Below are 72,089 nucleotides of genomic sequence, written 5' to 3'. Positions count from 1 at the left end.
CCCTGGTACCAACTAATAACCATTTTGGGTTTGGCCACGGTTAAAGTATTATAGGTAAATTGGTACCTTAATATTTTTGACAAAGGGAATTGTCAAGTAATGCAGTCCCTGCATGTGGAAATTACCAAATACACCATGAAATGGCAACCACTATGTCTTTTATGGGCTGGGGATTTTAACCTTACAATTTGTAAGTTTAGTTCTCAGTGTGTGTGTGGGTTGGAAGACATCAAATGTCAGTCCCTGACTCACTTCACTCACTCTCCACAGGGCTATGCCCTAAATTCTATTCTTATTGCTAATGATCTAAACTTTTTCAACAATCATGATTACCAGCCTTTTCTGGAACACCGGACCTTCACTGGTGGTGGTAGGGCCAGATCTACTGATTTTATGTTAATGCTGAAGTATTTTATCAGTTTGGTCCAGGAATTCAAGGTCAAGCCAAATTGTGTGAGCAATTACTACCCTTGTATTGCTTCTTTTGACCTGCAACTAAATAGGGGAGGTAGTGATAAACGCCGAATACACTTTAACCCTAATAAAGGATGTAGGCTGAGTTGGGGATATGTAAATTGAGGAACATACTATTATAAGCAATTATAACCTAATAGAAGGGTGTTTACAGTTCAATTCTTCCCTGGTAGGAGTGGTTCGGGGGTTCAAGCTATTTTGCTGATGTAGCCCAAAGCCTGACTAGGTTGGTCACCCAAAAACAACTGCTTGAGACGCAGTGGTTCAACTGAGAATGCTCCACGGCCCATAAAGAATAAAAATGTGCCCTACATATTACCCCCCATGACAGTGAGCTAATTAAAGCCAGGAGGAATAAATATAAAAGGGTCTTTTAAAATAGGAAGAAGGAACTGAGGAGGAGGGCGTGGGAGGACCTAGAATAAGCAGGCTCTCTCAAAGATTCTAAAATAAGTCTGGGAAATGATAAACCGTCCATTGTTTACTGAAGAGGTGACGCAGATCCTAGGTGAAACATAGGAAGCCCATTCTTCAGGTATTTTTATTCCCTTAACTAAGGGGTCACAGGATGAACCTGGGGAAATAGCTATTGACCTAACATTAGCTGCCAAACTTAGCCTATTGTTAACAGTAGATGAGGTGGAGTTGGCTCACTCACAGGGCACTTGTCTGAAAACCCCTGGCCTCAATGCCATGACCCTTGACCTTTTTAAAAACAACCTTAACCTCTGGGCACCTTTGCTTCCTCACGTTTTCAAAGCAGCCATTAGTGGCCCATTGCCCTTGTCATGGAAGAAAGCAATTGTGGTCTCAGTCTTCATAAAAGGTGCAAGAAGTGACGCGGCATGCTATATGCCCATTTCATTGATAGATGCCACAGTTAAGATTCTGGGCAGGGTCCTCCTTGCATGCTTGGAAGATTGGGCTTCCATTAATAAAATTATGTCCAATACTCAATGTGGTTTTGGGAGAGGGCAGGGTACGACTGAACAACGTCTTAATTTATCCTTAATCATTAATGAGAATGTTAGGTCCATAAAGAGCTCTTTCCATCTGGGCTTTATGGACACTGTCAACCAAGATAATTTATGGACCATGATAGAAGGCATGTGTGTCAAACAAGTGTTAGTAACCCTACTCCGTAGGCTTCACTACAGTACTACAATCACTATAAGATATGGTAGTAAAGGGGAAAACCCCACCCAATTATCTCAGCAGAGGGAGTTAGGCAAGGATGCATCCTAGCCCCCTTTTTGGTTTTAATTCATACAAATGGGCTGGAGGCTTTGTAATTAAGTAGGGAACTTGACTATCCCAAAATCGATAATAAACCTGTCCCGCTCTTATCTTATACAGATGACACAGTTTTATTAGCAAAGACAGCTATGAGCTTGCAGAAATCTCTTGATGCTTTTACTGATTTAATGACCTCTCTCGATTTAAAAGTTCATTAAAAAATAATCATATACAATGGTATGTGGACCTAAAACCACTAAAACTAAAACTTTTATTGTGCAGGGAAAGAAGATAGAAAAGGTCTAACATTTCTCATACCTGGGCAATTTATTAAATAATCCGATGAAATGGGACCCACTATTAACCTTGAGATCTCAGCAGACAAGTAGGGAGGTGGATGCACTATTTTGTTTTGCTTGTAACTGGGGCATAAGCCTGTGGAGAAATTAATTACCCTTTATAGAGCTAAATGCCTCTACATTGCCACGTATCGAGCTGGGGTTTGGGGCTAAGCTAAAAGCCAACAGCTTGTAGTAATCGAAAATATATGTATGAAAAGATTACTGATGCTCCCTAAAAGTGCTACTACCCTATTCTGCCACACGGAACGGGCCTAAAATTTATAGAAGACTATATAGGCAGTGCCCCTTTGTTCCTATGGGCCAAGATTCGGACCTCAGATGACTAAATGTTTACACATGATGTTATCAAAGACTGCCTAAAATCAGACAACGTTTTAAAGATTCCATGGTTTCATTACTTGAGGAGGAAATGCCATGAGATTGGTCTAGAACACTTTTTAAAAAACCCTGAAGGAATTTACCCGAATGCCAAAATTATTACCAAAGAGTCATACCATTCCAGGGGCAATAGGCTTCTTAGTTACCAACATGGTGTTGTGGGAGAGCCCCGCTTGTTTCTAGCCCCTCCACAATTGTATTTATCTTTCTCAATAAAGTCTCAGTTTCAATTTTATCTAACCAGGTTGTGTTTATGTACCGTGCACTTTCTGCTGACATTTCCACGCCAAGGAGGGTGGTCAGACAAGCTTATGCCCTGCCCGTGTGACAATTCCTCCATCCAAAGCACTATGCACTTTGTACTATTTTGCACCCTGTATAAATCGGAGAGAACTAGATTCCTGCTCCTTCTACTGAAGAATATTCGCCCTTGTTCGTATAATGACGGTTTTAACTTTTTACAGTCATTGGCTACTGCTGAAATTTGCATTGCAGTAGCTGATTATATACGAGGTTCTATCGTGATTTAGAAAGCAAAGACCACTAGGGTGACAGTTTCATGTTTAAATTGACCTCCTGCAAAAGCCTAACATTAACTTTTTAATGTGAATCTTGTATGTACTGTGTTTTAGTGTCTAAGGGCCATATGTAGGTAGCATCACATTTACCGATTCATAAATACCGAATTTTACCGATTCAGTATTTATGAATCGGTAAATAAGATGTAGGTAATAATTCGGTAAATTTTACCGAATCGGAAAAATTCGGTAATTATGAATCGGTATTTACCGATTCGGTAATGAGGCATACCTTCCCATTGATTCCAAGGGCCTGGAGGCCCATAGGAATCAATTGGAAGCCATTCACCATTACCGATTCGGTAAATACCGATTCGGTAATGGGGGGAGCATATTCAAGGGTGGCAGGGTGTCACATTGACACCCTGTTGCATCCCTGAATCTTGCATGTGTGCACATGTGGCGCACATACATGCCCTAAGGGCATGTATGTCTGCCACATGGCACTCTTAAATCTGAAAAATATAACTTTTTGCAAGGTATTCGTTATTTATCACCAACCTGTATTTGGTGGTAAATACCGAATTCTTAATACTAATTTTCACTCTTTAGAGTGCTCCCTACATATGATTTCAGGATTCGGTATTTACCAAATCGGTATTTTACCGATTCGGTAATTTACCGAATCCTGAAATTATGCCTCCTACATCTCAAATAGCTAAATACCGGTCGGTAACAGGATATTTACCGGATTTCGGCCGTTACCGACCGGTATTTAGCTACCTACATGAGGCCCTTAATCTGTGGATCTTTTTATGGGTCTCTGAACCAAAATAAAGTTATTCTTGACTTGACTACATGAAAAATTATGTTTCTGAAAAAAAACTTAAAATACTTTATGTTCCAAGTACAGTTCAATGTTTTGTGGCGCTGCCCACTCGTCAGATTAACACACAACAAACACATCATTTTTCGTTTACTACAAAGAGGATGGAATAAGGTGCTCTTGGCATAGCTTATCGCCACCCTAATATACGTGGTACCTAAAATATCCATGTGTGTTGTTATAGTAATCATGCAGGTATTATGGAACTTCAGCAATATCAATTATTGTACTTTATAAATATAATGGACATCATTTTGTAGGTAGATTTAGGGAGGTCGGGATGATGTCACTCCTGTGGTGTCATTTGTGTCAAAGGGTGTGTGATGTCACTCCTGCTACACTTGGCATTTTGGTGAATTGACGTCCATGCATTAATGTAGAGAATCATCATATTTAATAAAGAAATGCTTTATATGTTGGGCTGGGCACTGTGTGTCTTCCATCAACGTGTGCACAATCCATTGAAATATACTATGGTTGTGCTACCTTGGGAACGACCACTTCATCTTAAAATCTGCGCCTGTCAGCGCAGAAGTCTCCCCGAGATCACGATCAGGCAGCTATTTACAGTAATCGACGCCGCGCTTCAAAAGAACCAGCCCTACAGAAGGAATGCACTTCCTGTGGTCTTTAGCACACTGCACATTAGTTCTCAGATTATGATGTTGCTAGACCAGAGCCCCTGGCAGTGCTTACTTTGGGAGTTTTTTTTTTTTTTTGCTAAGAAGCAGTACAGAAGAAAGCTGTTCATCACACTGTCCCCATTGATTGCTGTCATTTGGCCTGTCAATAGAAGATGTTACACACTGCCTTCAATTACTCCTCTGGTCTTCGTCAAGAGGTCTGGCAACACACTTGAAAGAGCGGTAAACAAGGCGCCTCAGCACTGAGAACATCAACTGGCAAGAGAGCAAACGCTTCAACCACATTTGGAATCCAATGCCTCAGACCGCACGCGCCATTCACTGTTGTGGGATATGTGACGTTAGGCGAAATTAAGTATATCCGGACTATACGTCCGGAGCATTATTAGCATCTTTCTTATGGAAAAATAGCATAATCCTATTACTTCCCCTTAAGAACAAAGGGGCATATCAACAACAACCGGCGATAATTATCGCTCAGCGCTCTTAGCGTGAGGATAATTATCGCCGGCTAGCGTGAATTTTTATCGCTGAGATAGCGTGCTATTAGCAACGCTTATCTCAATAGCGATAAAAATCCACACGCTAACAGGCTAACGTGAGATTATCGCTGGAAACCCAGCGATAATCACACGTTACCTTGTTGATAGGGACAGGCAAACTTAGCCATGATATCCTCCTTCCATAGGATATCATGGCTAAGTCTGAAAATTAGCAGACGTAAAAAAGCAGCGTTAACCGCGGTTAGCGCTGCTTTTTTTGTCTCTAACAGGGTTAGCGTCATTCTTGATAATAGGAGAAATGTCGCTTAGCGACATTTCTCCTATTATTTTACTCTGGAACGCCCCCTTTGCATCTCATTAGAGATGCAAGGGGAAGCTTAGAGTAAAAGGGTGCTAACATGCAAATTTGCGTGTTAGCACCCTGTTGTTGATAGGGTGCTAGTTTTATCTCTGCTTTTTTGGCTTTTAAAGCCAAAAAAGCAGAGATAAAGCCCTTGTTGATATGCCCCAAAATTGGTGGGTTTTTTTAAAGTCCGGTAGAGAGCGCGATTGCATGTTGAGACAAATCTCGCCTTACACCGATTTTTGGACGAGTACAATGATGTCACAGGCGTGGTTTTCAAAAATATTCAGTAATATCTAATTTGAAACCGCCCGACGAAAATAAAAGCTAATGTCTCAGCAACGCAGCAAAACCAATGAAAATTGGTTGACAACGTAGCAGGAAGGCTGGGGAACATTTCTGTCTACACCATACTGGAAACGTGAGATATTTTTCAGTTGCCTGTTTTAAACCAATTATGGTAGTCATTGGAGCGCCAAAATATTGAAGCAAATCCTCCTAAAGAACGGTATTCAGAGAGTAGAACTATTGTCATGTAAAATGGGTGGGCATGGATCTCGAATCTTTTACACGTCAGCAACTTTGGGTACAATAATAACGTGTTTTTATAGCTGGTCACCCTGCATAGTGTGAAATACATTTTGTGCACGTGACGGTTTCGCAAATTGAATTTTTTCTTGTGCGAAAATTGTACTACAAATGTTTAACAAATATCGCATGCATTCAGACTCGTCATGCACTAAATCTGTAACAATGTGAAACACTTTTTAATGTTTCCCAGTTTCACACTATTTAGTTGACCAGCCTTGGAAGAATGTAAGTTCAAGTTAGCCTTGCCCCCACCACAACTGGTGACCTGCGTGTCAACAGACGTTATTGATGAGTATTTTACTCACTGAGCTATCTTGCTAACCTATTGTAAAATTAAACGTTTTGCATTTCCTAATTTACAAACTGATTTTATGTGTACATAGACTGTGATGCATGTCTGCAAACTAATTCGTGCACATGCGCATTGGACACATGCATGGTAGGGGTGTAGGTTGGGAATAGTAGATCTGAAATATCGACGGGTCACAATATTGTGAACAAAATATCGAGTGACATAATGTCGAAAGGTAAGTGATCATACATTTTCAATATCTAACTCCACATATACGTACCTTTGTGCCATATATATCTTCACAGTATGCAGATGTGGAGTTAGGAATTGCAAATCCTTACCTTACTCTGTACATTTACCTGTTAGAAATCTTGTCATTCAATATTGTAGTCACGATATCGCGACTCACCAATAGTTTGGATTGGTTAATTCCTACTACAACTCAGGGTAGGGCGAGTGGCCTGCTGGGGGAAAGACCAAGCACATCCAGGGCTAGACAGGAAACCCAAACAGGCCTGGCAATCTTGTCGGACCAGTCCCCCAGGGTTGTGCAAGTGGGAAACACTGCTGCTTTGTTACTGGGGCTGATATTGCAGCAAAACCGCCCCCCAGAAACAAAACCGTCCCCCACCACCCACCACTACAAAACCGGAACCCATTCTTCCAGCCTCCCAGGGAAAAGCCTGATGCCCGCTACAGCCAGTCCGGCCCTGAGCACATCCCTTATTCACAGTAAAACGACACAGGCTGTGCACCCGGTTTGTCACGCCCCTTCTTCCTTCCTTCCTTCCCCTTCGCAAGTGCAGACCTGGGTGCTGGTCTCCGGAAGAGTAGATAAGATGTAGTGCAAATAGCAGCTAAAAACATCCCTGGCCTGGATTGTGTTGTAAACACGTTGACACACATGCAGAGCTCAAGCATTTGTGAACTCCCTTGAATTCCACCATCAATGAGTCATAGGAATGCAAATACATTATAGGACAGGTCACTTAAAGGCAGTTAAGAAATTTCATTCAATGAACAAGACTGGAGGGACTGGTCTCTCTTTACACACAGCTCGTCCTTCACCCTTTTGTGGCTGTTGGGAGTGAATGCACAATAAAGCAGCGGGTGCACTACTACAGCATTAGTATTTCGGGGTATGTGCGGTGGTGCTGGAACAATTTTCAGAGTGGGGGGGCTGCCACCAATGTTGCAGAACTGAGCTAACAGGGATTGTGAGAAATCCAGGCATCACACAAAGAACAAGTGTAGCAAATGAACCATGTCAATTCATCAGGTGAATGGTAAGGGTGTGGTATGCAGCTGGTGGTGCATTTTAAAGCACATTGTCATATTATCTACTGGCGGTCGCCAGTAGATAGTTATAGTTAGGACCGTGTTTCCATAGGAAATCCGCAACATTCTATTTGGAATAACTTTGGCGCTGGTTGACGAATCCTCGCGAAATTTTCAAAATAGGTGGGGCGCTCTGCTCCGCTCCTACCCTGAAAGTCTCGGGGGGATTCGTCAAGCGGGGGCTGAGAAAAAAGGGGGGTCCCAAAACGCGTTTTCCCCATGCAATTTTCCATAGGGACCTTTAGTCCAAGGTACAGCCCGAACGGCTGAACAGAATTACTTGAAATTTGGCAGAGAGGTAGTCCTCAGCTCAGGGAAGTGCCTTTTGCAGGCCTGGTGTCAATCTGTTCAGTAGTTCCTGAGAAAATCAAAAGTAAAATCATATATATATGTGGGCGGAGCCTAACCACACATCTCATCCTGAGATCTGATTGGCTGTCAGCACTTCATCCAAGAAGTATTGGCAGCCATCTTGGGACCAATATACATGATAGCACCTCATTAAAAAGCATTGCAGTTAATAGAAGGTTTTAAGACTTTAGTTACATTATAAATCATTTGTTGATGGTACCATACTCATTTTAGGAATTGTGGTATGTTCTAAGGTGATTTCACCATGTGAAAAAGCCTTCTGCTGGGATATCATGATTGAGAGAAAAATATTTTCTCATGCTTTTCCCACAGAGGTTTGGAAGGTGATCTATAAGCTAAACTGAGAGCTTATTTTCTGTAAATTCACATTATCTTTCTCAGTCATGTGAGAATGAAGTCTGACATTCTCAGTAAAACATGTACATCCAACAAGGGCAGAGACTGTCAGTTGATTCCTTTGTGTTCTACTGCAGCTTCCCAGAGTGTTCTAAAGAACAACTAGAGCGCTAACAGTCCTACTTATGATAAACGTATGAAACACCTGAAGCCATCTTGCTTGGATTAAAGTGGTAACTCTTAAAACATTTAATTTAAAAAGGAACAAAATGAGGGGGTTCATTTTTCCATAACAAGTATGATTAGTGCTGCAGAAAGAAAAACTAGGGCACATTTTGACTTCTGAAATCCTCTTTTATTTCATTAAAAAATTCTGACATGCAGACTGAAACATGCACTTTCAATACCAGCAGCAGTTTTCCCTGGTGAGCAGTAGCTTTACTACAGTGATTTAATGAGCAAAAAGAGTGCTAACATTCTGAATTTATGGCAAATGTGTGACACATCTGAATGCCTTCTTGATGGAATCAAAGTAAAAAACTGAAAGTATTTCCTACTGAGGAGACTGCAGTAAATGAGGAAATTAGGAAACTTCATTACAAATAAGTCTCCCAAGATGGCCACCAGAGACAAAAGAGCCCAAATGTAGCCCATATATCACCCAGATGTAGCCCAAATATAGCCCAATGACAGAAGTGTGCAAAACACTTATTATTTTGTGTTTTTACAGTGTTATATAGTGCAGACTTGTCAGGTATTGGAGTGCTTTACATGAGCATTGGTTACATCACACAAGAACAAATTCATTTTGGTTGTGGACATGGGGAGACTAAGTGATTTTACCAAAATCACAGAATGTCGAGCTGAAGCAGAAACTCCAACCTGTATAGCCCAATGACAGAATGTCCCAGAGTGTTCTTAAAAACAACTAGAGCGCTTACTGTCTTCATTATGACAAAAGTATGGCACACCTGAAGCCATCTTGATTGGAATAAACTGGTAACACTTAAAACATTTAATTTAAAAAGGAACACAATGAGGGGGTTCATTTTGCCATAGAAATTATGATTAATGCTGAAGAAAGAAAATGAGGGCACATTTTGAGTGACTTCTCAAATCCTCTTCTATTTCATGAAAAAATTCTGACATGCAGACTGAAACATGCACTTTTAATACCAGGAGCAGACTTCCATGGTGAACAATAGTTTTACTACAGTGATCTAATGAGCAACTAGAGTGCTAACTTTCAGAATTTATGGCAAATGTGTGACATATCTGAATACCTTCATGATGGAATCAAAGTAAAAAAACTGAAAGCATTTCCTACTGAGGAGACTGCAGTACATGAGGAAATTAGGAAACTTCATAACAAATAAATCTCCCAAGATGGCCACCGGAGACAAAAGAGCCCAAATGTAGCCCAAAATCACCCAGATGTAGCCCAAATATAGCCCAATGACAGAAGTGTGCAAAACACTTATTATTTTGTGTTTTTGCAGTGTTATATAGTGCAGACTTGTCAGGTATTGGAGTGCTTTACATGAGCATTGGTTACATCACACAAGAACAAATTCATTTTGGTTGTAGACATGGGGAGACTAAGTGATTTTACCAAAATCACAGAATGTCGAGCTGAAGCAGAAACTCCAACCTGGTTCCCCAGTTGCAAAGTCTGCAGTTCTGGAAGTAACACCACATCCTCTCCCCTAAGTGCAACATTTAATCAAGTGGTCAACTGGATAAAAAAACATAAAGATAACAAATAATTTAAAAGTGCTTTGTCGCTATTTGAAAACTCAGAAAATATGTCCTTATTTTAGTCTTTTAGAGCACTAACCATAATTTTGATGCCAATAAGACCCTCTCATATATGTAATTTCTAAAGGAAATGCTCTAGGTATTACAGTTTTGATTACATCAAGATGACGTCAGGCGTTCCACACTTTTGTAATAAATATAGAATGTTAGCAATCTAGTTGTTCATTAGGATACTGTTGAGAGGCAGAGGCCAGGGGCACGGACTCTGAAAATTGAAGGCAGGTAGGAGGGTGCAAAGGCAACAATTTAACCACACTGAGCAGGCAGGAAGGGCCGTGGCAGCACAACAGACTATGGAGGGCAGTGGAAAGGGGGGCAGGGGCAACAAACCAACAATACAGGACTTGCAAGAGAGGCTGTGGCAATGTAATAGACCATTGTGGGCAGAAGGAAGAGGCAATGGTAGTACAACCATACATGCCAACAGACCCGATTCAGCCAGGAAACGTCCAATGTTTTTAAGCTCAAATGGGCTTTATTTGATCTGTCTCCTGTCTACAATCTCCTCTTTTTCATTGTAACTCAAAGGGGAAAATCAATACCACAGTTTTTTTCAAAATCTCCCTCTTACCAAGTTCAAAATGTTCGCAAGTATGGTACATTGGATCATGGAAGGAAATGGGGTAGGGACATGGACTTGGATAACAGAGGACAGGAGGGACATGGAGAGGTGCACCAAACTGACCCTGCAGGGCAGGCATCAGGGTTTGCAGCAGCACAATACACCACACAGGGAATGCGGGACGGGAGTGCAGCACAACAATCCATAGAAAGCAAGAGGGAGGGGACAGGACCATGCACATGGACAACAGAGAACAGGGGGGCAAGAGGCAATGGTAGCTAGCTGACCATAATGGACAGACAGGAGAGAAAGCTGCAGCATAACAGACCATAAAGGGCAGGAGGGACGGATCAGGGGCATTACAATGGAACAGACAAGCCAGGAGGGAGGGAGTAGGGGTCTGAACATGTAAACAGAGGGCTGGGGGCAAGGGGGCAGGGCAGGAGCAGCAAGATAGCCATGGAGGTCAGGCAGGATGGGCACTAGAAGCAAGACACACCATGAAGAGCAACAGTGAGACTGTGATGGCATACACACAGACCATGGAGGGAAGGTGGGAGGGGGTCAGGGGCAGCTAACTGACCACACAGGGAAGGTGGGAGGGGCCATGGCAGCACAGAAGACCATTCATGGCAAGTGGGAGTGTTAGTGGCAGCACAATGGCTATGATGGGCAAGAAGGAGGGTGCAGGGGCATGCACAAAGGACGATGGAGGATAGAAGGGAGGGTCAGGACCTGTGCACAGACAAGAAAGTTCAGGGGAAGGGGCCTCACAACAGACCGCATGGGGCAGGCATGAGGAGCAGTTGCAGCACAACAGACCAGGGAGGGCAGAAGGGTGTGGCAGTACAATGGACCATGTAGGACAGAAGGAAGAGGATAGGGGCATGGCATGTGGACAGGCAGGGTGGAGGTGGCAGGGACAGGTTACAGTCATCTGACAATGCTAGGCAGGTGGGAGGGGAGTGGCAGCTCAACAGAACACTCAGAGTAGATAGGAGTGGCAGGTCCATGGAACATGGTGGGCAAAAAGGATGGAGCAGGGGCATGCACAAAGACATCGGAGGGCAGGGGGAAGGAGAATAGGGGCAGCAAGCTAAGCACAGAGTTTAAGCAGGAGGTCAATGATGGGGCATAGAATTGGGCAATGGAGGGCAGGAGCAGGGGACTGGTACATCATACTAAATTGAGGGCAGTGGCAGCACATCAGACCATGCATGGCAGGAGGGAGGAGGCTAGTCCATAGATTCACACAACAGAGGATAGGGAGGAGGGGGATGGGGCAGCAAGCTAACTGTTCAGAGAAGGCCGGTATTAGGAACTTTATTGTTTTTAAAACGTGTGTCTGTGCGAACTACTTAAAATATGAACAAGTATGCAGCATAATCTCACTTTTATTCAGGAAGAAGAGGACGTTTGTGACTGTGACTCCGGGCTCACTTGGCAGAAACACCCCCTGACCCTCCACCCCCTATCGCAAAATGTAATGCCCGTGAAAAGGGTAGGTGAACACAGTGTTATATAGAACATAGTCCTGAGAGCACGATTGAAAATGAAAACTAGATATAGTGTATGGTATAAACTATGCACCAAAAAGTGTGATATAAGATGAACCGGGCGTGAAATATAATATGCAATACATTGTGCGCAATGACAGATTCATTGGAGAGCGCGAGATAGCACAGGCACTAGCGCGTGCTATGCGATGTGCGCCTTGGAGTGTAATATGCACAGGGCAGTGTTGTGTAACCTAACTAGTCTCTAAAGTTGTAATATAAAATATGTGCTGGGGAGTATAACGTTGCATATGCACTGTGACAAAGAGATGGATCCCAGATTGTAATATGTATGGCATAGCACTGTGCGTTATAACATAGGCATCGAGGAAGGCACGTTAGATGGGGCAATATAACCCGTGCGAAGACAAGTGTGGCATGACATATTCACGGGGTGGTGTTACAGTGCACATGGGCTAGAGAGTGTCATAGCATATGCACTAGCTGGTGGAATACAACACAGAGGTGTGTGGCACTCGGCAGGCAATGGTGGGTGTAACACAGCATTGGGCTCTGCCAGGAGCGCGCTGTGACTCTCAAGTGATGTTCGTCCCCTTTCCAGAGAGTAAAATAAAAAGTATTACACATCCGGCAGTGGATGTGTGTTTTATTAACCGTGAGGGGGGTTTCTTACATAGTTTTGGTCGAATTTTTGTCGAATCCCCTTTGAATGGCTTGGTGTGCATGTGTATTAAATGTGCCCGTCAATAGCTACCCATGTTTGTATAAATAAACGACAAGGGTGTCTACTGGGATTAGGCACGGTAGGGCATCAGACATGTCAGAGCTTCACTAGTGGTGTAAATACATTCCACGTGGATTCATTGTATGCATAGTCGCCTTTTAATGAATATCACTCAAATCGTCATGGTGATAGGTACGTACGGTTTGTCCAGCATGTCCTAGGTGTGTCTATAAATATATATTTTTTAAAAATAATAAAAAACAGTGGCCGGCCCTGGGGATTGGGGTCAAAAAAATATAATTAGGAGACAGGCCCTGGGGGATGGGTCATCAGGGCCAATAAATTAGAATAAGAAGGGGAACCACACAGCCCCCCTTCTCAAAAAATTAAAATAAATAAAAGACTGGCATCGTGCCGGAGGCCACGCCCCCTCCTTGCAGCACTCTGCAAACGCGCCCCCTGGCGAGTTGTAAGTTGGGGAATTAATTCCTCTTCAATACTGAGGGTCCCTGAGGGCCAAGTAGCCCAACAGGCATCTCCAGTATGCGCCAGGGAGCTGCGCTGCAGACAGGTGTTCTGAGGCCAAGCCCCTTTTTACACCTCTCTGCAACGCAGCTCTGTGGCACTTACTGGAGGTACCTAGTGGTCTAGTTTGACCCTAGGGACCCTTAGGATTCAAGGGGACTTAATCTCTCAACTTAGAACAGCCACAGGGCACGTTTACACAGTGGTGAAGGGAGGGGACGGGGCCTGAGGTGACGTGTGCAAACACGCACTATGGCACGTTTTAAATTGGGGATATAATTTCTCTTCAATACTGAGGGCCCCTGGGGGCTAACTAGCCCACCAAGTGCTTCCAGTAAGCGCCACTGAGCTGCATTGCAGAGAGATGGTCCAGGCTGTGCCACTTTTTACACCTCTCTGCAACGCAGCTCTGTGGCACTTACTGGAGGTACCTAGTGGGCTAGTTGGACCCTAGGGACCCTCAGGATTCAAATGAACTTAATCTCCCAACTAAAAACGGACACAGGGCGTGTTTACACAGTGGTGAAGGGAGGGGACGGGGCCTGAGTTAACGTGTGCAAAAACGCCCTGTGGCCTGTTTTAAGAGGTAGTTTTAATCCCCCTGCCCTATTATATACTAGGGGCTTACAGAGGAGGTCATGCTAATCACAGGGGGACCCCAACGCATAATGTTCCCTAGTGTGTGTAGGTCTTTTAACATAGCACTGGCTCTAGGACTGGTTAGTCAGACTCAGTTACCACCAGTATCCGTCTGAAAAAGTTGAGGGTACAGGATGATTTTGCAACAAGGATTCTTTCTGCTCTTCTTTTTGTTCTTTCTGCACGTTATCCTTCTTCCTGCACTTTTCGTCGTCTTTGAGGACTTCTGTTGCTTCTTTCTGCACTTCTTTTTTTTCTTTCTGTGCATTTTTTCTTCTTTCTTCACATGTCCTATCTCTGTAGGCATAGTTAGAAATTAGCATTTAAAAAACCTTTGAAATTCACAGAAAAAACCATAGGTTTCAGGCACGTTATAGTTAGGAATTAGCATTTAAAAAACCTCAGAAATTCACTGAAAAAAACATAGGTTTCAGGGGTGTTATAGTTAGCTGGACTTTTCACTTGTACAAAACCATTGAAATTCCCCCGTTATAGTTAGTTCTAGGGGTGGGCGGAATTTGCGTAATTGCGTTACGCAAATCTCCGCGAAACGGTAAAAAATCTCCGCGAACACGCAGAAATTCCGCGAACACGCGGAATTGCTTGTTCGCGATGCTTTTTTCCTGTTCACAATTGCTGTTTGCATGCTCGGGGAGAAATATCTCGCGAACACGCATTTTGAGATCGCGAACAAGCAAAAATTTCGCGAAATTGCGGAAAGCAGACTTTTTAGCAATTTCGCGTTCTCCGCGGAACGCGAAATTACGCAAATTACGCAAATTTCGCAAGCGGAACGGAATTTATCGCCCAGGCCTAGTTAGTTCAGCTAACTATAACTCGCGCGCCCGCAATGCACTGCTGATGACGTCACATATTACATCACTCATGACATGGCCAGTGACATCACTCATGACATCACTGATGACATCTCAAATGACATCACTGATGACATCATCCTTGTGATAGAGTGGTAGACCTCCTCTCACCCTAATATAACCTTTGATACACACATTCAAAAATAGAGACTAAAATTTTCAAAACAATGGACATACCAATACCAGTTACAACAACCTCTTCAGTAATTCTAAGATCCACATACACATCCACTCATTCACCAACAGTCCTATACAGTCACTCATACATGTACTCACTCATCATATGTACTCATACACCTATACATCCTGTTACACAATGCCACTCATCCATAGAGTTACTCACACACATAGTCACTCATGCTAATAAAGAATCAAACATACATTTACTTGCATATACAGTTATACACACACCACCACACTTACTTCTACGGAAACTTACACATACTTAGTCTTTTAAACAATCACTTATAGAAACACATACTTATTCATACAGGAACTCTTTTAATCTCTCACTCTCACATATACTCACTTATATACACCAATAGTCACATATACTAGTTTAAAACATATGTAGTTACTCATAAAGACACTATTGAGACAGTCATTCACTCACTAAAACACCCATACACACACTCATCCACCCATACAGTCCTGCACACATGCTGTCTTCAACACATACAAACAGTGAGTCACTCATTCATGCACCTATGCACTACGTAATACCCCCCACCGAACCATGCAGACACTCAGACTGATACTCAAAAAACCAACTAATAACCTATATAGACACCCATGTAGCTACTCACCAACCCATGCAGCCACTTATACACAAAGTGAGAGACTGATACAGATATTTACATATTTAAACATTACTCACTAAGCCATGTATTCACTATGATACACTTAATCAGTCAGTTACACAATCAATTTTTCAAAAACAAATCATCCATTTAGACACTTATATACCCATTTATTCTTCCATCGACCTTGAGATATACATATATAAAACATATTTAATTTTCAGAAAAACAGACATTCACTGGATGATGTCATCAGTGATGTCATCAGTGATGTCATTTGAGATGTCATCAGTGATGTCATGAGTGATGTCACTGACCATGTCATGAGTGATGTAATATGTGACGTCATCAGCAGTGCATTGCGGGCGCGCGAGTTATAGTTAGCTGAACTAACTATAACGGGAGAATTTCAATGGTTTTGTACAAGTGAAAAGTCCAGCTAACTATAACACCCCTGAAACCTATGGTTTTTTCAGTGAATATATATATATATATATATTACTCAAATATGAAGTGGTTTCACACTGTCATATACAGACAGCACATTCTCCATTGAAAACGGATACTACATTTTCACAGACATACAGTTTTGCTTATAAAACTATATAAAGCACAAACTATAATGTGTGGAAATCTGATTTCCGCCTCACAAGTAAAGTGTCAATTTGTTTTGATCCTCATAAATTCTTTGTTTCCATCACACTACAGAATTACAAACAAGGGCTATATTTGTGCCTTCCTGATATACTTTGAAATATTTGTACATTTCATTTATACATATTTAAATGTTGATGGTTGTAAAAAAAAATGACATCCTGCACACCTTTTCTTTCAGACCAGCAGGTTTTTCACTTTGCAGGCAGGTTAAGACAAGTGAACACCAGTTTCCATGTTAAAAGAATAAGCAGCAATCTGTCAGAATACATAATGGACATCTAACTTCTGTCTTTCTACAGCAGATCAAATGTAATAAGATAAAATAACATTTAAAGGCATCTTTATTGCTTATTCACCTTTGGAATCCCAGTAATTTATTTTTGGCGTGTTGCAGTACATTGATGTTACAATAACCCCAGCGATGCGAGGGGGCCTGAACTCCAGCCGGCTCACTCCGGCACTATGCATGGGCTGTTAGCCCTTGGCCTTTGAACTCCTGATTGGGGGGCCCTCCATTACTTTTTAAGGGGGGGACCTCAAGTTTAGTTACGCCACTGCTGTAGTACCCCTGGACCCCTACGTCCAGTGTCTATGTTCATGTATAGCAATGGACTTCCAAGCCATTTTACTGCACTGCCTGCTCCCCCTCATCACTCAAGATGTGCTTGTTGATCAGGGCCTGCATAAAAGGAAAATGTATCGGCAAATATGTGAAGCGCATTTTTGTGAATCAGGCATAGAGAGAACCAACACAAATCCTTTGCAGATAATTAATTTTGTGGAAAGTTGTCACTCTAACTCATTAACTAGGCAAAGTTGGGTATATATATATCTGCTATTCGTAAAAACAGCAACATTTTCTGACTATGACTGATCCACTTAGATGAACTGAACCACCACATCCAGAGGTCCTCATTATGGTGAGTTTTAGAGTCAGCATGTCTGTTGCATGGGGTAGGGAAACAAGAGTTAATCAGTCTTTTTTACCTAATTGGGTTGACAGTATTCCAACACAAAAGTCTGAGCCTCATTTATGAAGTTTAGCCATAGGGAAGCGCCGCATGCCTTCCTGCTGCTCTGCTCTACGGCAAAACAAATGGGAAGAAATGCGCCGTATCTATCAGATGCGGTGCGTCCCTGTCCTTTTCCCCTGCGCCGACGCACAAACAGCAGCCGCACACCACCGCAGGCACGTGTGCACCATGGTGCAAGGGTGTCTGCGTTGCGGGCAGGATTGGTTTTGTGCAGGAAGGTAAACCTTCCTGCACAAAAACAATCACAAGAGGCTTTTTCCTCTTTCTATGTGTGCATGAAGCACACACAGAAAAAGGAAAAAAACGAGGAGAAATAAAGATATTTCTCCTTGTTGTGCCTCCCTTACGCCTCAAGTTTTTGGAGCTGCCTCAGAGTTACGATTTCTCGTAAATTTAGGGCAGGGTCAAAAAGACATGGATGTTGCTGGGAACGCCCCTAGCAACACCCATTGCCTGCCGCTTTAATGCAGAAAACTGTATTAAAGGGAACAATAGTTCAGTTCAGTTTATTAAGTCTTTATTTCGATTATAAAACCATAAAAGACATTACAATCAATTAAAATGAAGCAAGTTAAAAATACATTAGTAAAAAATGGTTGGGTCAAGACAGAAATAACATTATTGTGAAACAATCGCAGTAAGATGTTTAAAATAAGATAATAATCCAACAGATCAGCAAACTCTGATATACTATAAAAACAATTAATTATGAGAATGGGATTTAGAATATGTCCGCACAGCTTCGGTTTGATAGAAAAAAGAAAAAAACAGGCAGGTATAGCAGTCTAAAAGATAAAAGGCTACCCCGGTCGTTCATAAGATCAATAGCCCTACCTCAAGACTCAACAGGGTGGCAAATTCAAAACTGCCACGCATCCCACAAAATTAGGGCAAAACAGATTAAGACAGGTCAGAACAGTAGGCCCTTAATTTTTGGGCCCATATAGCCCATGCCCAACTCAGGAATTTTGTCATGGCAATAACAATGGTTTCCTGAGTGAATGTCTGTAGTATTCTCAGGGCCTCTTTAGCAGCTTTCGTGCCAAGGGTGTTACAGATGGGTTTAAGCCATTTCAACCTTGGTAGCCTGTAGGCCGGGCAAACAAATAGGATATGGGCAATTGATTCAGACTGTGCTGAACACATCGGGCACAATTCTGTTGTTGGCGTGGACCATCTGCTTGAGAAAGCTCTAGTCAGGAGGGAACCTACCCTAAACTGGTGGTAGAGCGTCCTGTCCATTGGTTTTAGAATAAAATCCCAATATGGTTCAAACCCGAGCTCATGTTTAATCGAAAGAAAATCCCTGGTCAGAGTTGGCCTTGTGATGGAAGAAAAGCGCTTCGTCTTCACCATGTCTATGTAAACTGCTTTAAGCTCTTTTTTTGTCGGTAGCGGAAGCTTTTCTGGGTGATCCCACAGTGTACTCATTCCCATTTCTAGCAGGGTTTTTTTAATATACTGAAGCCACTTGATCTTACTTAAACACCCTACCCCCCTAAAATCCAAAAGGGCTTTGGCATACAAAGAGAGCTCAGGGGTAGCCCAAAGCCTTCTCCACAGGGCTATAGGCCTGAATCGAGCCAGATCCTCAATGCAGAAACATCCCAGGTCCAAAAATAAGGGCACTAATGGAGTTGATTGCAGCAGACCAGTTAATGCCCTCATGAATTTATTTTGAGCAATAACCAGGGGGATAATGTCCTCATGGCCCCACAGTTCAGCACCATATAGAATTGCACTAGCAACTTTGGAGTTGTATATTTTAAGGGCGGGAGCTATGGGTTTGGTAAAAGAAAGCCTATGCTCTTTTTAAAGAGCCCCAGCCAGCTGCGCATGCTTCAAAGCAAGCATGTCGATCTGAGGCTTCCAATGTAGCTTCCTGTTTAAAGTTATCCCCAGGTAGGTAAACACTTCAGTCTGCTCTAAAAGAACATTATTCATGTAGACTTTGCCCTTAATAGCTTTGTGCGTGTGGAGAACCATGAACTTTGTCTTATCCACATTGACCACCAACTCATGGTCGTGACAGAACTCCTCAAAACGAGACTGGGCCACCTGTAGCCCTGTTTGGGTCTTGGATAGAATCAAGGTGTCATCCGCGAACATGAGTAGGGGGATTTTCAAGCCCCCCAAGGTTGGAGCATCAGTGGGGCATGTGGAATAGTACTGTACCACCCTATCAATAAATAGAGAAAACAGTGTAGGAGTGAGGACACATCCTTGGCGCACACCCTTTAACACCGGAAATCTATCTGTAACTTATCCGTGTGTGCCCCATCGAACCTGTGCGTGGATGGAGTCGTGCAGTTTGACTATTATTGCTAGCAGCTCCATCGGCATTCCCACATCCATAAAAGCTCTCCACATTTTGTTACGAGGGACCAAGTCGAAGGCAAACTTCAGGTCAATGAAGGCCGCATATAGCGCGCCCCCACCTAGGATGACAACCCGCCAGTAAATCATCACAAACCTAAGCACCTGATCCATCGTGCTGGTGTGGGGGCGAAAACCTGTCTGCATGGGAGATAATATCTTGGATTCCTCTATCCACAGCTGGATGCGACACAGTACCAACCTGGCAACTATTTTCTGAATGGAATCTATAAGGCTAATAGGCCTATAGTTGCCAGGTAGTGCACGGCCCCCCTTTTTATACACCGGTATAATAACTACACCGGACCAGGTGTCAGGAGTGCACGCACCACTAGCAATGGCGTTAGCAAGATAGGTGATATAAACCACCCAATTGTCCTTATCATGGACAAATAGATCCGCCGGTACGCAGTCAGGGCCTGGGGCCCTTCCTCTCGGAATTAAGGAGAGGACTGTCTCAACCTCAGAATTGGTAAATAAAAGGGTGGGTATCATGGAAGGGATTTGTAGTACGAGGCCCACTGTTCTGACGGAACATAGTTAATAGGTGTAAAAGGTGTCCCTCCCCTCCCCCACTTCACTAGCTGCCAGAATTTTACCATGCTTTGCTCGTTACTGGCTAAAAGCAAGTCGTGCCAGCGATTATCGTCCCACTCCTTTTTAGCTTTAGATTGGGTTGCTTTATAATTTGCCCTGACATGTTTAACTTCTCCCATATCTTTGGATCTAATGGCCCTTGTCAGTAAACGATAAGCCTCTCAACAGGTTTTATTGTACCAGGTGGCCATCGGTACCCCTGCCTTTGCATTCTTTTTACTGGTCTTAATAAAATATGATTTTAGTTTTGAAAACAGGTCTCTATGAACCTGGGGAACGATTTGGTTAATATCCTCCTGTGAGACACAGCTTTGAAGACAGGTTATTGAATGGGCAACCAGGGCCTGCATCGCGTCCAGATCCCCTTCCTTCTCAATAAGCCAAGACCATCTTACTCTCCTCATATCATTTGAGAGCGATACTTCTGGTAGTATATCCTCTACAACCTTTTTATGGATATTTAAAAAGCCCGGGACCTTGATTGTCAAGATTAGTGGGTCATGGTCACTTTCTATCCGTTCCTGGACCAGCATGTCAAGAAGGGAGTGCCATGATTCAATATTAAGGAAAATAAAATCAATACGACTACTCCTTATACCATTGTTAAATAGTTACAAGGCAGCACGAAGCCCTAAAAAGTGGCTTAGTGCTGCCTCTTAAATATGGAGAAGGCTCCTGCACCACAAAACATCACAAAAAGTGACGTTCCAGCGGCACAAGGGGTCTCATACATGAGGCCCTCAATTTGTATGTGATATGGCGGCTAACACAACAGATGACGGCTGATTAGCCAGAAACCGGTCCCAGGATGCTTGTTTCCAGTCCAGGGAAGACATGGCTTGGCAGTTCGGGCTGGACTGTTCCCATGAGGCACAGGGTCAGACTGATTTGCATATGGACATGTCTGAACTGGGGTGGCGGAGTGAGCTAAAGAATGATGATGGATTAAACCCAGATCAGTTGACTGGGGGTGAGTGCTTGCAATGTTCAACATTCCGTCCAGAGAGATCAAGGGCCACATGTATCAAAAATGTTGCATTAGTGAATGGTGCGAATGGGTAATTTTGGCCCTTTGCAAATGTAAAATAGCCTTTCAAGGTGTATGAAAGGATTTGTAGTCAAAATATTAGGTAATCAGAATTTTTTGCGATTACCTAAAATTGCAAATGCAAATAGGGAATTGCAATTTGTGATTCTGTAAGCAAATGTACCAAGCATCTTCTAAATCCGAACTGTGCATTTAGGAAATGCTATTACCATCGACTCCAAATCAATGGTAACCATCAGGTGTAATTGAAAAATGCACAGAAAATGCTTTTTTCAAAGTGCCATTTAGTGCACACATACCCCTAGAGCATGTGTGCGCTTTACATGTGCACATTTTCTTTTTGGGGGTGCTTCAGGGGGGCATCAGGCCCCAAGGCACCCTTGGTTTTGCATTACCCAATTTGTGATTACCAAATAGGTAATCGCATATTAGCTATGCAAAACTATTTGCACCAATGAGCCTTTAGGCCCATAGGAACGAATGGAGTAGTATTAGCTAATAGATATTATCTGATTGCAATTGCAAATCTTTAGGAATCGCTATTTCGTTATCGCTATTTTCTTACATACAATTAGTTAAATTGTGCTATTTTAGGAATGCAAAACTGATTTTTGATACATGTGGCCCTAACTCTCTTCAGCAAGGCATTATTGGGGTCTTCTTGCAACACTTTGTAGATGCCCTCGTGGTTTTCGGTATATATTTCTCTAGCTATGAATTTGGTAGTAACTGCCATTCTTCGGTAATGTGGCATGACTCTGTGTACATCATACTCCATATGGGGTTCATGACCAGAGCCCCTGCGACATGAATAGTTGTCCTTGATGATCGTTTTGAATAGTATGCCTCAATTGTTCATTTTATTTCCGGAGTTCATTGAGAATCAAGCATTCCATGCATTGGGGACACTGCGTTTTAATACCTGAGTTATGTGTTTTTCTCTAAAGCTTCTTGACACAATGCAAAATCATTCTATTCCCCCACTCTTTCAAAAAAAGCCTGCATTTGTTAAAGACTTTAGAATTTCCTAGTTTCGTATACATGGGTAAGCAATAGGTTTAAGCAACTTCATAATCATTCTTTCCCTGTACTACTCATTGCAGCCCATCATCTCTTTCCCTTAACCAGATAAAAAACCTTTGTGCTTTATCCAAGTGATCAAAAATCATTCCCTTCAACATTTAGTCATAATATATTGTCTTATCTACGATCTTCATTCGAAGCTTCTCCTATGTTTTGTACATTTTCATCAGATCTTCTTCTCCTGTACTCTTGACATAGTGGTTGTCCAAGCCAGTTTCCCTGTCTTGGCTTGTAAATTATTGATTTACACTAGTTCTCAATTTAATAAATGCATTTAATAACAAACCCCTAGTGGTCATGGTTAGACCCCAGACTTGTTGATTATAGATCCTCGTGTTTGTTTCATCTTGTTCAAAGGCAGGTAGCCTGATGAGCAGTGTTTACCGTCTAATGATACATTTTTTATTATTTTTTGGGTGTTGTACAGTGACTGCCTGCTGACTTGGCACACCACAGCAATTTCCTTACAGAGGAGTGGGCATTAAATGTCATTGCAATATAATTTAGCTGTCTAAATGCAAGTGAACTTCTGGCTTGTTGTATGTGTGCTTGGTTATAAAACTATACTGTATGTCATGTTTTCTCCCCATTGCCTAACAGGGCCTCAAATGCTTATTTGTCAAACATAGCCTGCTGGAAAGTGTTATTTTGTCACAGACATATGCATGGCCTTTAAGGCCATGGATGAGCGTCTCCTACTTTAATATTCCTTTAGGAAAACGCCTGTTTTTCTATGATCCCCCCATTTCTTAGACTGATGCTGCTGTTGTTTTTTTACTCTGTGCACTGGGGCTCTGCTAACCATGCCCTAGTGCTTGTGCTTGGACTCCTAAACATGTTGAATTTGTCTATACTCCTAATTGGCATATAAACCATACCTATAAGTCCATAGTATATCGCAGTGTATGGTAAAAAGTGAACCCAGAGCCTGTAAGATGAATGCACATATTGTGCCACCACTAAAGTGACAATGCAAAACATGACTGCAGGCCTGCTACCAGTAACTAGCACGTTGAAACAGCCAATGTGACGTGTCATAAAAAAAGTTTTGAGAGTCCTAAGCCCGCTTTCTAAATAGTAATGCCACCCCTACGAAGTCCTTAAATCCCCACAAATTGCAACAACAATAAAGTGATGGGTTGAATGTTTGAATTAATCTCAGTGACTGGCAATCACTCGTGGCCGCATTCCAGGCCATCGTTTTTCATGCAGCATGCCACTCTAGACTAAGGGTCACCTTATGCAAATCAGTACTGACCCTGCTCTTCACGGAAACACCATCCAAAACAAGAGTTCCCACTGGTCTGCCTTAGTATTTATGAAGGAAGACTGCTGTCTTATCCAGTTTGGTAACACCACAACAGAAGCAGAAATAAGAATGGTTTCCTTCTGTGCTGGGAGGGTGCATGATACTTCTGAATTGGTGATTGTAGATTGTGTGATATGTGGAATGAGTGGAATGACAGAAGTGAGAGTGGAAAGGAAGAGACAAATGGGGCTGGATTTTATTTTTAAAGAACAGCCGGTGGTTTTTCTGCAATTTGTTATTGTTAATTGTTAAAGAAGAAAGAAAAGCAATAAAAAAAATCATATAGATTCAAAGTGGAAGAGGGTGTAATCTTGGTATTTTCAATTGGGAGTCAAGCCTTCTGCAAATACAAAGGCAGGCCAGTGGGAATTCTTGTTTTGAATGGTGTTCTCGCCCCCCCCCCCGGTACCATGCAATTATCTTTTCTGAATGATCCCTTGATTTTTTTAACCTGCTCTTCATGGGAACAGTCAGCCTCAAACTGCTGGGCAAGGCCGTCTCTAGAAATTGCCATAAGCAACTCCAGGCTGATTTCGACCTACTTAGGTCTCATCAGTGAGGTATAGCTTGAGTCCTATGGCAGAGTGAGAGCACAGGACCTACATCTGGGCATGAGGACATGTAAGGAAGAGATATAATATAAATGAGCAATGCAAACAATTTTGACAGAGCAACCTTAGAGTTTGGCATTTTGGAACAAATATCTAATCCTATGGATCAACAGTATATTGGTGATCAGTAACATTGAGTAATTCCAATTATGGTCTGGTATATTTATCTCAGCTCCTCCACTGTAACCACCAGTCCTCAATACTTATGAAGGTAATACCTAAGTTCTCAATATAAACTAATGCTTTACATTCAGACTTTTGCCAGACAGTGCTAATCAAAACTGGATGTGAACTTCCGACTAGAAGCATTTCAATGGTTGAAATGCTGGATGTCGTGCTGACATAGTATTTATGGCTTTTGATTAAAAAAGAAAACCACATAAATTGGGCTTCTCTATTGAAGACAATGATAATTATGTGTGCCCACCAGTACTTTGGATTTCTTTGTCTAATGGGTAGTAGTTCATATTGATTATATGTTTTGACACACACTTCATTGTGCCTTTGATTTATAGCTTGCTATTGGCATGTTTTGATATTATGTTGGAAAATGTCTCTCTCGATTAGTTTTTCACTTGAGCAGCTATGATTTGCTACTGTGACAAATGGTCTGCCATTGTTTTCTTTTAATTAGGAAGGATAATTGCCTTTTTCAATGTTCTGCTCCTGCATTTCACACTCCTGTGACTATCTGTCAAATTATTATTTCATCAAATACGTGCGCACTAGTGTTAAAAACGTGCCTCCATGAAGTCGATGACTTTCCCTCTCACAAACCCTGCCTCACATTTCTTTTTCTAATTCTATTTTATTCTATGCAGCATTTATAGAGAGTGCAGCTATCGCTGAGCATCCCAGCGCTATCAGTGCAACATAGAACTAAACCCGTGCTCTAATGAGGTATGTTTTCAAATAGACAGAAGTTTTAAAAGTTTCAAGAAAGATAATTAATTGGTGGAGAGGTGTGGCTCACTGGTTAGAGGCGACAGACCCGTAAGCAGAGAATCGGCCAGGGGCCAGGGTTCAATTCCCGACGTGGCAGGGTCGTGGACCAGGGTCAAAACGGACTCGATAATTCTCGCCTTGGTACCTACTCTAACCAGGAACACACTCGGCAACTCTGGGCATTAAGCTTGCCTCATCTCTACAACGGCCCCCCACAGACGCCGGGGATGCCTGGTTTCACCTTGGAGATACCCAGAAAGGGACCATCTCACAGGGATAGCCAGGACGGGTTCCCCAGCGGTCTATAGCGCCGGGACACTTCCGAGTAGCTGTGCACTGAATAAATTAAAATAACATAACAAATAACACAGTTGTCTGCAAAGTGAGAGGGAAGGCGTTCCATAGCTTGTCCACGTTCTAGCCAAAGGTCCTTCCCCCACTTCTCGCCTTTGTGATGATGGGGACCACTGCCCACTGGGCATTGGAAGATCAAAGGTTTCTACTAGGAGTGTAGTAGAAGTTCAGAGGTCGGGAAATAGGGGGGATGGGGGGGGGGGGGCATTGTCTGACAGGGCCCTGTGGGCTATACAGAGCTGTCAGGCTGAGTTTTACCTGGGGATTTTAGACAGAATCTGGGCTGCAGATTTCTGTACTACCTGGAGTTTTCTGGTTACAAATTTTAGAGTACCTAGACAGAGTGAGTTGTTATAGTTCAAGGAGGAAAGAGTCAATGCCTGAACCACACTCTTTCTGGAGAGCGGGGGGGGAGTAAGTAAAGGATTTTACAGAGTATTCTAAGGATTCTATGACAACTGGTGAAGATCTTTGTAGACTTGCGTTCCATGGACAAAGATTGCTCTAGCCGCACTCCTAGACTTTTTATAACCATCTTGGGGGTGGGAGGCAAATCCAGGCATTCTGGCCACCCCAGTCTCCAGTGGGGATTGAAACTGTTTCCTAGTATCATCAGCTCAGTCTTCTCCCTGTTTAGCTTGAGACAGGATTTGTTCATCCAACTGGCAACTGTCTTCAGACAGGTGCCCAAAGTGGGGGACTGGGGATTCTGTTTGGGAGTAAGAGAGAAAACCAGTTGGGTATCAGCAGTATAAGAGATTATGGAGAACCAAATGGTGATACAATTTCTGCCAGTAGGCAAATATATAGGTTGAAGAATGTGGGGCATAATGAAGAGCCCTGTGGTACACCACAGCTCAGAGGGTGTATGTAGGAGGTACAGGGTCCACTGAAGACTTGGAAAGTTCTGTCTCTCAGGAAAGAGTTGAGCCAGTTCAGGTCCAGTCTTGTGACTCCTGCATTGGGAATGTGCTAGCTAAAAATGTCGTAGTTTACAGTATCAAAGGCGGTCAAGAGGATGATGGCTGCTGACTGATCCAGCAGACTCTTTGATTCCTCCACTACCTCCAAGAGGGCAGTTTCCATGTTGTGCCTAGGTTACAACTCTGTTTTGGTTGGATGTAGAATGTTATTAAGAAGTACGGAAAGGGAAATGTTAAACAAATTTCAATTATTTTGCTCAAGCCCAACAACAAAAATCTAATCTACTGCCCTGTAGAAAATACTTTTGGAGTAATAAATTATCAGGACAATGAGGCTTGGCTGCCTGCAGAACAGACCCTTCTTTAATACGATCAAGGATTCCATTAACATCCCATGATAGGACTTTTAATTGACCCTGCCCTTTCTTTACATAAATCAACATGGAGGAGAATGTGAATCAGAGTGGTTGTGCAAAGATCAGTATGTAGCGACAGCTTGCCTGTCATAAATCTACATGTAACAAGGGATGACAATGATTCAGTTCCCCTTAAAATATCCAAAAAACACCCCACCCTTTACATTTAAAACAGAAGTTTCTGTCATGGAAGAAACAGAACCAGCACCGACAAAGAAACAAGATAAGAACTCGGTTCTGTTGCACCAAACATCCCACCCTCAAGTGATATTGATATAAACATTCTTAACTTAAGACTTTTGTAACAGAGGAAGAAAAGTGGAACCACTTGTTAAAGTAAGGTGATCACCCTAAACAACAGTAGCAATAACGTCACTGTGCAGTGCTGCAAGTCACTCTAGCAACACGAAAGCCGCAACATCATCTGGTGGCTCAAAACATCAAATAAGGATATTCCAGTACCCCACAGCTCTGGTACAGCATCTCATTTCTCTAGTCCCAAATCCACATCACTCTGGGAACAGTTGGTATCGGGACTTTGTGTGTTCATATTGATGGTGTTCTGTCTTCCAGTCAAGTCCTAGCATTCGTTTGTCCTCTGCTGTCTTCCTGTGTACTCCACTGTTCTCATGGAGAATTCTTCCCTAGGGTTCTTGGTGATCTGTCTCTTTCAGGAATTGCAGGTCGCTCCCCAATCCAACTCCTGTTCAAGCATGTCAATAAAAAAGGATTTTGCTTTGCAGGGTATAGAAGCAGGTATGTGTGAACCAGCACACTCAAATAAAACATTACTTGATCTTAAGTATTTTATAGTTTTTGGACCAAGACTGTGTAGTCCTAAAAACTGTCCCTTTCTAAGGATCTAGAGGATCTAGGGGCATATTTATGAATTTTTTGGCACAGAGCAGTCCAGCAAGTCACTTTGCTGTGCTGCCTGGAGTTACAGGGAAAGGGCAGGAATGCACTGTATTCATACAATACAGCACATTCCTGCCCTTTCCACCTACTCTGGTGCCGTTTTGCCAGCCTAGTGCCAAAACAGGCCCCCTTGCACCATGGTCTAAGAGTGCCTGTGTTGTAGGCAGGATTGTTTTTGTGCACAAAGGGGCACCTTCTCTGACTTGGTAGTTCAGGAAACACGCAATAATGGGCCACCGTGGGCACCCCAGGGATGCTGCGCCATCAGGGCCCTGTGGGTTCATTCAATGATAAAGCAAGGAGAAACGTCAGACTCATGGATAATGGATAATAGCCAGTCCCTTGGGAATATATTGAGGTCCTCCGTAGGAGAGGCATCACAGAGCAGAGATCTTTGTTTGTGTCCTCCAATGCCAAAATACAAGTTTCTCTTTTAGTGAATATACCCACAGCTTTACACAAGTTCTGAAATAGGAGTGAAACATATGTACCCGCTGCGTCAATCCTATTTCCAATTACTGCCTTTGAGTTTTAAATTGTTTGAAGTATTAAGTCTGTGGATGTAGCAGCACTGCAGGGCAATAGCGTCTCTAACAATGGTGAGGCCACACCCTGATCAGCTATTGAATGCCTCAAGGGCAGCAGCTTGGCAAATGTATCCATCTTCCCCTGTTTCTATGTAGGGTGAGCACTTTCTTTAGCCACGGACCCTCTTGATGATCTAGGGCATAGTCTCATATGGAGTAAACAAGGGTGAGTTCCTGCTGGCCTGCATCCAGAATTAGCAATCAAGTATTCCAAGAAAGCTGAATATTTGCATAAGAGGACATGGAAAATTCAAGGAAGAGTTTATGACACTTTATTGGTTTGTCATATGTATCATGCCAATTCAGAATAGACTTCTCCTCATAGAATGTTGTGAAGACCCCTAATATACCCACGGCTGTGGTCAATATTTATAGAATGCCTTGTCTGCCCTGCCTGCCCAGCACTGTAGCTCACTGGGGGGAATGCATGAGTATGCAGGGTGACCAGTGAGCTAGAAGCAGAAAACCAGTCACCCAAAAGGACCGAGAGGCAGGATATGGGAAGCCCAACTCCTCCCACTGCCAAAACAGGGAGAACAGGCATCCCAACTTGTGAAGCCCCAGCGAGTGGCCCCCTTCCCTCTATCATAATATCCTATGTAGCAGAGGAGAGAGCCCCAGTGGCAACAACACCTCCTTCAGCACAGCCCCAATTCACACTACATTGCCCGATGGCCAACGTAGTGTATTCATGTGCAGCCCATTCTCAGAAAGTCTCCTGCCTTTCACACGGCCCTCCAGGAGTCAGCGCAGGGTCAGTGAATTCCAAAATCTACAGGAACCAGACATCCCTGACCAGTGTCACAGTCATAATGGAGCACATGGCCTCATACTTTCAGGGTGGGTATTGAGGGGCCTCACCTTTACTGCAGTTGCACTGCTCATCACAGACGTTGCCCAATCTGCCACTCCAACTCCAACTTGCACACTGTTCCCAGCACTTCAGGAGCAACCAAAGGGCCAGCAAATGTCAACTTTCGTAGGCGCCAACCTACTCTGGTTTCCTGTTGCTGCCGTCAGAAGACATGTAGCCCAATTATTATTATTATTATTATTATTATTATTCTGAGTTTTATATAGCGCCTGGTTACCAAATAGGCATCCCAGCGCTTGACGGCACATGCCACTACTGCAAAAAAACAGGGACTACACGGGAAACAGAAAAGTTTTTAAAAGTTTACGGAAACGAAGAATACTGGCTTCCGCGCGCAGTTGTAGGGGCAATGAATTCCACAGGGAGGCCACATTTATAGAGAACCTTCTGCCACCAGTTCTTACCTTTTTCACCCTGCCAACCTGAAGGAGATGTTGATGGTCAGAGCGGAGAGAACGAGAGGCCTTGTAAGGCTGGACCATTTCCTCCAAAATGGGTGGACCCACCCCATGCAGAACTTTGTTGGCAATGCAAAGTGATTTAAATTTCACCCTGTCCCTCACCGGGAGCCAGTGCAATGCCCTCAACGCCGGGCGGGCAGATTGGCACCTAGGGAGACCCGTCAAAAGCCTAGCAGCCGCATTCTGCACTTGCTGCAGTTTATTCAAGGTAGCTTCGGGAGCACCCAGGAAAAGCGCATTGCTGAAATCCAGCCGCGAGATGATAAGTCCCTGGATGAGAAGCCTGCGGGTGGCTACTGGGAGTAGAGGCAGAATCTTCTGGGCTGAGCGGAGCAGGCCAAAGCACACGCCAGCAGTCTTTTTGGCATGGGTTTTAAAAGATAAGTCCTGCTCCAACCATACCCCCAGGCTCTTAATCTCCCGCTTGGGGGGAGGTACCGGTCCCAGACAGTCTGGCCAGCTGCTGGGGGACAGAGATGGAGAAGAGTTCCCCAGCAGCATCAATTCCGTCTTGGAGCCATTTAACTTTAGGGCTGAGCTGCACATCCAAGTGTAGATCTTTTCAAGACACGTGTGCAGCCGGTCGGGATGGTGTGCCGACTGGGAAAGGCCAACCACCAGCTGAGTATCATCAGCGTAACTGATGATTTTAATACCCAGCGGTAGTACCACACTCTCCAGGGGGGCCATGTAAACGTTAAATAAGGTAGGGCTCAATGAAGAGCCCTGTGGCACACCACACTGGAGAGGGGATGAAGATGATTTTGCCTGGCCTTCCCATACCTCAAATGAGCGACCTTCCAAGAAGGAGGCGAACCATTTGAGGGCCAGACCCGTGATCCCCACCCCAGAAAGCCGTTGGAGAAGCACCTGATGGTCCACGGTGTTAAAAGCAGCGCTGAGATCCAGGAGGATCACTGCCACTGAACCTCCCGAGTCCAGCATGCTTCTCGCATTCTCCACGACCGCCAGCAAGGCGGTGTCAGTCCCCTGACCAGGGCGAAAGCCCGTTTGGGAATCGCCCAGAAGGGAATTGATTTCCAGAAAGTCCGAAAGGCGGCTGTTCACCAGCTTCTCAGCCACCTTACTGATAACCGGCAGCAAGGAGATAGGCCGAAAGTTAGCAAGGTCAGTGGGATCAAGGTTAGGTTTTTTCAAAAGGGCCTTGACCACCGCGCCTTTCCAACTAGGGGGAACTACCCCCTGGACGAGAGACAGGTTTATCAGGTCCGTCACAGGGCCCCCAATTGTAGATGACACCTGTTTGAGATATTTAATCGGTACTGGGTCTTTCGGGGAGCCGCTCTTCATAGACCCCAGAACCGCCAAAACTTCCTCCTTAGTAACCGGACCAAGGGAGGCCAGCTCCACCGATTGCAACTTACGTTGGGAAGTGGAACTATCCTCCAAGGACAAGACCTCACCTGGCCGAGGAAGGGAGGCCAATATGTTGTCAATTTTACTTTTAAAAAACGAGGCCAATTCTATACATTTTTTGCGAGGGTCCTCGTGGCGAACCGGAGGATCGGGGGCATTCAGTAGCTCCTTAATAACCCTGAATGACTCTTTAGGAACAGGCTCTAGCTGGCCTTACATAAGCCCAGCTTCCACCACTCAAACGTTTCCTGCTTCAGGCAGGACCCCACAATTTTGTCTGGGCCCGTAATTCTGATCATCACCCTCAGCTTCCTCCAGGAACTCAGCTAATGGTCTGCTGCATGAAGGCAAAGGATGGTGCAGGATTTATGGGGTGATTTCAGCGGAGAACTAATGAAATTCAGACTCTATGTTTTATAATAGAACTGCATCCCTGTAATGCTCACTCTTTAATTATTGATCAAGGTTTTTGTTCCTGGATTTCAACTTAACAATGTGTGCTTTTCTTCTCCAATTATTCATTCATTTAGGCCCTTATTTATCAAGCCTTTTAGACCCCACTTCTTTAGGTAGCTAGCATATCAATACTTTAAATATCAAAATGTTACTTCGTGATTAGACTCAATAAATATACTGGTGCTTGTTTTTATCCTAATCCTGATAGAGGAACAGCTGTTGTGCAGGGTCCAATTTGAATTACCTCTGTAGGATCCTTCCTACTGAAATCTGACTTTGGATAGCAACACTAATGGAATAGGAGCATCCATTTCTGATCTCACATTAGAGAAGATCTGATCTAGAATATGACCCTTCTCATGGGTGGTGGGGTGGATGTAAGGGGGCAGTTTAAAATATCTTAGGCTTCCAGTAACCCCATGGGCTCCTGTTCGTCCACTTTATCCATGTGGATATTGACGTCTCCTAATACCAAACAGTGCTTGTATTTGGGTGCAATGGGGGAAATAGCGTGACTAATCGACTCAACAAATTTCCCTGCTGGGCAGGGGGGCCAATAGATGAGCATGCCCGCAACAGATTGGTGAGGGGACACCACAAAAAGAAACCCAAGAGCTTCGCCCCCCTCTACTTCCTCAGTAGGTAATAAGGAGCATGAAAAGGTATTTCTAAAAATTATAGCCACCCCGCCCCCTCTGCTATTTTGCCGGTCCTTTCTGAAGATCTGATAACCTGGGGGAATGGCACTCACAATGGTTGGGTTGGATCCTTCATTGAGCCATGTTTCGGTTAGAAACATTATATCAGGGTTATTGTCTGACAGGAGGTCATAAAGTGCTAACTCATGCTTTTTGACAGTGTTCAGTAAAAGAGCCTAAAGCTGCTCACCCTCCTCACGAGGCTGAGTCTGGTGGGAAGTGGAAGTACTGGTGTCCTTGCTACCCCCCGCCCCCTCTGCTATTTTGCCGGTCCTTTCTGAAGATCTGATAACCTGGGGGAATGGCACTCACAATGGTTGGGTTGGATCCTTCATTGAGCCATGTTTCGGTTAGAAACATTATATCAGGGTTATTGTCTGACAGGAGGTCATAAAGTGCTAACTCATGCTTTTTGACAGTGTTCAGTAAAAGAGCCTAAAGCTGCTCACCCTCCTCACGAGGCTGAGTCTGGTGGGAAGTGGAAGTACTGGTGTCCTTGCTACCCCCTTTAATCCCCCTATGGGAGGAACTATCCCCCCAAAATGCTATGCGTGCAAACAAGAATGTAAGTGCTGGAGCGGGTAATACAAAAATGTTGTATACCCTCCCCATTTTGCATGTTTATTAATTAGATTAATTAATTAATTATAATCGAACTAATGGATTGATGTGGAAGTTACTAATCAATCTTATTAATGATTGAAATACACGTGGGATTGCTTTGCATGATTTTATTAAATCGTAAACTAAATTATGTACGCATACTAATGATAGACAATTAGAATATTGCATGATATATGTCGCTTTTGTGATGTATTTGTGATTTGTGCTTTAATTTGTAAGTATAAAACCGCTTGAGTGTTGTTTATTGCTAGATAAATACACACATATGGGTATTAGTGAGGGAATAACATTTATTTAGTTATTTTTATGTATTAATTACGTTTTGTGTTTCTTTTGCTTAAGTTGACCATTTGGGCCTGCCACAAAGTGGCTGCCTCTGGTACCTAACCCGACTGTCGACGCTGTATGAGGCTTGGGTGAAGTGCGCCTGCGCTGACGCCAGCTACAGTGGCCTCGTCATGACCCTAACCAGATTGTACCCATCAAGGTCATCCTAGGAAACAAGCCAGCTTTTCAGAAAGAACAATTAAACGCCTTTAAAAACCGGATACAGCAAGATTGATGACATCAGAGACATTATTTGGTGTGAACCCTGTCAGACGATTTCGATTGACCAATCAGAGGAACAGAGTTTTTGTTACAATTTGTCAATGATTTTTACTATAAATTATGGTAGAATAGAGAGGTTGGTGCGGGTTCGTTTCTGGCCTTTCTCGATTTCCTGACGTTATGCTGACGGAGAGGACGGTGACACTGCAGGACAGCTGTTTCCCTGAATCTTTGACAGACTGAATTAATGCCCAAACTCCTGATGAACTGAAATTACTAAATTTGATGGGCATAGATTTGCGAGACTGCCAGATTTGACATAGAGGACGACAATTAGCCAGAATAGGTAAATATGATTGGCAACTTGATTAAATGAATGATTTAATTTGCGTTAATTAGATAAAGATTGAATTGAATAACTACAGAGTGAGTTGGGTTGTTTATTCATTGAAAATGTATTAATGAAAGGTAAATTAGAGAACTGGAAATTAACCTAAACCTGCAACTAACTGATCCATCCCGATTCATGAGAGGAATACTAAAAGGCGAAGTTCAGGGCCTAATGAGTATCGGAAGGTTGTGTAGATTTGTTGCTCATTAGGGTAAAATAGGTAATTCCTTTCATGCCAGCGTTTGGAAGATAATCGCCTCCCAAGAAACACAGATTAATGGTGAGTGAATGTTGGTGTTATGGGCCCCACCAGCGAATGTATGGATAGTGTGTGTTTGTGAAATCTTTTGTCTGTGACGGAGGGAGGGATATTTTGCACTCCACGCTGGAGCAGTTTTTCTGGTAGCAAGATGATGGTTGTTATTGTTTTGGTGATTATTGCTTGTATATTGCTTATTGATTATTGGTTATTGATTGGTATTGATTTATGTACTAACACTCTATGTTGAGTTGTGTTGAGTTTTATGTCGTTAGCACGGCTTCTGGGATGTAGGAAGTCTGAAGTTTGTAACGATTCCGTAGTAGAGCAGAGGTAAGCGCTGCTCTCGGGAAAGACGGAATTGTTGTTGCCCTGTAGGTACACAGGGGAAACGTGTGACAATTGAAGTTGCACGACGCATTGTCTGGGTTCGATTCGGTAGCATTGTCGTGTGTTGCCATTAGAGACATTTTCTGTGTAAGAGATGTGTGTATGATAGCGAAGGTTATCTGTGAAGTTCTGGTCTTAGGTACCAGGGATCCAACTGGCATTCCGATAACGCTTATCACTGGAAAGGTAATAGGTACTCTCTGAGCTTGTTAGAAGGACAAAGGAGAGGTAAGCGCTGCTTTGTTAACGTATGTCATAATTCTGTAGTAGAACAGACTGTTCGCTGTTCTCGGGAAAGACAGGATTCTGTGTGAATGTACTAAATTTTTCTTGTGTGAACGTGCGTGAATGTAAAGGCATTCGGGTTAATTGCGAAACTCTGGGTTTATTTCTCAGGAGCATTGGGTCTCCAACTACGTGTCTTAAATACTAGAGAAACAATTAGCTAATGCTTGTTAGAAGGGTGAAGTAGAGGGATGTGCTACTTTATCAACGGAAGTAACGATTCCGTAGTAGGGCAGAGGTAAGCGCTGCTCTCGGGAAAGATGGAATTCTCGTGAGAAAGGTTTTTTTGCTGTTCTTTTGGTTAGCGAAGCGGACAATGGAGACGTTTCTATGTTGTTACTAACAGAAGTGTAGAAATTGAAACAAAAACTTACGGAGCAGATTTGTAAAGGAGGGGTAGACAGGAGACAGGAGCAAGAGCTGCCGCAGCGGCTGCTGACGTCAGAACGACCGCGCTGGGATTGGACAGTTGGCCAGAACTGTGAAACGCTCCAGGTTGGTGCGTTAGTGTACGCCGCGCTAGGAGTGGAGAAATACAGGGTGACGTAGACGCTCCTTATTGGTGCGTTAGTGTGAGTCGCGCTGAGATTTGAGGATTGTGACAGTGACGTAGACGCATTGAATTGGTGCGTTAGTGTGAGTCGCGCTGTGATTGAATAGAATAACGGTACTGTTGTAAAGAGAAACTAGCGATACACGAAAGGCATGAAAATGTATTATGATCCACCAGAAAAAGAGAAAAAGTCATGGTTATGAAGAATCAAGAAGCGGTTTAAGAAAGACAAACCGGTCAAAACTAGGGAAGGACAGTTACTTCCTCCACCGAAAACCCCCGCATCCTTTATGATTGCAAAATATGGGTATCATACTTGTATTTGGTTAGATAACTGGGTGAGATACACCAAAGAAGACGGAGTATTAGCTTTCCCAGAACATGGTTCATTTAATTTGGCTGTTTTGAGAAATTTGAAAGAGAAAATGATGAGTTTCGAACCAAGACCAGACCAACACAGTTTGAGGCTTTTGCGGAATGGGAAGACAAAATGCATGAACGAGAGAGACAAAGAAATGGTAGAGGATATAGGTACCTGTTTGGAAGACCATACGGACATGAAACGCATAATGATCGAATGAGAAGATGGCGGGATGCGAGTATGACTGAGGGTGTGTTCCCTGTAAGAACTGTAGGAGAGAATGAAGGACGAAAGTGTGTAGAAAAGAGACATAATGTGGAGTCGAGAAGGTACGGAGTGATGGGTCCGAGGATGATGTTCTTGATGATATGTTCTATAAGAATCCACCACCGTATCGATCAGAACCAGAAATATTAACTCCAAGTGCCCCAATGAGAGAAACAATGCGAATCATACAATCGGAACCAGAATCCCTAAGTTTGGGTAAAAACAATGCTACTAGGGAAGTAGAAAAGAGGTTGGAAGAAAAAACAGATGGAGAAAATTCTGTAGAGTTAGCGAAAACGACCCTAGAATTAAATGAGAAAATAAGAGAATTGACTAAGAATTTAGAAGCGGTAACTGTTCCAGTAACAATAGGTCCAGTAATGCCTATTTTTGACAAACAGAAAGACAGTGAGCATTGTTTGACAGTCCCTTACAGAAGTAATAAACCGGTAGAACAACCAAGAGTGAGTCAGGATGAGAATCCATGGAGACAGACTATGAGTGTAATTGAACCGAATTTTTCAAATAACCCGTTTGTAGGTCAGAATTGTGCAGAGAGACGTATGACAATGATAGAGACAGTGTCAGAGACACAAAAAGATTTTGGAGAAGGAAATGTGGAAAATCCAGTAGGACCATCGACAGAGGAGTTAAGTGAATGGTTGAGAAGCTTGCAGAGGAAAGACAAAGAATCTCAATCAATTGATGTGGCCAAGTTACGAATGGTATTGGAAGAATTAATAGTAGGGACTATCCCAACAGAAAAATGTAAAACCTATCAGGATGAAGAATTATTATTTTTGTGCAAAAGTGTGACCTGGAGAGCAAAGAACTTACATGAAAGGTTAGAAGAAGTGGCAAATGAGATGGGCATTGATATTGAAAAGGTAAAAGCCTTACAAAAACCATATCGAGTAGATTTCACTGAAAAGGATATTGAAAATATGAACACCACAGGACGAATAGGTCAAATTAAGGACATAATCATTTTGCTGAGAAAATGGGGAGATGTTGATAAATGGAGAAGCAGATGGTATAGAAAACGGGATGATGCCTCAGAAAAGACATTTTCAGCATTTCCTGTAAGAGAAAAGGAAAAGTTAGTGACAGAATGCCCTATGAGAGAGATTCCAGGAGGAGGATATGTACATGTCCCATGGACAAGACAGGATATTTTGTCTTTTACGAATGATTTCCCTCGACTGCGTGAGAAGCCCGTCGAGTGGTACAGGCAGGTAGACAGATTTGTGAAATTGTCTAAAGTATTATGGATTGATTTGAATAGTCTATTTGACATAATTGTACCAGCAGATTTATGGACAGAGTGCAAGCTCATGATTAATTGGCCATCCCAGGAATAACATAGGGATCCTAGAAAAAGGAGCTCCAGATCCTGAGGTAATGAAGAAGTATGAGCAGGTTATGGTATTTTTGAAAAACAAAGTGCCCCCTAAAGAGACAGATTGGGTAAAAATTGATCGAACACACCAAGAAAGTAAAGAGTCAGTACATGCATATTATGGGAGGCTAATACTAGCTTTTAAGCAGTTTAGCGGAGATGAGAATCTGAGTGAAAAGTATTTGAGTCATTTTATATACAGATTTGTATATGGATTACGCCCAGAAATTGGTGAAATGATTAAGCAGCATACGGTAGATTGGCAAAATAAGAAAATAGATGAAGTATTGAGACATGCTAAATATTTCAGTGATGAAATTGAAGCAAAACAGCGGAAACTAAATGAGAAGGCAATGTGGGCACAGGTAAAGGTAGCGGAGAGACAAGAAGCACAATTAGTGGAACAAGCAGGGTCAAAGCCGAAATGTAATCCTGGGAAATATAAAGGGAATATTGAAGAAGCTAAAAAGAAATTTCCGTGTCATAATTGCGGTAGGATAGGGCATTGGAAATCCGAGTGTAAGTTTCCCCCAAGTACTAATAATGAAAATCCATCATTGAACCCACAGGTGCAGCATGAGGTGAGTGGTCAACTGCAGCAACAGCAGCAAGTTGTTCCCCCGCAGAATCAGGTGCCAAAACCGCCTTTTCCACAGAGCAGAAACTCACAGAAGTATAGTAGTGAAACGGGATTCTACAATGAAGAACAGGTAAATAAGCTGCCACGCGCTAGCGCTGCCTCGCAGTATTGGCTGCAACGCGATGAGAGTGACTCAGAAGAGAGCTATTGACGTTGCTGAAGGGAGGAAGGAGAGTGCGTACTTGGCGCAACTCTAGAAGTAGACCAGACAGGACCTTTTGTAGATGGGAAGGTTAATGATGAAAATATTACTTTCCTAGTGGATACTGGTGCTACTCGATCAACTGTTAGATCAGCTGATGTTAAGAATCTTCCTCTCTCGGATGAAACAATCCAAGTAGTTGGTGTGTCCAACAGACAGATTAACCCCTTCTGTGCCCATGACGAGATAGTCTCGTCATGGAGCGCGGTTGCGCTGTGCCCATGACGAGACTATCTCGTCATGGACCCCGCCCGCTAATACAATGCCCGGCACAGGAGGGGGAAAGGGCGGGGCACTCAAGGGGTTAAAACAGACCTTACAGAACCAGCGAAAGTTGGCATAGGGAAATTTTCAGAAATGCACCGCTTTGTGGTGTGCGACACCAGTCCTGTGAATTTATTAGGTAGGGAGCTGTTGTGCAAAATGAATTGCACTATATTCTGTACTCCGGATGGAATAGCTTTTGAAACACCGGATGATGATGTACTGTATAAAATGACCATAGCTAACAGAGAAAATGAAGTTACTGAAACATATGCTGTATTCAACCCTGATGAATTACCTAAAGAATTGAGACAATTTGTAAAAGCAGAAGTTTGGGATTTCACTGGAGAAGATGTAGGGCTAATGAGAAATGTAGATCCAATAAAAATAACAGTAAAGGAAGGAGTAACATATCCAAATGTTCCGCAATACAAATTGACACCTGAAATAATTGAAGGAGTAACTCCTGTAATAGAGAAAATGATCAGGCATGGAATTTTGAGAGAAATAATGAGTAGTCCATGTAATTCACCGATAATGGGACTGAAAAAGCCCAATGGGAAATTCAGAATAGTGCAAGATCTGAGAAAGGTGAATAAAATTGTGGTATCATGTTGTCCCACTGTACCAAATCCATCAGTGATTTTATATCAGATTCCCCATGATGCAGAATGGTATACAGTGATTGATATGTGTCATGCTTTCTTTTCCATCCCATTGCACCACGACAGTCAGCAAATATTTGCATTTCATTTTGGTGAGCGTATTTTGGCATGGTGCCGAATCCCACAGGGGTATACAGAAAGCCCCTCAATACTCAATCAGTTATTAAAGATGTCTTTGGAGAGTCTAGAAATGCCCGAAAGCTCTGTGTTAGTTCAGTACATTGACGACCTTTTGGTGGCATCAAAAACATGTGAAGCCTGTGAGGTAGACACGATAGCCTTGCTGAATAATTTGGCAGATGGGGGACTTAAAGTGTCACCATCGAAATTACAGTTTTGTAAGAAGGAAGTACAGTATTTGGGACATAACATTGAGAAAGGACTAAGGAAAATAACCATGGACAGAATCAGAATAATAAAAGGAATGAGAGCTCCCATGACTCAAAGAGAGGTGAGAATGTTTTTGGGAATGGTTGGTTACTGTCGTCAGTGGATCAGCAACTTCTCCTTGATCGCAAAACCTTTGGTGCGATTGACGAGAAGTGATGTGAAAGATCCCATTGAGTTGAATAAGGAGGTATTGACAGCATTTAGAAAATTGAGAGATGGTTTGTGTGAAGCACCTGCATTAGGTATGCCTGATTATGAGAAAGAATTCGAGTTGTATTGCAGTGAGAGAAATGGATGTGCACTTTCTGTGTTGATCCAGAAGCATGGAAAACTGAGGAGACCAATTGCATATTTTTCATCAATGCTTGATCCAGTAGCTGTAGCTTTACCTGGATGTTTGAAAGCGGTGGCTGCAACATGTCGAAGTTTGGAGCAGAGTGAAGGAATTGTGATGGGATATCCGTTGAAAGTGTTTGTACCTCATGATGTAGCGATTCTGTTAACACGGAGTCGTACTCAGTATATGACACACAGTCGGCAAACTAAGTAGGAAAAGGTCATATTGGGTGCAACTAATGTGAGTCTTGCAAGATGTTTGAATGTGAATCCTGCAACCTTGTTGCCTGATGCTGAGATTGTGTAAGTAAGAGATGAAGTGGATCATGATTGTTTGGATGTACTTGATTTTTGTACAAAACCACGACCAGATATAAAAGATGTACCTTTGCCAGAAAGTGATTTTGTGATGTTCGTTGATGGGTCATGTTTGAGAACAGATGAAGGAGTGCTGAGTGCAGCGTATGCAGTATGCACAGTCGCAGCAGTAATAGAAGCATCCTATCTGAAAGGAGTGAAATCAGCCCAAGTAGCAGATCTCGTGGCTTTGACTAGAGCATGCAAGATTGGGAAAAGTGTGAGAGTGACTGTGATAACTGACAGCCAGTATGGCTTTGGAGTGGTCCATGACTTTGGCCAATTATGGCTACAAAGAGGTTTCCTGACCTCGAGTGGAACTCCTATTAAGAATGCTGAAGTGGTTGGAAAATTGCTTGAGGCGAAACAGCTGCCTAGACAATTGGCTGTTGTAAAATGTGCTGCCCATAGTCAGGGTGGTGATTATATTCCCACAGGAAATCGATACGCCAATGACATGGCACAGTATTGTGCACGTAATCAGAATTTGGTCAATCGGGCGAAGGAAAGAGAAATGTCTTCTTGATCATTGATGTTTACTAACATTGTAGGAACTTGGGAAGAGGTAAGACAATTGCAAGAAGAGTCAGGAGATGAGGAAATGAGACAGTGGGTAAAAGCAGGATGTGCCCCAAGGGAAAAGGATCATGTGTGGGTCTCTCAAGATGGAAGACCAGTCATGCCTGATAGCATGATGTCTACCATGGCATGGATGTATCATGGCCAGGGATATATAGGGAGAGATGCCATGATCAGGTCATTTAAGCAGACCTGCTACAATGCAAAATTCAGACTTGTAGCAGAAAGTCTTTGTCAAAGGTGCCTAATATGTCAGCAATATAATCCTTGGAGAAAGACAGTAGTGAGTCTGGGAACAATAGGTCGAGAAGGAGGGCCTTTCACCAGAATGCAAGTAGATTTCATTGAAATGCCTCCCTGTAACAGACTGAGGTATGTTTTGGTTGTGGTCTGCCTATTCTCTAGGTGGGTGGAAGCATTCCCAATAAAGAGAAATGATGGGATGACAGTAGCCAAGCTACTGCTGAGAGAGTTCATCCCTATGTTTGGGTTCCCAGTGACAATTAAATCAGACCGAGGAGGACATTTCCATAATGAGATTGTAGGATTAATTTGTGAAGCATTGAATGTACAAAAGAAACTACATTGTGCCTACTAACCAGAGGCTTCTGGTGTGGTCGAACAGATGAATGGTACTATCAAAAATAGAATAGGGAAAATGTATTTGGCCACAGGTATGAAATGGCCTGATGTCTTGCCTCTGGTACTCATGACTATTAGATCAATTCCAGACAGAACTACAGGATTAAGTCCTCATGAAATAATCATGGGCCGAGCAATGAGACACGTGTTTACACCAGTCAACAGGCTGATGACTATAACTGATGACATGGTGTTGGAATACTGTAAAGGCCTGGCTGACGCAGTTCATTCTGTGTTTCATCAGGTTGGAGCGAATGCCACCACACTTGAAAAGAAGCCAGCCCATGATCTGAGCCCAGGTGACTGGGTAAGGATAAAGGTCCACAGAAGAAGAAATTGTTTGGTTTCAAGGTGGGGAAAACCAAGACAAGTCATTCTGACCACGACAACAGCTGTGAAGTGTGCTGGACTGAAAAACTGGATCCACGCAAGTCACATATTGGGAATTCCGAATCCAGTGAACAGCACAGGAAAAGAATATTTTGATGAATCAGAATCAAGTACTGAGTCAGATGACGAAGAGTTGAAGACACGAAAAAACTCTGAAAGGGGGGAAACAGAACCAAGTCCAGCTTTGGTCCCCAGAAGTAGCTCTCTGAGAAGAAGATTGCAGATCTCTGAATCCAGCGATTCTGGAAACGAGCAAGAAGCGCAGGGTTCTAGAAAAGAACATTGAAAGAAAAGAGGAAAAAGTACTGAAAAAACAATAAAAGAAATTCGTGAGAAGGAAGTACCAGATGAGAGACTGAGAGAAATTCCACCGGAAATAACAAACTTAAGTGAACAAGGGACAGGTACAGAGAGAGAGGGACAGATTTCTGCAGAAGACCCCCGAGGAGGTGTAGGGAACTGCAACATCCACCTAGGTGAAGTAGCCAGCAGGAAGATTGCGTGTCGGAGATCCGAGGAGGGATAGAAGTAAGGAAAACAAAACAAGTGGTGGAAGAAGAAATCGTTGAAAAGACAAAGCAAGTTGAGACAGAATCTGAAGAGAGCGAAAATGAAATACCTGAAGGTCGAGTTCTAAGAAAGAGAGCTTGGAGGAATGAAAAGAACGACAAAGGAAGTAAAGTAAAAAGAGTTGCAAAAGATGACGTTTGGCCCAATAAAATAAGGAAATTGAGATATCGACTGACACGAGTGAATTCACCAAGAGCTGAACAGGTGAATGAAGTGACAAGTCAAGAATAATCAAAAGAAGACGAAATAACTGAGGATAAAGACAGTAAAAGAACAAGGAAACCTAACCAGAAGTATAAGTCACCGGAATGGACGTACGTGTCAGGGGAGAAGAGGCAGATAGTCAAGGAAATCCAGAGGAGGCTGTACTGAAAGTGGTTAAAGAAGAAGTAGAATCGGAAATCCTGAGAGTTCTCTTGTCTGACATTGGAGAAGAAGAAACGGAAGTTCAGGAAATTCTGTATTTGGATGACGAAAGGAAAGTGAAGAATGATGAGATGCCAAACTGAATAGATCAAGAAAGCTGTTGATGAAGAGAACAAGAAATTAAATCAAAAGATAGATACTGGTAGAACCAAATAGGTGTTAGAGCCTTAGGTTAGAAAACTAGTTGCGAAGTGAAAGAGGCTAAGTCAAAATACACGGTCCATTTTAACAAAGATGGTTAACATAGATAGTAGCAAAGGTAGATGTACATTCATGAAAAGATGGTGTAAAATGTGTTGTTGTTGTTGTACAGGATTATTAATACTTTTATGGAGCATCCTTGCTCTTGTTATTTCCTTTAAGGTTACTATAGATACATTGGAGGGACATAGTTTGAACAAAACTAATATAGGGAAGATTCCAAAGGTAGTTCCAACTAGAATAGATAATAAAGACAGGTCAATAACAGATTTTTCTAATAATGTGTTTTCAAAATTATTGTATGAATATGTAAAGACAATGGACGTACAGGACTGCTACGTATGCATGCAGTTACCTGCATCTGTCTCTAAAGGAGTGACTTATCATCACCTTCCAGCAACGTATGGAATAACATGTAGTATAATAGCTAGTTTATTTTATTAGACAGGGAAATTAGAATACTATTTTTCTGATGTAGATAACATTTTTGCGCAAGTACCTTCTTTTAATAAACTAAACAAAGTAAAACCTGCTAGGGTGTTAGGTGAATTTTTCTTAGAAACTAAAGAACTAACATTAAAATATATTTTTAGAAACAATTTGACATGCAGTTTGAAGAAAGAGGAGAAGACATTCTTAGACATGGTTGAAGAGAGGAGACTGAAAATGCAAAGAAAGGCAGCAGAGGGAAAAGTGGAGAAAACAGTCTGGGATGTAGAAAGAGAAAAACATTTGAAAGGAGAAGCTAGTCCAACTAAAGCTTTAGATTGGCCTCAGAAAGGGAAATTTTGCATTCGAAGGAATCAAACTGTGTATGATAATTATTTCTTATGTAATAGTGGATGGGGATTTAAAGGCGGAAAAGATCCAGTCTTTCCTGGATTATATTTTATTTGTGGGAACAGGGCATATTATCGTTTGCCAGACCATTGGTATGGCACATGTTATGTAGGCCTGGTCTTTCCGAAAATTTTTCATATGGATAGAGGAGAAGATGGTGTACATAGTTTAAGTAATCATTTAGTGCGTAGTAAGAGAGAATCTTGGGCAGAAATTGTAGGTGACATTTTTGGAGCATTGATACCGGCAGTGGGAATAGCTCTGAAAGCAAACAAAATTAGAAGACTCTCAACAGTAGTGGATCGCTTGTCAACAAGCACCGCTGGAGGATTTTTATTGGTAGACAGTGAAATGGTTGCCATGCATGCTATGGTAATGCAAAATCGACTTGCCCTTGATATATTATTGGCAAAAGAGGGTGGAGTCTGTGGAATGCTGAAAGTTCAACATTGTTGTACTTACATTCCTGACAAAAGCAAAGATCTGAAAATTTGTATTAGGAGCATTACTGAATTGCATGATGAAATGGTACCACTGGAGGTTGAAGGTGTTTGGGAAAAAATTGGAAAGAAAATAGCTGCTATTAAAAATGTCTTAGTAAAGCTTGGTAGTACATTTGTAGGCAAAATATTGTTTCCATTAACATGTGTAATTTGCATAATATTAGTGATAAGATTAGGTTGTATTTGTTATAAAAATAATAAAAACAAGAAAAAAATAAAAAGCGAAAAATTAAAAAGAAAAGATAAGAAACAAGAAAGGGAAATTGAGGAGATAGAATTGGAGGAGTGGAAGGAGAGTATGTATGAATCAGCAAAAAGAGAAGACGTAGGTGAAACTGAATTATGATTAAGAGCAAGAAAACATTTTAAAGATTCCGTAAAGACAGAACAACATTTTTGGGTGGTATGGTGATAAAATCACCAAAGAGGGGATTTCTGGAGCGGGTAATACAAAAATTTTGTATACCCTCCCCATTTTGCATGTTTATTAATTAGATTAATTAATTAATTATAATCGAACTAATGGATTGATGTTGAAGTTACTAATCAATCTTATTAATAATTGAAATACACGTGGGATTGCTTTGCATGATTTTATTAAATCGTAAACTAAATTATGTACGCATACTAATGATAGACAATTAGAATATTGCATGATATTTGTTGCTTTTGTGATGTATTTGTGATTTGTGCTTTAATTTGTAAGTATAAAACCGCTTGAGTGTTGTTTTTTGCTAGATAAATACACACACATATGGGTATTAGTGAGAGAATAACATTTATTTAGTCATTTTTATGTATTAATTACGTTTTGTGTTTCTTTTGCTTAAGTTGCCCATTTGGGCCTGCCACAAAATGGCTGCCTCTGGTACCTAACCCGACTGTTAACGCTGTATGTGGCTTGGGTGAAGTGCGCCTGCGCTGACGCCAGCTACAGTGGCCTTTTCATGACCCTAACCAGATTGTACCCATCAAGGTCATCCCGGGAAACAGCTTTTCAGAAAGAACAATTAAACGCCTTTAAAAACCGGATACAGCAAGATTGATGACATCAGAGACATTATTTGGTGTGAACCCTGTCTGACGATTTCGATCGACCAATCAGAGGAACTGAAGACCCGTTTTTGTTACAATTTGTCAATGATTTTTACTATAAATTATGGTAGAATAGAGAAGTTGGTGCGGGTTCGTTTCTGGCCTTTCTCAATTTCCTGACGTTATGCTGACGGAGAGGACGGTGACACTGCAGGACAGCTGTTTCCCTGAACCTTTGACGGACTGAATTAATGCCCAAACTCCTGATGAACTGAAATTACTAAATTTGATGGGCATAGATTTGCGAGACTGCCAGATTTGACATAGAGGACGACAATTAGCCAGAATAGGTAAATATGATTGGCAACTTGATTAAATGAATGATTTAATTTGCGTTAATTAAATAAAGATTGAATTGAATAACTACAAAATGAGTTGAGTTGTTTATTCATTGAAAATGTATTAATGAAAGGTAAATTAGAGAACTGGAAATTAACCTAAACCTGCAACTAACTGATCCATCCCGATTCATGAGAGGAATACTAAAAGGCGAAGTTCAGGGCCTAATGAGTATCGGAAGGTTGTGTAGATTTGTTGCTCATTAGGGTAAAATAGGTAATTCCTTTCATGCCAGCGTTTGGAAGATAATCGCCTCCCAAGAAACACAGATTAATGGTGAGTGAATGTTGGTGTTATGGGCCCCACCAGCGAATGTATGGATAGTGTGTGTTTGTGAAATCTTTTGTCTGTGACGGAGGGAGGGATATTTTGCACTCTATGCTGGAGCATTAGCATCAGGTCCAAGAGAGAAGTGGGAGCAACACTCCCCACCCTTACCAATGTCGAGCAGCTCTGCTCTGCTGTAGCATTGTGAAGATCTCCAACCAATGGGGTGTCCAGCAGCCTGGCTGGCTCCTTGCACCTTCGGGGCACTGACTGGAGCAGACGGACTTGCCTTAGGCATGACTTTGGTGCACCAGTGGTGTGCCCGCTGCGCGCGTCTGCAGTGCGTTAGCGCAGCATCCCTTTTTAAGTATTCCAGGGTTAACAACTAGACCGCTGAATCCACAAGATGGCGGGTCTAGTCTCTGGACCAACTCCCCCCAATCAGGGTTCGATTCCACCCTCCCGCCACATCAAATTTATACTGTGAAAATTTTTAAAAGTAGGCTTTCAATAAAACAGATTATCACACAAATTAAAATGCCAATGTGAATTTAGCAGCAGTTTTGTGCAAATAACAGCAACTACTCATGGGGCGAGCAAAAGTGCAAGTGATTTCGGTGTTTCGGGGGCCACATGAAGCAGAAAGGACCAAAGATGCAAGAAGGAGATCAAGAAAGACAGTTTAAGAATCAATAGGTAATAAGAAACTGATACAGTTAAAACTCAAGTTTCAGGTACAGCCAGAAAGTATAAGAGGAGTGGTGTTAAGGTTACTTGGAAGTTGTGGAGAACTGTCTTAGTTAGTAGCAAAAGCTAGACCGCAAACACACCTATGCATCCTCTTTCAAATTAAGCTCACCACTACCAGGGCTCTTTATGCAACAGGAGTACTTAAGATTGGCAGTAGTGTGCAGTAGCTGCATCGTGTTCATGCAGATGTATGGCTTCCCATGGTGCTCAGTATGTCACTGTATTTACTCCCTGTTCCTTTCTTCTTTTGTCCCTCACCAGTTTCCCTGTGTTATTTGGGTTTAGGCAGAAGTATTTCTTTATGTTTGCCTTGCTAACCTCTTCTTACAGTGTACAGGTTTCCATATTATCCTGGGGTTCTGTACTGGTATCATTGTCAGTGTGGGGTTCATCACTGCACCTTTCACCATGGAGTTCCATAAGCTACATTCCTTCACTTGCTGTGCTACCATGTGCTGTTGTTTTCCTGTTTCTTGAGTTTCCCTAAGTACACACATTTGTTTGTTTGTTTGGTTCCTAAGCTTCATCATCTATTATGTGCCTTGTTAAATCCATGAAATAACACCTGTATCTCTCTCTCTCTCGCTCTCTCTCTCTCTCACTTCCCACTCTTCCCTCACACACACTCGAAATAATTTGTGTGTACTTACCCTGCTCTACAGAGAGGGAGCTGGAGGAGCAGGATTCTCATCACAAAATTACTTGCCTCAGAATAACCCTTGCCCCAAAAAACCTCCACGTCTTACTATTTAATCATTCTCTCACTCCTTAAGCAATTTACACATATTTTCAACCTCATTCCCAATTACATCTCTTCTTTACTGTCTCTGGAAATCTCCCTGAAACTCACACTATTGTTAGCTATCATTTCCATCACACATAATATTCACAACAAACCACACACTAACAATTTCATATCACCAACACTGTCACAGTATGCACCACAAAAATAGGCCTGCACTCAATTCCTTCACTTCGAACAGCATCAAACTATCCCATATTATACATAGGGGTGAGCGGAGCTCACAGAGTTTTACTCCATGGTTCCCCGCAGAGTTACATTTAATACTCTGTGAGATTCGGCAGAGTTCTGCATGCGGGCTGAATTCGGCACATCTCACTGCTCATGCTGATGTTTAGTGCTGAGAGCTTGTTCCACACTGTAAAATCAGCATGAATGGCACCACTTGGTGAGTCAGAGGATGCTGCTACTTTCTGCCACTCGAGCAGATTTTCCACTTTAGTGGCAGCTTTCTCAACGCAAACAGTTGTGACCTGCCACAACCACCTGCTTTGAGAAAATCTCGCCAGGTGGTGTTCTAGCGCTCAAAAATCATGCCTGGGGATGCAAAATGTCACTCGCCAACTTAAATGTTGGGGAGCCACGTGCGAGAAACAATTCCACCATGCTTTGCGCGCTGGAGTTTTGTTGGAGCGTGTAAAACTCCACAAACTCTGCGGAGTGGACTTTTCAACCCACCACTAATTATTATTCATAACATCAACCGATTCTACCACCCACAATCGTCTTAAATCTCTCCACACCACATCTCTATCTCCTATAAATTAGAAACCTCCTGGCAATCTCAATAGCATGCCTTATCTAATTAAATCTCTACTTCACCTAGTGAATGATACTAAAAAAGGGGACTCAACGGTGTCCCTAAAGACCTGGCTGCACTAAAACTACCAAAACAGCAGAAACCAAACAGCCCCTCATCTGACATAGCCCAATCCCAACAAAACCCAACAATCACATGGTCTGCTAAACTAGACAATGATGGAATGCCTCTCAAGAACACCTACACTGAAGCTATACAAGTTCCAGCAAATCTCAAGGATATATCCTGGAGATCCATAAGAACCATCTATAAATTTATATTGGCAACACTGAACTGCTCTGCCAAAGAGCTCAGCTGATTGCTGGGCATATACAAAATTCCACCAAAATCAAAGTTAATCCCCAACTCCCTACACTATAAAGATTAAAAAGACAGTAATGGGTAACAGGTCTAAAATTACATTTTGGACAACCCTAAAAAAGGTGTCTTGCTTCTAAATCAATACCAGATCTTTAAGGAAGAATGAAATCCCCATACCTGACCTACATAATGTTCAGCCCCATCTCCTCTTCATCATAGAAAAATGGATGAATAAAGGTGCCATACAGACATTGACTATTTTTGGCTGGCTCTGCTGCAGCCACTGACACTGACTTTTCTCCTCCTTTCATGTCACTCAATTCACATGTCAAGGACTCAGCTTCACCTCTTCCATGCTACAGTGATACCAGATGCAGAGGTACATCGTGGTTACTTCTCAATAGTCCAAGGTAAATAATAATTTCACTGAATCCTGTAGAGTGCTGTTTTATTACGATTCGTGAATACCAGTGGAATACAATAAAATACATTCCCAGTAGATACCAAAAATAATGGTGTACTTTTATTGGAATTTGTGTGTATGCAAGTTAATGATCCAGCTTCTCGTTTACTACAAACCGATTTTGCATCTAAAGAATAGATAGTTGATTTGCTGGAGTAGACGATGTCCCATTTTTCGTTCTGTTTGTTTCTATCTTACTCTGCTGTTTTCATGAGAGCATGCCACCCATTGATTTCCTTAGGAGGCAATCAGGGGGGCTGCGCATTACTACTGCTGCAACCTCCCACTCATGCGCATGATGTCTGCAGAAAGCCACTTGAAGCTTTTCATAATTCATGCATCAAACTTGTCAAACGTGTTTTCTTTTCCCACAAAGTTCTTATTCCCACCCCTTTGGTATGTGCAATGCTTTGTTGACCCCTATATCAATTGGTACTACAAATGCTTGCATAGAATACAAATACTGTAATTTGCATGTTTGTTTTTGAAATAAAGAGAATCCCACATTTATGCCTCTGCCTATTTTGCACCTGCACTTGAACTCATGCTATAATTTTGTTAGCCTTTGATCGCTCTCTTGTCCACTGCAGCTCTGTGCTGTTTGTGTGGAGAGAGCTGGGTTCTTCAACTGACCTTCACTTCAATTGATCCACTAGACTGCCACCATCATGGTCAGGTCGGCGGTCTAGACGCAGGGATCCCTTCAGCATACCCGCATATAAGCATCTTCAGGGCCCGGATGCATCCCACTGGTGCACCGAAGGTGCGCCAAAGGCAAGTCCGTCTGTGCCTGTCTGTGCCAGGGCAAGGCCGGACGCCAGTACCCTTGCCTGTTTTTCTCTCCTTAGACCTTGGCAACATGGGCAATAACAAGGTGAGGAAGTACTCCTCCACTGAATTGAAGCAAATCCAGCTTCCCTGCATTGAGGCTACTTGTCCTCTGTTATGCTGTAGTAAACAATTCCTGATGGCTGTATTTTCTACTTTGGGGCCCCGAGCTGCAGAATTTCGGATGGTGGCAATTTCACCATGCCTTTGCAGACCGCGTTCTTACAGGGAGTTTTGACCCGCGGTCTCGAATTCCACTTTACAAATTTCCTGCCGTGACTGCTATTTAATTTCAAACGATTGCGATCTTTTGAATCGCCACCTGCACGTGTCGGTGCCCTTACTTACAAGATTGGTTGTCCAATTCTTTATCTTAACCTTACTGTTTTTATCTCATCATTGGCCTTTCCCCATACAGCCCGCTATATCTATTTTACGATTGCCCTATGGAGGAGACCAATTGACTGTTTTTGTCCATTGGTATAATTCTTGTATTGGATCTCTTTTCAAACCAACAGTTTTAATGTGAATGAAGCCCGGCATTAACCTGAAAATTATGATCATAAGCTAATACTATGATTTTTCTTAAAACAAATTAATCCATTGCGCCCTGAAGAAGGAGCTTGCTGAGTCGCATGGGATCTCCGAAACGCGCGTCGGCGCATTTTTTCCTTGTTTATTGCTTTCCCTATTTGTATGTTGTATTGTATTTTGTCATTGTTTTGCTGAGTCTCTTGTTAGTCATTACTGTAGCTCTCTTTATGTGTTGATTTAGGTCTTTACATGTACTCTCATTCATTGGCTCTCTAACTATTCTGGTGCCGATTCGGATCCTGGAGAAACCGGGTACGAACCGTCGGTCGGAGTGTTTTCTCCGTCCGACTTGTACCCGGGAAAAAAACATTACAAACATGCAAGTACGATTCGTACGGAAACACCATTTCCGTACGAACCGTAAAAAAACACCGACCGACGAAAATATCCATACAAATGTGATCCGGGAAAGCGCCGACGTGACGTCGGGATGCATTCAGGCTGCGTTTCACGAACCAGGAAGTACGATTCGAACCGACAGCAGTCCGGACGGCAATATTTTTACGGCACCCAAAAAGTGCCGGAAAAGCTAAGTACGCCGCGATGCCAGCGGAATAGGGGGCCCGGTCCCTCTTCCGTGTTTTTGTTGTCAACAATTCCTGACCCTTGAGGGTCAAGCCTCCTGTAAGAACTGCAGATTCTTATGCTCAGTTATTTCAATAGTGCCAGGAGCTGGCGTACCGATACTACCATCGTGCCCACTCTCTAATTGTCCCTGAGAAGTTTCCACCCAGAATAAGAATTATAGTCCAGTCCCCCTGCTCATACAGGCAACACGAAGAAGATAGATGACCTATATTATAATATTAGGTCTATGGCCAGGCACGCCATTATTTTATCGCCCAGTGCCAAGCTATGCTTCTTTACGGAAACTTGGCTTTGCGACACAGCTCTCCCTTGTATTTCATTAGCCATACCAGAACACTATACTTTGGTCAAATCAGACAGGATAGAGAGTCCAGGTGGTGGTGTTGCTATTGCTTTCCATGACTCTCTAAGGGTCAAGCTAGTCGATACGCCATGCTCCGGCTGGATAGAGATGTGTATTTTTTAAATTATAATCTCCGTTACAGAAGTATGGAGGGGGGCACTGATTTATTGGCCACCTGGTGCTAGCAAAGATTTCAGTCAGGCAGGCACTAATTGACTATATTGCACCTTATTATCTTACTTATTATAAGTTTCTACTGTTGGAGCAATTTAAATTATCATAGCTAGGTCACTGTCGATTTAGGATCTGGAGACCCTAGAGCTCAAGTAAACAGTGCCTGTCCCTATGCATAGGGCAGGGCAAACGCTGAATCTTATTTTTATGAATACTGTGGAAGTAACATGTGAACTACTTGGTCTGATTCACAAAAGTAATCTGAGACAAGATCCTAACTTTTCGACTTTCGGTATTCACAAAAGGCATTTAGAAGTAGTAAAGTTAGGATTTTGTCTTAAGTTTGTCTTAAATTTTGGTTTTAAGACAAAATCCTAACTTAAGTTTAACTAAAGTTCAACATAGGATTTTGTCTTAAGTTTGTCTTAAGTTTTGGTCTTAACTTGGTTTCTCTTAACGAACAATGGGCTCAACTACTTTTCAACCGAGCATTTGACTCGGCATGGTGACTTTCCCAGTACTCATGGATTTGAAGGAGGTAGGATAAGCACTGAGGGATCACAATATTGAGAGTCCTGAAGAAAGCCAGGGTTGTATATTTTGTCGGCTGAAACATGTCGACATTTTTGCAGAGTGGAGGGGTTGGTGTCTCATTATAAGCTCCACAACCCAGCATCCACATTTTCTTAGTTTTAAATCTGGACAGGGTGCCCAATATTAAAATTGTTAATGGGACTCCTACACTTTATGTTGGATTGTCTTCCCCCCTCCCTATTGCTCCACCTCCAGCGTTGGCTCGTGTGGAGGTGTGTTAGCAGCCCTATGATGAAGCATGACACAGCTTGCTGTGTGTGAGGGCAGTTTTATAAACCAGGTTCATTTTCCCCTACACTTTCTCAATACCATAAAGTTTTATTATCCCTTCTCTCTAGTGTGATTAGGACAGAAGAGGCAACAGGAAAGGAGAGGTGATGGGGCAGGAGAGGTGACCCTGTAGGAAAAGTGACGGGGCAGGAGTGGGGATTAGGCATGAGCAGGAGCCGTAACCGTGCAGGAGCAGTGAACGGACAGGAGCAGTACACGGATAGGAGCAGTGAACGGGGCAGGAGCAGTGACGGGGCAGAAAAAGGGATGGGGCAGGGGCAGTGATGGGACAGGAGAGGCAATAGGAAAGGAGAGGTGATGGGCAGGAGAAGTGACGAGCAGGAGAAGTGACAGAGCAGGAGAGGTGATGGGGCAGGAGAGGTGACGGGGTAGGAGAAGTAACGAAGCAGGAGAAGTGACGGGCAGGAGTGGTGATTAGTCATGGGCAGGAGCGGTAACCAGGCAGGAGCAGTGAACGGACAGGAGCAGTGAACGGGACAGGAGCAGTGAACGGGGCAGGAGAAGTGACGGGGCAGGAGAAGTGACGGGGTGGGAGAAGTGACAGGCATGAGAAGTGGCGGGGCAGGAGAGGAGACAGGGAAGGAGGGGTGATGGGACAGGAAAGGTGACCGGGCAGGAGAAGTGACGGGCAGGAGAAGTGACGGGCAGGAGAAGTAACGGGGCAGGAGTGGTGATGGGGCAGGAGAGGTGACAGGGCAGGAGAGGTGATGGGGCAGGAGCAGTGATTAGGCATGAGCAGGAGCAGTGACCGGGCAGGAGCAGTGAATGGACAGGAGAGATGAATGGACAGGAGTGGTGAACGGACAGGAGCGGTGAACGGACAGGAGTGGTGAACGGACAGGAGGAGTGAACGGACAGGAGCAGTTAACGGGGAAGGAGAAGTGATGGGACGGCAGAAGTGACTGGGCAGGAGAAGTGATGGGGCAGGAGAAGTGAGGTGGCAGGAGAAGTGAGGGGCAGGGGAAGTGACGAGGCAGGAGCGGTGATCGAGCATGAGCAGGAGTTCTGACTGGACGGAGCAGAGAAAGGGCAGGAGCAGTGAACGGGCAGGAACGGTGACGGGGCAGGAGAAGTGATGGGGAAGGAGAAGTGTTGGGGAAGGAGCAGTGATTATAGTTCTGCATTCTGTCCATCAATTGTTCTTTTTGCATTTGTCACCCGAGTGGAACGGTATGCCCAGACGTGGCGACCGTTCTCTCCATGCCACTGGAGTCAAGCTATCCTGGCTGATGAGGGCTGAAATCCCGAAACCGGTCCTAGGATGCTTGTCTCCAGTCCAGGGAGGACCTGGCCTGGCAGTTCGGGCTGGACTGTTCCCATTGAGTGCAGGGTCAAGACTGATTTGCAAATGTCCGGGTCCAAACTGGAATGGCATGGTGAGCAAAAAACAATGGATTTAGGCCCAGATCTCTGTACTGGGGTGAATGTATGACATTGTTCTGCATTCTGTCCATCAATTGTTCTTTTTGCATTTGTCACCCCGAGTGAGACGGGTATGCCCTGACGTGGGTTCCGTGCTCTCCATGCCACTGGAGTCAAGCTATCCTGGCTGATGAGGGCTAAATTCCCAAAACCGGTCATAGGATGCTTGTCCCCAGTCCAGGGAGGATCTGGCCTTGCAGTTCGGGCTAGACTGTTCCCATTAGGCGCAGGGTCAAGACTGATTTGCATATGGCTGGGTCCAAACTGTAATGGCATGGTGAGCAAAAAAAACGATGGATTTAGGCCCAGATCTCTGTACTGGGGTGAATATATGACATTGCTCTGCATTCTCTCCATCAATTATTCTTTTTGCATTTGTCACCCCGAGTGGGATCGGTATGCCCAGACGAGGGTCCTGTGCTCTCCATGCCACTGGAGTCAAGCTATCCTGGCTGATGAGGGCTGAAATCCCGAAACCGGTCATAGGATGCTTGTCTCCGGTCCAGGGAGGACCCGGCCTGGCAGTTCGGGCTGGACTGTTCCCATTGGGTGCAGGGTCAAGACTGATTTGCATATGGCTGGGTCCAAACTGGAATGGCATGGTGAGCAGAGAAACAATGGATTTAGGCCCAGATCGCTGTACTGGGGTGAATGTATGACATTGTTCTGCATTCTGTCCATCAATTGTTCTTTTTGCAGGAGCAGTGAAAGGGCAGGAGCAGTGAACGGGCAGGAACGGTGACGGTGCAGGAGAAGTAATGGGGCAGGAGAAGTGATGGGGCAGGAGAAGTGATTTGACATGAGCAGGAGCAGTGAACGGGCATGAGCAGTGAATGGGCAGGAGCAGTGAACAGGCAGGAGCAGTTTCCCTACATGTTCATTATGAGGTGTATTTGTTAAATAATTTTTCGTCATGTCCAAATATTTTAGGGTTGTACACGGTCGCTTGTAAGTGCTTTCAAGAACCCTTATTACCAATATTTATTTTGTAAAAATAAAAACACGCCGATTTTCTAATCTTATTTACAATTGCATTGACACTTTGATGGCTACCGCTATCAAAACACAAAACTATCAAGATTATTTGTCATAAATACTCGATCTGGCCAAACAAAGGTAGTGCACATAATAATTCCTTATGTGATACATTGGCATATATGTAGAATTGTCTCTCTGAAAATAACAGAATACATACAATAGGGATATGTCTGTATTTACATCATGATTCCATACATGTATATATGTTTATATAATATAGCCTTATAGCCCGCCGTAGCGGGCTATACCGGCTGTTAAAGGCCCGCTGCAGCGTTAAAGGCCCGAGCCGAAGGCGAGGGACTTTAACAAAGCAGAGGGACTTTAAAAGCTGGTATAGCCCTGCTACGAAGGGCTATAAGGCTATTAGAACATTCTGGCACTAGAGGGCAGAATGTTCTAATAAAACAAAGCCTTCAGGGAGCGCGAGGGGATTGAAATCCCCTCAGGCTCCCTGAAGTCTTTGTTCACAGCCAGAGCTGTGAACAAAGACACATTGGAATGTTGGTGCTCCGGGCTTATACCAGCCATTATAAGCCCGGAGCACTCCACTGTTTTCAATGGAGCTCCCAACATTCCAATGTTCTAATGTATATTAATGTTTAATTGCAATCCACATATACTTCCATACTTACTGTTATTAAACGATTGTATCATATTGATATATACTCTTTGTTGTCAAGCTATGTGACTTTCCTTCAATGTTACCACATAGACAAGTAATTTATTAAAGTCATTTTAACAGATAAACATTTTTCTCACTGTTTCAACCTGACACCCTTGGCATGGTATTCTCACAATCATTTGCCTTCATTCCTATTGCTTTGCTAAATTTGTTTTTGTTGGCTTTAGGGCTCTGCAAACTTTAATACTGCTAACCAGTGCTAACATGCTTGTGCTTTCTCCCTAAAGCATGGTAAAATTGGCTTACACCTAATTGGCACATTTAATTTACCTGTACGTCCCTAGTACATGGTAATGCATGTACCAATAGCCTTTATATTAAATGCCACTAATGGTCCTGCAGCGCTCATTATACAACTCATTAAAGTAACCTTTCAAAACATGTCTCAGTTTTAAACTGCTATTTCGACCTGACAAAATAAACCTTTTTTCAGGCCCAAACCTTCCTTTTCAATACATATAATTCACCCCTATGTAAGGCCTTGCTCAGCCCAGAGGGCAGGGTTCAGCGTATTTAAAAAATTGGACATGCACTTTTAACTTTTATATGTCGCAGTAGTGAAAAGCTCCTACATTTGTTTTTCAATGTTCAAAGGCCTAACTCTCCCATTGACTAACATGGGGTTACAATACTACTTTTAATAAGTGGTAACATTTCATTGGGAGAAGATAGAAATATGGTGTTGACATTCAAATACTTGAAAATCCTCTTTCATGGCGAAGGCAGATTCTAAGTCACAATTTTGAAAATGCCACTTTTAGAAAGTTGGCATTTGCTTGTCCTAACCATTTTTTCCGGCCAGTTTCCTGGGTAACATGACTGTGAATATCTCTGCTGTTGGGGTTTGTGAGTTCCTTCCAGTGAGACAAAGGTGACTGGATGTTGGCAGAATGGGCCATTCTGCCTGCATGCTGTTCCCTGCCTCTCTTACATTTCAACGGGATTGTCTCCAGCACACACAAAGGAACCTGACACTAGTCTTTTCACACCTCAGACTTTTTGGAGTCATGACAGGAGAAGGGAAGAACTTTTTACAGCTATCAATAAATAGGAGAAGGGTGGGCTAGTAGCTAATAAAGGTCCAATGTCTCTTCTCCTGGGATTGAAATAAATGCAATGATTGGGGTCACTGTTCCTAGAGAGGAAGGAAGCAAGAAGTATCTAAGAGTTGGGCATGTTGTGAATGACAGTCAGCAAGACTCGGTCATGTTGCCCTCACACATACAGAAGGATGCCATGCTTCATCATAGGGCAATTGCTCCTCGTTGAGCCGGTGCTGCAATGCCCTACGGGTCCCCTGATGGGTCACCTTAGCAGAGATCTTTTGTTTATGCCACTTGATGAGTGCAAGGGATGTCTTGGAGGGGTGGTGTGAATGATGGTGTGGAGTGAGCTAAAACTGATTAAGGGATATCGCTTAAACCTTTACTATATGGATTTCCCTGTCAGATTAAAAAATCTCATAGGTTAGTTCTACATGAGGGGTTATAATGTGCCCTCGTAGTCTGGTTTGCTACCCTTGTTAGGGTCAAACTTTGGTCAACATGTTTTGTGCCCCTGATGGTCAAAAATTATCCATGGCGCTTATTAGGCCCTTAAATATAGGTGAGTTTTCTACCCCACACTTGTGTCAAAAAGTAGTACCCTAATAGTGGTACCAACTTGTCTTGTCATTGAATGTCCAACCTAGATAGAAACACGGAAAACAATGCATATAGAAATAACAATAGACTTATAATGCTTCTGGCACAAGACCTTCTTGTTGACCAGAATGTCCCATTTCGTGGACCAATGTGTGTGTCTGGAGCTGAAGTTTCCAGTAGACGTAGACAGACAAACAGATACATACACAACATATATAAAATCATGAGGATGCATACTGGCACATGATGTCATAATCATTAGATTTGCCATTGTATCATCCCATAGTGTCTAATCCGAACCCCTGCCAGCCCTTGTCATTTAGGAGATGTTACTGTGCAGATTCACAAATGCTGAAAAGCAAATCACAGATTGGCCATTATAGCCACATGCCACCATAGTGCATGAGAGAATGTATAAAAGTAATTGTGGCATGTTTAAATTGGGAGATTATTCGTATTTCCTGTTTCTCATGGCATTGATATAAGAGAAAAATAGCCTTACCTAAAATGGGGTGCTCCAGTGACCCATAGGATGAGGCAGGGGTGCTGCGTACTGGCATACTCCACTGAAAAGCGGGGAGAAATGGACCCAGTAAGTTTACTGTCCAAATATGTTTGAGGCTGAGCATAAAGTATCGGCTCGGAATTGTCGCATCAAATTAGTGTCTGCCCGCAGTACTAACGGTTTTCGAGTGTGAGCTGCTTGCCGCACCTACCCTGCTCCTCTGCTCTCACAAAAGGTTCTGCGAGGCGGTGGAGACGCTTGCTATGTAGGGCTTCTCATCAGAAGCATCTGGCCAGACTGCCGAGGGAGACCCGAAAGTGTCTCAATGCACATGTCTGGTGGCCATATTGGAGTGGATACTTGCTGTTGTCTAGTTGCTAGATGTCAGTGATGTATCAGATAAAATGGATGGAAGTAAATGTGTATACTATGAATACATAAGTATTAATAATATCCTTTTCTATGCTTTAAAAAAAATAATAATCATAACAATCTTTATTCGGCAAAGCATACAGCCATAAAAGATACAATACATTAAAATACCTTATTCGATAAAAAGCATAAATCAGCTTATCACAGCTCTAAAATGAGATCACAATATACTCTCCTCTTCAAGGACCCCAAACATTATATAAGACTACAAGAGCCAACTGGATACACTGAGTGCCTATGTCCACATGTTGCTATTCTTAAATACACCTCTCAATCTTGATCATTTCTGGTTTTCCTAAATCTCACCATTGCTCTTAATAAGTGTGTAACCATGAATAAAGTGCATTTGTTCTGCAGCAGTTGCATGTGCAAAAGTGAAATTTGAGCCTGTCTAAAACTCATGTCTTTTAAAAATGGTTTAAGATAAAGTCGCTGTGTATACGTAAAATATTTACATAAAAAGACAAAATGTAAAATATCCTGTGGAGACCTATTGTTGCAGCCACAGGGCCCTCTATTCTCCGTTTGTGCTACAAAACCGATAGGGAAGGCCACTAAATTATGAAATATGTTAAATCTAAAACAGGTAATTAAAAAACGATCATAGGCGCTAGTTAAAATAGTGAGGTAGTGTTCCCTTCCCAGTACTGATTTAACGAGGACATGTGCTCTAACTCTCGGCTTGATCGATTCCTTACCTTCTCACTCAACGCTAACCTTCTTGGAGAATAGATAATTTATAATTTTTTTGTCGTCTTTCTTCACTCTTCTATAGTTTGTAAAAATGTCTGAACTTCCTAGGCTACATAATGTTTCTTTTATATATATTAATCAGGGTATTTTGAGGGCATGATCCAATGAGAGCAATCCAAAATTACCGCTTAGTTAAGGGAGGCCTCCTCATCGGACCAAATATTCACCCAACAAAGCAGAGGCTTAATTGCGACTAGATCAGTCACATATCTCACCCCAAGTTCTGCATGGACTGAGTGGGAGGGGGTGCCCTGAGGGACTTTGAACAGCCGTCTCAGATATTTATTGTGCATCATCTGTAGTTCCGCCACTGCCTTGTACACCCAGAACTCACTCCCATAGACAGCCTTAGAGATACAAATTGATTTACATAATTTTAAAATCACTCTGGGTGACCATAAACCTAATCTGTGTGCAAAACTTGCTATAGCTCCCATTGCTTCCTTTGTGTCCGCCACCTTCCGTTCTTGCAGATTATTCCAGTTTAATTGGTATCAAATAAAACCCTTAGATATTTAAAAACTGGAACTTTCTATATACTAGAAGAGCCTGCCTTATAAGATGTTGTACTCTTCCCTCGACAGCCCACTTCCATCACAAATGACTTGGCATAATTGGGAGACAAAGCCAGCCCCTTCATAAAGGAGACAAACTTGTCAATTAAGATTTGCAAAGCTCTTGGGGTGCGGGCTATAAGCACCGCGTCATCTGCATACAGCAGTACTGGCACTGGTCTAGTGCAAATTCTTGGGGTGTCGGCCTGCAGGGATATCAAGGCAGATTCCATATACAGCGTGAATTAAAAAGGGGCTAGAGTACAGCCTTGACGCACCCCTCTAGAGCATTTAAAACTATTGGTGAGCTCCCCTTCTTTTGTAAAACGTACTGCAGCTGAGGTATGGACATAGAAAGTCATCATAGCATTTATGATTGAACGCTCTACTCCTAATTCATCTAGTAGGGACCATAATTTACTGCCATTCACCCTATCGAACGCTGCAGTGAGATCCATGAAGTCTAGATAAATGGATCCCACTTTAGCGATTGTATATTTAGCTATCACTAGATGGAAGTTCAGGCGTTGTCCCACTGTGGATTGGCCTGCTCTGAAGCCATATTGGACCTCCGAGATGATTTGATTTTTGACTGCCCACTCCACTAGCCTATTTAGTATGACCCGACCCATAACCTTGACGGTCGAGTCTATCAGCGAAATGGGTCGGTAGCAATCGGGTTTATCCCTATCCCCTTTCTTATAGATAGGGGCGATAGTGGCAGTAGACCAAGACTGGGGCATGTCAGTTGACACTGCCGCATTCAAAACCCTGGTTAAAATTGGAGCCCACACCTCAATATTACTTCTCAAGAGGTTTGGGGGATCCCGTCTTCACCCAGAGCCTTGTTATTGGTCAGTCCCTCTATACCTGTTACATTTCTATGTTGTGTTTTGCAGAAGGCAAAGTGAGGTTTACACCTCTATCAGAGGATATAGTAGATCATTTTAACACAATGGTTCTCCGAGGAGATGTGGCACTCCCCGTTGATTCCAATACGTGATGAGAAAGGCATATATATGTTTCCTAGCGAGTGGTTATAACAAGGCAGCTTTGTAGAGGTGCCCTCTGGGCACATGATGTAATGGTTATGCCCTGATGTAGCTGGCTTATGGTACATTTTGCTTCTACTCAAATACTAATATATAAATAATAATTTATAACCCCTGTGCCAGTGTGGTAGATAGACCCCCATCTTTGGCCGCTGATAATATGGGTTTGATGTGATTGTTGATCATTTTCCATTTTCATTGGGTATTTCAGAAATAGAAACCATACTGATGTATCTACACTTGGATCCAGGAATTTCATCGTTTAGACTGTTGTGATTAGTGTGGAGATGGTACACCCATCGTTGTTCTCATCTGAACAGTGTGGTGGTGTTCCATGTAGGGTTTGCTTCCAAAATCGTCCACTTCAAGTCTTCAGTGGAGTGTCTCAATTCATTGAAGTGGCTGCACATCTTTGTGGCATTGCGTCCACATCTTATGGTACTCTTGTGTTCCCCTATTCTTATTTTGAATGGTCTGATTGTCATCCCTATATAGAACATTTGCCACTGGCATGTGATGAGATAGATGCAATTCTTGGTATTGCAACTAGTGTGATATTTCTGTGTCCATGTAAATTTGCCCGGTTAAAGTGACTTCCTTATATAGAACATTTGACACTGGAATGTGATGAGATAGATGCAATTATTGGTAATGCAACTAGCATGATATTTCTGTGTCCATGTAAATTTGCCCGGTTGTAGTGACTTTGAGTGTTCATTTGAAGGACATGCAGTGCAGATCCCACAGGAATGATGCCCGCTTACAGGAGGTAAGTTGGGTGGTTTGGGGCATGGGCTTCATAGCCCATGGCCTAATATACACTAGCTGATTCTTCAAATTAAATGTTCTCTTTAAAGCAAAGCGTGGACATTCTAGCTCCAAGTCACCTGCATTGAGGATTTTCAATTTTTTCGTAATGGTGTTTTTAACCTTGTTAGATAGAGGGGTGAATGTGGTTACACATGTCAGAAAGTCTTCCTTTGGACGTATCGTGTTCTCCAGTAGGGCCTCTCGGTTGTTGTTGTTGTGTGCTTTCTTTTCAGCCTATCTGATTACTCTTTTAGGCTAGTTTCTTTCAAGTAAGTTCTTACTGAGGTCTTTAGCCTATTTATCGCAATATCCAAGGGCACTTCAATTCCTCTGAAGATGCAGCTACTCGCCATAGGGAGGCTCTCCTGGAGCGCTTTTGGGTGGTGACTATCGAAAAGATAATAGGCTATTACAGTTGGTGTTTTTTGGTAAGTTCTTATGTTTATTTGCCCGTGATTAATGCTCATTAGAAGGTAGAGGAATGGAAACTGTATGTCAGAGATTGAACTTGCGAAACATAAAAAAGGGTAGAGGGAGTTGATCCAGTTCCCAAATGACTCACAGCTGTTCTCTCCTCCTTTCCAAAAGATGAGGATGTAATCTATATAGTGCTTATATGAGATCATGTTTGTCTGAAATGGATTGGAGTGGGAGAGTATGTACCTTGATTCCAAATTTGAATGGGTACTCCAGGGTTTTGAAGAAATAGTTTTACAGAGCCAGTGAAGCGCACTCGATTATGAACTCAACAGATGTAGTGGTCGGTAGAGTTGCTGTTCTCAAAGAGGTGTCAATCACCTCTATGGTGGCATCTTGATGGATGTTCGTATACAATGCCTTCACATAAAGCGTAATTAGGAAGGTGATCTTCTGAGGATTTCCCATATTGGCAATCAGGTTTAGTACTCCCTTGGTATCTTTTAGAAATGACGGTGTTACTTGAACCAGTAGTTGTTGATAGTAATTGCAAAACTGACTCAGCTGTTCGAGTGGAGAGCATATCCCAGAGACATTAGGTCTCCCAGGTGGAGGGCGTGTCTCCTTGTGTATTTTAGGTAGTACCAGTGGCGGCTGGTGGAATTTTAAACTGGTGAGGCGTATTTCAAAAGGCATGAACGTACGGGAGCGAGCGAGCGTAGCGAGCGTGCCCGACGGCAATAAGGGGGGTTCGGGGGGGTTCTCCCCCCGTGAAGAAATTTTTTAAAAATTGGCATTTTTTGGTGCAATTTTCAGCACTATTTATGTGATAAATGGACTGAAAAATCAGTTCTTCTAGGCATTCATAAAAGAAAACTCATACATAATTTCAGAGAATTTCTGTGTTGCCAAGCAAGTCTGACTTCTGAAGATGGCTAGGGGTACTAAGCAAAACCGCTTTGTCTCTACCCATTCCAATAGAAAACACCTAACATAGGTGCATAAACATCCGCAAAGAAACACACTTGTAATTTTGATCCTACCCGAAATGAAGGCTGGCCACTTCCTTTTCTGCATCAGCTATTCAATGTTGATTGCCCAGTAATCTTCATGACATTAAATAGCTACAAGTATAAGAAATATCCATTCGAAACAAACATTTAATTCTTAGGAAGTCAGCAAAAGCTTTGCATTTTTGAGCGAGGCAATTTTGCAAAATGAAGTAAATATTGTACTTAAAATAGTTCATATAGCGCTCTGAGGCCCTTGGGTCCATCAGTATTTTAGAAAACCACTAAATAAAAATGAGTTATGAAATGAGTGTAATATGCATTGCTTAAAATATAAGAAATATCCATCAACAATCTTTAATTTATTTTAGAAAGAAACAACACAAACTTTATATGTATAAGCAGGCTTGGTAAAAACGTTTTACTTTATTTTTAAATATTTGCATGCCACTCTCAGTCCCTTGTGCCTGTCAGTACAGTAGAAAATGGCTACATAAAAATAAAATATGAAAATAAATAAATGTATATTTTAAGAAATATCCCTTCAAAACCAATATGATATTTGTAAACACAAACACAATTATTTTAAATAATACTATATAAATTCTTTGCATGCCACACTCAGGTCCTTGTGCTCTTCAGCCAGCACAGCAGAAAAAATTGAATTAAAAGAAATTATGAAAATAAATAAATGTACATTTTAAGAACTTTCAAAACCAATATGATATTTTTAAACAATTAAAAAAATAATAATATTTAAATACTTTGCATGTCAATCACAGGTAGAAGGGTTCTTGTCCCTGTTAGTACAGTAGAAAACAGTTAAATAAAAATAAATTACGAAAATAACTAAATGTTGTACATATAAAGACATATACCCTCAAAACCAACATATTTTTAGACACTAACAACAAAAATATTTTAAAAAATAATAAAATATGAAAACAAATATCTATAAATTCACAGATACATAAACACACATATATAAACACATATCAACTGTACAGGAGTTTTATGAATATTAAATGGAATGAGTACATGTCCAACAGTACTTCCTAATGTTATCAAACAAAACAAACCGAGCTATAAACACCTGAAACTATGATTACACATCAGATTAATATTTTCTATTTATATAGAAAGTTTGCTCGTCGATCTTTAATATGAACAAACTTTTCAATTGTTCTTTTGTTGAATTCTGGTATTTCCTTTATTAGCTCCTTTTCCATTGACAGCATAGCCAATGCATTAAGTCTAGCTTGAGTCATAGTGTTTCGCAAAAACGTTTTTACCCTCTTTAGTGTGGAAAAACATCTCTCAGACTCTGCTGTTGTCATGGGTGTAGTAATGACAACTCTTAAAATCTTTATGGTCTCAGAAAAAGATTTCTCTAAGTTGTTTTCACACAAAAAGCTAAATAAAGCCATGGCACCACCAGTAGTTTGACGGAAGTCACGTCTTCCATACAGGACCGAAAGTTCTGTACGCAATCTAGCCTTGTCTAACATAGGATAGGCTTCTATCGTTTCTGCGAGTGCCTCAGCTGAGAAAGATTTGTCATGTCTTTCAAAAAGGTCACTTCGCAATAGTGTTGCACTTACAAGATGCTTTGTGAATGCAAAGCGCTCTCTGGCATGGACCACAATAATGTCACAGACTTCTTTTGCTTCTTGGGTCAAAGTATTTATTTGCAGTCTTCGGTTTACAAATGTACATTCTTGTGGCAGTGTAGAATCCAAACTGTCAATGGATTCCCGTACTTTGGTGATGCTTGTCACAAAGTCTGTAGTAGCTTTCTGGACATATACAGTGTCAATGTCTCGCTTTTGCAATTGATTATATAAAATGTCTACCTGGGGCATTATACGGTGAAAAAGAAACAGAAAGAATATAAACTCTCTATCATCTAATGTTCTACTAAATCCCTTAGCTTCACATATAGTATTTGACTCAAAATCACCACTGTTTGCAATGGTTGACATGCATTCAAGAAGATCGTCTCTGTATTCATAAATTATCAATATTGCTCGAATATTGAAGTTCCAGCGAGTTGCAGACCCTCTTGGAAGTCTTCTTGAAACTATTTGTTCAAGAATATCAGTCCTTTTCGGGGAACGTGCAAAAAATGCTGTTATACCTCCAATCTCTGAAAAGAAAATTTTAGCTCTAGATATTTTGGAGGAAGCCTGTTCCATAATTAGGTTAAGTTGGTGGGCATGGCAATGAATATAATGTGCATTTGGGTAAACATCCCTGATTTTCTTTTGCACCCCACCTGTTGCACCACGCATGACGCTGGCCCCATCGTAGCTTTGAGCAATTAGTTTTCCTTTAGCACATTGGTCAGGGAAAACAGTGTTTAATTCATTAAGAATGGCTGAGGCAATTGTTTCTGCAGATGAGTCTTTTAGATGTGTGAAACAATAAAATCGTTCAGCTACCTTGCAATTTCCATCAATGTAGCGGAAGACTAGAACTGACTGTGTCTTAGTAGAGACATCAGTTGTATCGTCAGCTTGGATAGCTACATAATCAGTGCTTCTCAACTGCTGTGTAATATATTCTCTTATCACTTCCAGCATACAGTCCAGCAATTCATTCTGAATAGTTTTAGACGTGCCTTTAAACACTGTGGCTGTTCTTAAATGTGTTTCCATAGCACTGTCAATGCTGGAGACAAAATCAACAAGGCCCCCGAACACGCCAGGATTTAGAGACTCTTCAGTTTCATCATGGCCCCGTAATGCCAATTTAAAGGCACCACAAAAACGAATACAGTCAATCAATTTTGATAAAATGTATCGGTTTTTATCCACTTCTGCATTATGTTTTCTTACTCCCACACGGTATGCTTCGTTCAATTGCTGTACAATGTCCGATTTTCCGAAAAGAGATAATTTCAACATATTTGTCAAATGAGATTTACAGGAATCATGTTTTTTTATTTTTTCAGCCAGATGCTTTAGGTCAGTAACTCCTGTTTTTGTCCAGGCAACTTCACCTCCAAAAAGTAAGCAAGGGAAACAGAATAAAGCATTTTTAGAAGCGCTACCAGTAAGCCACTCTATCCTATCATACCATGTTCTGGTAAACCGACGTGTATAACCCTGTCCCCTATCTTTTGCAGACTGCTCAATTTTAATTTCAGGTTTATCAGCTCCTAATGTTTTCACTTGCAGTTTATCAGCATGTGTCAAGCCCAAAAAGGGGTGTACGAGTAAACTGTCAACTGTGTTCATTGTATCTAGCAATAGATCAGACTGGAAATAGAAAACCTAACCTGTTTTTAAATATTCCCTAGGTTGAAGACACAAAAACTATATCACGCAAAATAATGAATACACTAATATGAATTGTCATGCACACAATAGTAACAGCAATTAGTCATCCATCCTCATTCTGACAGGAATGCAACTGCAGCAGCACGTACAGCTGTCCCCCAAGCGGTATAGCCTTGTAACTAGTTCAGAATTCCTCCTGGGATCCTGTTAATAATTAAAATATGATGTAAGCTTTGAGGCTAGGTGCCATTGCATGCACAACACCAGTGGCGATTGAAAAGCTTAAGCATGTCAATTCAGTAATCTGCCTAGAATTTAAAGGGTATATTCCAATTATGGGGTCCTTGAATTACTATTAGAAGGATAAAATCAGTATATGTTAGGAGTAAACCTAAAACAAAGTACTTATACATTTGGACTTGACTTTAGATGGCAAATAATACAAAACATGTTGAAATTTTCTGTAAAAAGCATACGACTTGCATTGAGCAATACCCTTTAAAAGAGTTCTAGGCAGATCTCTGATATATCCAGCAGCCGTCTGTACCAAGCACAGCAAAATAAATGTATATTTTTCCAATTAAGAGTTTACCATTGCAGTTAGACTATTTCCGAATTCAAAAAATATATGGATGGAGGTATTCTACACACAAGACAGACTATAATTACATCCTTTAGACAGTGCTAGTCATATCAGTGATCCTATTACTAAATGGACAGGAGTCACACAGTCACAACACATTAGATAGATTTTATATATCCTACTCACTGTACAAACTCTGGGGCAGATTTACAAGCCCTGTGCGCCACTTTTGCGCTGCCGTTGCATCACATTTGTGACGCAGCGGCGGCGCAAAGCTAGCGCCATGCTGCGACAGATTTGCAACGTGACGCATCTAGGGAGATGCGTCACGTTGTAAAGCCCTGCGCCACATTAAACCTGAGTCAGGTTTAATGTATGCAGGGTGGGCGTTACGTCGACAAAACCCTCGGAAAAGTGACGCAGTGAAATCTACGAGATTTCACGCAGTCACTTTTCCGACGCTGGTGCGTCAAATCCTTATGCCTGCTTCAAGCAGGCGTAAGACGTGACGCACCATGTTAGGGATAGGGCAGGTTGGAACAGTGCTGGAGTTGCGTCACGCTTGCGACACAACTTCAGCACTGCGCCAACCTTACGCCAGCAGATGCGTCACGCATCTGCTTGTCTTTGCGCCATGATGCACCACATTGCAAATGCGGCGCATCTGCAATAGCGCATGGGCAAACTTGCGTGACGCATCTTCCCTGGCGCATCCCTGCTGATTTGCAGGGATGCGCCAGGAAACGTAAATCTGCCCCATGGTACGGAAAAAGTAGACTGAAAAACATTGGTGTGAAAAACATTGTTGACTGAAAAAATAGAATGAAAATAAGTAGTGGCTTTCATGCATTATACAAGAAACATAAGTGTACTGGTAGCAGGGCTAAGGGCCATCCTCCCAAAGTAGACAGGAGCATCTAAAATAAGGGTCAGGAGACTAGCAATGAATTGTAATGATTCAGGTCAAGTTAGCGTTAATGGATAATTACGGGATTTTAGGGTAGCACTAAGGAGTAGTTCAGGGCTATTATGAATCAGGGTAGCATTAAAGAATAGTCCATTTATTATGCATCAAGAAACGACAGAATGTATGGGCAGTTTGGGGTTTAATATCTTTAGGGACGGTAAGCATTAAGGGATAGTAAGGGATTATTAGGCTAGTTAGATAAATGAAAGAGAGCATACAATAATAAAAGATTTAAAAATCAACATTTTTGAACTTCTCATAGTTAATCATGAAAAAACACAAAATTATCCCCTTAAAATTCAACCTCATACTCTCTGCACTGTTTTGCTAGGATAAACCAACAGGCCTCCACACCTAAAGACCACACACTTGGCACCCATACATAGCTGAATGTGGACCTTTGCGGGAAATACAAAAGCATGTCCTACCTTCTGGCTTGAGGTCTAGGACCAGGAAGCTGAGTTTCGATAAAGGTTCTGTCGCCGCAGGGCCGGAGCCACCACGTGTCTTCTTTCGATATCTCGCAGTACCGATCTTGAATGTGATTATTTTACGATCAGTCTTAACTCCAATTTCTCATGTGCTAAAAGAATTAAAACAAGAATTATTACCAACAATTACTGCACTGTATTCATGTAATGTTTCTAGCAAATGTGCTACCTGTACAATACTCTTTTACACAAAACAAATAAACACAAACATTTAAGATAATAAATTCAGGTGGTTTTAATAGAATGTGCATGAGTGCAAGTGAGATCCTGGGTCTCTGCAAGCATTGTGATTTGTGTAATTTTGTGTAAAGTTGCTGGTTTCTGCAAAGAAGTGCATACACGTTTAAACGAATATATGTGAAACAATGTGTGTGTATGTTTTAGTATGTGTGCATTGCAGTGAGTGCCTGTGGTGCTGTGCATGAACTCTAGAATCCTGTTGGTTTAGTGAGCAGAGTCATGGGAACACCTCATGTGACTCTACTGTGGCTGAACCCTAGCCCTGCCTGCCTCTGTGCCTCTTACCAACATTGGCTCCATGTGTGAGGCCTTCCAACACAGCAGGATGGGGCCATAGACCTGACTGTGCTCCTTCGGCCATGCTGGTACCCAACTCAACTTCCCGCCCCGTGGACTCCGTGTGCGAGACCGCAGACAGCCAGAGCAGCGACTCCAAGCCCCAGGTACTCTCTCGAGGGCCCACGGCCTGACTTCAACCCCCATTGCATTGAAGACCTTTCCGAGGCGGAGGTGACCAGTGGACTCATTTGAGGATACTATGTTACTATGACTCCCTCAAAGGGAGCACCTGCATCTTTGCTTTGTGATGGCCCTGGAGAATGAGCAATTAACTTTACTACTGGCATAATTCTTAATACACTTATTAGACTGTTGTCCTTTAGGCTTAGCTTTAATTAGATAAAGATGGCCTCTTTTTCTACAACTGGTGTGAAGTTTTTTTGTGGTGTCTTTTACTGTGTTACTTTACTATGTGTTGCACTAATACTTTACACATTGCCTCTTTGATAAGCCTGCCTGCTCTTCGCCAAGCTACCAGATGATGACCAGAGGTAATCTTACATGTGTATCTGAATTAATCTGACTATAATGGTGGGTTATTGCTGGATTAGGTGTATACCCTAGCCAACCAAAATCCCCATTTGTAAGAGGTACACATTCAGCAGCGTCTCCAGGTTGTCTGCTTTCATTCCAAGCAGCAACGTGCAAAGGGGGTGGGGGGGCTTATCAGATTCTATCAGGCCAAATTTAAAGGGCCATTGGCATTCTTTTGTTCCAGGGAGCTATCTAGAGCTTCACACCTAGATGCAAATGCCTCGACCGAGGCGAAGCAGCTGCCCTTATCCTCCTGGACCTCTCAGCCTCCTTCAACACCGTTTCCCACCAAACCCTCTGAGCAAGACTCCACGTCGCTGGCATCCGCGATAAAGCCCTGGATGGATCAACTCCTTCACCGGCCGAACATAGAGAGTCAGACTTCCACCATTAAACTCAAAACCCACTGAGATCAGCTGCAAAGGGCCTCAGGGATCCTCCCTGAGCCTCACCCTCTTCAGCATCTACAGGGCTCCACTTGCAGCCATCATCAGAAACCGCAGTCTCAACATTGTCTCCTATATCGACAATACTTAGCTGATTCTCTCCCTCACAGAAGAACCCACAGCCACCAAGAGCAACTTCCACAAGGAGATAAAGCAGTCTCCACCTGGATGAAGGACAGCTGCCTCAAGCTTAGCTCAAACAAGACCTAAGGGGCTCATTATGATGGTTTTGACCACCCGCCAGACGTGCGGCAGTCCCACCAGTGCAATTAGGATGTGTCAGCCATACTGCGGGTGCATCCTGGCCTTTTAACATTGCGGACGGTGCTGCTGGCTGCAGCACCGTCTGCAATGTCAAAAGAGCATGCCCAGCATATCCCTGCACCACGTGGCAGGCACCGTGCAGTGCCTGCCATTTGGTGCATGGAACTCATGGTACCCCCCAGTGCACCTCCCTATACACACAGAGGGGGCCCACAATGACCACTACCCACTGACCACGCGCAAAACCCTGGCATCTTCCTGGACTCCTCGCTCTCAATAAACCCCCAAATCAACGCCGTTTCAACCTCCTATTTCCGCACGCTCCATCTACTTCATAAGATCTTGCAGTGCATCCCCACCATGACTTAGAGATCCGGGACAAGGCCCTCGACTGGATCCACTCTTTCCTCTCCGGCAGAACACAGCGGGTCAGACTCCTACCTTTCGTCTCGGACCCTACACCAACCACCTGCGGAGTCCCCCAGGAGTCCTCCCTCAGCCCAAGGCTCTTCAACGTTTAGATAGCTCCGCTCGCCCCATCGTCAGAACCCATGGACTTAACATTGTTTCATACACAGACGACACCCAACTCATTCTATCCCTATCCAGCGAACCCAATGCAGCCAAACACAACTTTCAAGAAGGCATGAAAGCTGTTGCAAAATGGATGAAAAGCAGCTGCCTACAACTCAACACTGACAAATCAGAAGTACTCATCATGGGCCCACACCCCGACACCTGGAACGACACCTAGTGGCTCCCGCCCTCGGAAGCCCACCCACCCATGGACCACACACGCAACCTTGGGATCATCCTGGACTCCGAGCTCAAAATGGACCGCCAGGTCAACTCCGTTGCATTCTCCTTTCACACCCTATGCCTCCTATCTAAGACCTTCAAATAGATCCCCCTCAAGCACAGAAATACCGTCACTCACGCCCTCATCACCAGCAGATACTACTACGGCAACGCACTCTACGCCGGAATAAACAAAAACCTTTCCCGCAAACTATAAAACATCTAGAATGCCGCCGCAAGATTGGTCCTCAACCTGCCAAGACACTGCCATATCTCCCAGCACCTGCTCACACTCCACTGTCTCCCCATCGAGGCTAGAATCACCTTCAAGATTCTCACCTACGCACATAAAGCCCGCCACAACACCGGACCAGCATACCTAAACAGCCGACTCAAATTCCACTCACCCAAAAGTGCCCTACGATCAGCCCAGCTCTCCTACGCCATTGTCCCCCGTGCCAGAAAAACCAGATCGGGAAGCCGCTCCTTCTTCTTCCTCGCGGCCAGAGCCTGGAATGCCTTACCGCTCCACCTTAGACACTATCACTCCCATCTTCATGCGAAACCTAAAAATCTTGGCTTTTCGACAGACCCTCTCCTTGATGGACTGGAACCTGCACATCCCCTCCTCCTTGAGACCCTTACTGGTGAGTAGTCGCGTTTAACAAACACATGATGGATTGATACCTCAACAACCACTTCTCCTTCTACACATACACCAGACATCTCCACTCCATCCAACTGGGCCAGGCCACCATACCACGTATCAGCAAGACCACTGCTGGAGAAAGATCCTTCTCCTAACTCCTGGAACTCCCTGCCTGTCCACTTCCGGCAATCACCATTACGTCCGCAATTCAGGAAGGACCAATTCAGGAAGGACCTCAAGACCTGGCTCTTCGACTGAACCGCAGCTCCTCTCACCCGCTCCCCTCACCCCCAAACTGCTTGAAACACTTATGGGTAAGGAGTTGCGCTTTATGAAAATGAGTGTGTAAATGAATGTACAGGTTGTGTTACATAAGTGAGTGAGGGACACA

At 42.8% G+C, this 72,089-nt stretch overlaps 1 protein-coding gene across 1 annotated transcript; it reads right to left on the bottom strand.

The window, feature by feature from the left end:
* Positions 1–19,236: 19,236 nt before the first annotated feature.
* On the bottom strand, positions 19,237–66,012 carry LOC146802517 (zinc finger MYM-type protein 1-like). The gene is made up of 2 exons (XM_085623765.1): positions 64,280–66,012; positions 19,237–19,603 (listed from the first exon to the last, which is right to left on the bottom strand). The coding sequence occupies exons 1-2, from the start codon at positions 66,010–66,012 to the stop codon at positions 19,237–19,239; spliced, it is 2,100 nt and encodes a 699-aa protein (XP_085479891.1).
* Between the last annotated feature and the right edge of the window lie 6,077 nt (positions 66,013–72,089).

The sequence above is a fragment of the Triturus cristatus genome, chromosome 8 (assembly GCF_964204655.1).
Source record: "Triturus cristatus chromosome 8, aTriCri1.1, whole genome shotgun sequence".
Classification (NCBI taxonomy): Eukaryota; Metazoa; Chordata; class Amphibia; order Caudata; family Salamandridae; genus Triturus; species Triturus cristatus.
Note: the sequence above shows the minus strand (reverse complement) of the source record. Positions and strands in the feature narration are given on the sequence as shown.

Coding starts and splice junctions, on each gene's coding strand:
- LOC146802517 (XM_085623765.1), bottom strand. CDS start 66,012: ATGTTGAAATTATCTCTTTTCGGAAAATCGGACATTGTACAGCAATTG. Junction 19,604..64,279: donor AACAAAAGAACAATTGAAAA/GTTTGTTCATAT, acceptor ATTTATTGATAG/GGTGGTACAGTACTATTCCA.